Source organism: Helianthus annuus, chromosome 7 (genome assembly GCF_002127325.2).
Source record: "Helianthus annuus cultivar XRQ/B chromosome 7, HanXRQr2.0-SUNRISE, whole genome shotgun sequence".
NCBI lineage: Eukaryota > Viridiplantae > Streptophyta > Magnoliopsida > Asterales > Asteraceae > Helianthus > Helianthus annuus.
The window spans coordinates 66808493-66880581 of NC_035439.2; the positions used below are offsets into that span (position 1 = coordinate 66808493).

At 40.0% G+C, this 72089-nt stretch overlaps 1 protein-coding gene, 1 long non-coding RNA gene and 1 other non-coding gene across 3 annotated transcripts; 1 reads left to right on the forward strand and 2 right to left on the reverse strand.

Annotated features, from left to right (window-relative positions):
* Positions 1–14078: 14078 nt before the first annotated feature.
* On the forward strand, positions 14079–14184 carry LOC118480837. Its single transcript, XR_004863818.1, has one exon. It is a non-coding gene; the product is annotated as a small nucleolar RNA R71 (small nucleolar RNA).
* An 8428-nt stretch (positions 14185–22612) lies between these two features.
* LOC110866345 lies at positions 22613–37846 on the reverse strand. Its single transcript, XM_022115524.2, has 3 exons — positions 36691–37846; positions 23377–23430; positions 22613–22917 (listed from the first exon to the last, which is right to left on the reverse strand). Exons 1-3 carry the CDS (start codon positions 37844–37846, stop codon positions 22901–22903), a joined length of 1227 nt encoding a protein of 408 aa, XP_021971216.2. The 3' UTR covers positions 22613–22900.
* A 753-nt stretch (positions 37847–38599) lies between these two features.
* Positions 38600–39437, reverse strand: LOC118479279. Its single transcript, XR_002551347.2, has 2 exons — positions 39364–39437; positions 38600–38904 (listed from the first exon to the last, which is right to left on the reverse strand). It is a non-coding gene; the product is annotated as an uncharacterized LOC118479279 (long non-coding RNA).
* Positions 39438–72089: the final 32652 nt, after the last annotated feature.

Below are 72089 nucleotides of genomic sequence, written 5' to 3' on the forward strand. Positions count from 1 at the left end.
ACCCGTGTAATACACGGGGTTATAACCTAGTTATCCTTATATTATATAACTAGACTAACCAAGTTTTTGTTAATTAACGTTATATAACCTTTTAATAATTAATAAATAAATAAACCAATTTCATCATTATTTGTAACACGGAAAAAAATCCGGTTTTGCAAGGGTTCAGACCCGATTTTCAAAACATGTTGGATTTTTCTAGTATCCATTTTGGCGGTTGTTACAAATTTTACATCATGATTTGTGACAATTCGTATTTTAGAGCCTTTCGTTGTACCCAGATGTAACCTATACGAACTTTATGTGACTAGTTAATGTATTAATTTATATTGAACGTTTATGAGTTGTTTATACGTGATCTGTGAAACTGTTGTTTGTATTGAAGGTTTGTGCCATTATTTCTCTTTCACGTTCCCTGCTGTAGTAAATCTGTTAACGCTCGAAACTTTTATAAACTTGTTGAACATGGATATAATTGGGTACCGCACACATAGTTGTACCGCAAAAATATAAGCCCAAACAAGATTGGTGGGGGGCCGGTTACTTTGGTAGTGGGCCGGGTAAGGTTAGTTGTGGGCCGGCTAGTTTGGGGCTAGTAAATACACACGCCCACATAAATAAATGGTACGTGGATTTATATGTTAACAATTCACATAATCTCAAACCCTAATCACCCCTTGAAGTCAACGGCAACAAGAGGGAGAGCTGGTTTAGTTGCAACCTTTTCTTGCGTGTTAACTGATTGTCTTGCTTAACTTGACGGGTTAGTATTTTGTCCTCGTTACCTTATGTGTATCCATACTATGCGTGATGTTGTGATAATTACACTATAGACGTATAATTCATTGGTTCGAGGGGTGTTGTTATTATTGATTAGTTGTGATTAATTGTCTGACGTGCTTGTCGTGGTACACGCAAATTTAATCCCAGTAATAACTATAGATAGTGGTAAAAGGGTATCGAACTCAGGGAGTATGTGGAAAGTGTGTTGATTTTATAGCTTTGCGAATTAACTACAATTAACCTAATTTGCAGAAAATAAAGTTCAATGATTTGGATTGTTGTTTTAGAAAACTAAATTAATAACTAATTGCAGATAAAAGTTGGTGGTTTAACAGATTAGGAGAACAATGACCATCTTAGGATTCAGTTTCCTTTAACAATTGTGTGAAATTTCAACTAGAAAGAGTTACATAGACATAAATCGTACATACATAATCGAAGTGATAAAAAGGAACAAAGTACTCGGATTTCTAATGCGAGGTTGTTTCCCGATGATCAATTAATCAATAACCAACCCAAACCCTTCCCGTGATATCTCGATTGCCAACGGCACCAAGAACGTACGATCGAGACTAGAAATTGCATTATCAATTAACAAGCTACAAACAATTATGCATACACCATGATATTCACGCAACGCAAGTTATCATTCTAGAAATTCAGAAATAAACACACAAAAGTTCAAGATAAACCTTCTCCTAAGATGATCACCGAGAGTTTTAGCCACACATAGCTTGGTGAATCATCATAACAAAGAGTTCAATGTTCATACAAATCGAAATCACAAACCGAATGTTAGAAATTGTTCCAAGCCAAGCAAAATCACCCAAAATCGCCCCTAGTCTGTTCTCCAACTGATCAATGATGAGAATAACCCAAAAGACACAATAAAACTGATTTTAATGATGGTAGTTACAATTTTTCGCAGCTTCCACCGTAACTTACGGTACCACCGTAAGTTACGGTGGACATAATGTTGTTACGGTGAAAACAGTCTGCTTTATGGTGGAATCCATGTGGAATTCAGGTCTACCGTAAATTACGGTGGAAACCTGAATTTTGCACTTTGTTTCATCTTTCGTTCCACGCGCGACCCATTTAACTCCAAACCGTCCAAAGCTGCGTTTTATCCACTTTAAGCTCCTGAACCGCACCTGAAACATAAGCAACCGTAGTCATCTAATTCAAGATAATTATGCGATTAAGTGAAGGATTAATTCGTCTTTTAACATGATTAAGCGTTGTCCAATGGACCACCCGTCACATCCCCACACTTAACCGTTGCTTGTCCCAAGCAACTCATCAAATCAATTTCAATACAAGTGATCAATTTAAACCAAGCAAAAACATGCAATCCTTTTACTAACCCCTTTTTAACACCCAAAACAATACACCCCTCTCTAAATCTCTCCTCTCAGCTACAAGTGAATACTAGCAAAGATAAGCTAGACACACAATAGGCAAACGGGTGGTTGCACAAGTATAAGCTTGTACCTAAATCGATCCCTCTCCTACAAGTGCTAAACATGAATGCAAATCAAAGGGACTTTCGAGGTTGTAACGTGGATATGTGTAAAGGTGGGAAATGGAATATATATGAAGTAGCGAAAACTTAACCCGGTCTTTTTATTACACAATAAAGCAAACTAACACTAACAATCTAAACTACTATGTACAAGACAACTAAACATCTCTCTTTTTTTTATTTTTTTTTCATTTCATTGCTTTTTCTCTTTTTCTTTTTTCTGTTTTTTTTTTCAAAGCAAGCAACCATAAAATAAAACTTCAAACATATCTACATCATACTACTAAAACTACTACTACTATTACTAACACTATAAGACCGGGTCAAATTTGGGTAAGTTTTTAGGTAAGTAACTAGGAGTAACAAATGATAGGCTTTTAGGAACAAAATTAGGCAACTAAATGTCCAAACCCCCGCCCCTGTAGGATCGAATTTCGCGACCTAAACGAGTCGTTCGGAAGAGCTCAACTCCGTTTCAGAGGCGGAAACAAGGAAACGGACGTGTACACAGCTTGTATCACACTTTAATCCTCTTGTATATTGATTTTACAACGTTTCGATTACAAGGAAAAACCGGCAATACCTCGGTATCAGATCTGAACTATGTTTTTTTTTACAAATGAAATGACAAAGAAGCCTATTATAGTAGACTAGGATCGCTCGTAATGACAGTGTACACAAAAGCGATCCATGAATGTTGCCGTATAAGCGATCCATAAGCTTGCTGTAAAAGCGATCCAAGATACAAACCGAAAAAGCGATTCCACATGATATCAAATAAGCGATCCTCATCATGACTGCCTTTCATCCTTTTGTCTCTTGTGATTGCATCTCATTGGATATTTGAAAGGTGACATATCATTGGTTCTTGTAATGGTGAGTTCTCATTGGACCTTTATGTTAGTCCAATCACAAACAAATGTCTACTTCACATTTTCTTTTCTAAAATGACTTTGTCAAATTTGATCTTTTGTCGTTTGTTGCTTTGATGATATCCACATTATGATGATGTCACATGATGTCATCATTAAACATGATGACATCATGCTTGATCAGATCCGCATCGCAACCCGAACTCGACATTAGACGTAGTCGACAGATGACTGCACCAACAGACTCCCCCTCAGATGTTGACGAGTCTAAAGTGTCGAGTCTTCAACGACTTCAGTCTTTATCAGTGAAAGCATCCTCAAATCTTTCTCTTCTCTTTACATCATCACCAATAAACTCTCCACAAACAATCTTTAATCGGATGTCTTCAGACTCCCCCTTTCGATATGCTGGGATCGCAGTCTGGCATGTTGAGATCACACGATCTTCAGGTATCGGAACCTGGTTCTCTATCTCTTTGAAACCTACATATCCTCTACCCAAAAATAAAACTTCCGATGATAACATGTAAAGACCTAATGAATCATTCGCAGACAGTACACCAACAAAAATTGATTTTACAATTTGAAGAACCAGTTGAAGATATATATCATTTTTGTTCTCAAAAACCAACACACTCTCCCAAACAATCTGTTCATCATGTTTAGCACCCGGAATTTTGAAAATTAGCTCTCCAACACCAGTTGTCGAAAATCTTTTTGAATTTTTCAAAAATTTATGTTAAAACACACTGAAAATCTTTTTGGATTTTTTTACAAAAGAGAAATAAAATGCAGTAAAGAAATATTTACAAACATTATTTTTGTGAGTTTGTGTAAGAGGATCATATCAGCTTATGAGACAAATCACCAACACCGTTAAGCTTTGATTTCATTTTAAGTTTTAAACAATTTACCTAGATTGTCAGTATACTGGTCCACTTAAATTTTCACACAAAGTTCAACTGATCCGAGATACGATATTAGTGTTTTAGAGACTTGAACTTATCCGTGTGTCCCACGACTTGAATATACTCCCGTATCCAGATCCCAATATTCAGTCTTACAGGTGAGTATACCACAGCTGATATCTGTAAGGGGTTAGGTGCGAAACCGTGAGAGCTCAGGTCAGAACTTCCGTTCAGCAGAGAGATGACGGCTCGACTTTTGGTGGGTCCCCTTTAGAGGATCTTTTTTACAACAGCAATGACTATCAATTTTATTGTTTCATCGATTTGCTGAGGGCGGCGCTTTTTCAAGCATTTGCAGAAAGTATTATCCGGGGACTAGGTCAGTACTTCCATACAGCAGAAGTCCCGGGATAATACCCCAGATATCACTGAGTATAAAGACCTAGTATCTCAGAATAAGGGACCTTTCAAACAAGATTTCAGGGGTTACCTATATATCCAAGTTTGTGTTAACCCACAGAACAAGCAAGTTTGAAATTTAGGTTTATATCTCGTCACAGTTTATTAAATGTGCAAAAATCTACTGACACATCCACAGTAAGACTGTTTAACACTTTTAAACTTTCCAAATCTTTAGCATGTTGTGATAGTCCGCTGATGTACTATCATTTCCTCTTTTTCACAACAAACTCATTTTTGGTTTTTATCATGTTTTTGGCTTTTTCAAATTTTCCAATGTTTTTGGATTTTCTGAAAATTTTCTACTCCCCCTAAAATGCAAACACATTAACGAAAATTGAAAACAAACTGTACAGAAACATGATAACCGATATCAAATCGCATCAAATCGCCATTCACTTTGGCATAAACAATCAGAACTCCCCCTATCAACAAACTATTTTCTCATTTAGATTTCAAAACACTTAAGTTTGTTTTAATCAAAATGATTTTTCCGGAAAATAAGTTTGGTTGATGTTACCACTTGTAAGTATATCAATACTAAAATCGGGGACGTGGTTCATCATCTTGTCTCTCAATTGCATGTAGGAAAATGCAAGTACAAATTAATGTCCTTGATTTACCATATTCACACGATATGCACAATCAAATTCTCTAACCACTTGTAAACAAACACAAACAAACCTTTTTACCGTTTGCATGACTGACATTACCGTAGTAAATTCCTCAAGAAAAATGCCGATACCTGCTCCTTGCTTACCAACCTGGAAGCTCTGGCATAGTCCTTTATTCTGTAAAATTTTGACAATTTTAAACATTTTCAAATCATCGTAATTAAACATGAAAGATGCCGATTCCTGATCCACGATATAAACTTGGGATCTCCGGCAAGTCCGGTGTTTTACTCAAACATAATGTCCACCCAAGCTTCACCAGCCTTGGGTGACTTTGGAACACATCTGTCCCACCAACATTTTGATTTATAAAACTCTTTAGCACCTTTTACCTTCTTATCAACCATCTTTCCAAAAATATGTTTGACTTTCCCGTTGAAAGCCTTCTCAACATCAAATTCTCCTTTATCAGCGAAGAATTGATTTGAAATCTCAACCTTTCCAACTTTCTTCATCAAATTTTCCTTTGACAGTGACGGAAAATTCTCATCGTTCATCACAGGAACGGAATTCACAATCTTTTTATCAACCAATGACTCCTCTGATTTTATGGAATCAGATTCATTGTCATAATTACCATCAGATTTAACAACCCATTTTTGTTTACTTAAATCACCTCTTCTTTTGTAAAAACGTTTTGAACTTTCTCCTTCCTCAGAAGTAGAATTTTCAAACTTTTTAACATTTTTCACAGGTTGTTCTTTCTTATCAACACAAGTTTTTCTCAAAACAGAGTTAGAAGAAACTCCCTGTTTTTGGTAGTTGGTCTTGGGGCAATTCCAAGCTATGTGTCCAACTTCTTGGCATTTGAAACAGGTTCTTCTATCAACTCTCGAAGCAAACTTCCTCACATTCTTCTTTACTTCAGCAAGAAACTCTTGATTCGATTGTTTCCAGAACGGTTTCTTCTGCTAATCTTCAGATCTTCCACTTGAAACAAATTTTGTTTTTGGTTTATAAGTTTTCTGATTTTTATAATTTTCTGAAGAATTGAAACCAAGACCTTTCTTTTTGAGATTACCATTATGGTTTGGTTTCTTTCGATAACCTGAACCATAATCATAACCCTTTTTCTTGTTCAATCTCTGTTGAACTCTTGAAGTGTACCTTTTAGGTTTTTCAGCAAGATTTAAATCTTTTATTTCAGAAATATTAATTTCTGTTAATTTGAAAACCTGTTTAATCATTTCAGTTTTGACACTTCTTATTGGGAATTCCTCATCAGAATATAATTTGTCTGAATCATTCAATGTATATGCTACTTTGATTGATTCGTCATTCAAATTAGATTTTGATAACAGGAATTCTTTATTGTAAACCCTCTTAACCGGCGAACTCGGACTTTTCTCAGACGAACTTGAACTATCAGACTTAGACTCCGACTTTGACTCTTCATCCATATCCAACACCTGATCAACAACTCTTTTAACTAACTCGGACTCATGATCAGTGTCAGACGCTGTGAATGTAACATCAATATTGTCTGGTAATTCATCAGTGATTTCAGACTTTAATTTGATGTTGAGAGCCTTGTCTACCCGTTCCTCATTTGGTCTCCTGGGGGAATAACTTTCAAAGATAGGAGGTGGACATCTGTTATACTTGACACTTGGTTTCTTACCAGTATCTTCTTCTTTTCCTTTCTTCTTGAAAGCTTCAAGACCTGCGACAGTAGGATAAACACGATCAATCAGATAATCACAAGTAGTATAACTCAAAAGTAATCGGTTAATCCTTTCACTCTCGATCTTCTCAAGTTCCAACTCCTTCTTCAAGTTAGCACAATCTTCAATGTAATCATTTATGACGCTTTGCTTTGTCATTAAAGTTGCACTCATCTTGTCATTTGCTTTTTCAAATTCTGCATTTGCTCTTTTCAAACTGTCAACTGTCCTGTTCAATACGTCGTATGACTCTTTCACATATTTCACATCAAACAGTAAATCTTCCTTCATTTTCTCTAACTCAGCAATCTTTTTATCTTTTTCTTCACAAACTTTGCAAGCTTCTGAACATTTCTCACAAGGCTTTGTGACTTCAACCACCTTTTCAACTATCTTTTCGACTTCGACAGTCTTTTCAACTTCAACAAGTTTCTCGACATCCACTAATTTTTCAACTTCTTTCTCAGTCACTGGTTCATCAGATTCTTTTTCAGCTTTCTGTCCTTCAACTTCCTTTGTTGAACTTTCTTCAACTTTTGCTTTTTTCTGGATATCCAACTCATGCTCTTCAATTTTCTGAATAAACTGTGCCAGATTGATAACTTGAGACTTCCTCATGTGTTTTACAATCAACAGATAAGTTCCCCACTTCTGTTGGAGTAAAACCTCAGCTAGCTTATCGATCCACTCATCATCCTCTTTCTTAATGTCCAATCTACCCATTTCCAATACCAGATGACAATATCTATCAACTGTCTGCTTTGTTGTTTCATCTTCAAAAGCCACAAACGTATCAAATGATTTCTTCAATAACGCAGCTGAAATTGTATCAACCGGTGTAGCAAGAGCATTGTAAAAGTTCTCTTCCATGTTTCAAAAATCAGATGATACTTCGGGAAATACCTGACAACGCACAAACAAAACACAATTAGTTTAAAGATTTATCAATTAATGGAAACACACTGTTACTCGAATTGGTGAAAATTCTGTGCAGATTTGAATGTTGACAAACTGAGCGAACTGAACGTTGACCAACTGTGCGGACTGAATGACCCAAATCGTTTACACACAACTTGACCCTTTGAAACTTTTGAACTTCAGACTGTGCGAACTGACAGAAACCACAACTCAAATCACGAGACCTGAGTACACAACCTGTAGATTCTGTTGACACTTTGAACTAAAATCACACATGACTTGATCAACTTAACACATGGCTCCTATTTTTAAAAAAAAAATCTGATTGGGCTAATGGACGGTGCTACAAGTTTTAACAAATCCAATTGATCTTTGAAAGTTAATGGGGCGGTGGATTGCCTGCCATTGGGCCGTTTGACATGTGATTTTAGTGGGGTAGGCGGTGATGTAAGAATTTGACTTTAACAATTGATAGTGGGCGGCAATCAGTGAATTATGGGCGGTGACTTATTGTAATGATTGTTTCACATAGACGGTTTTAGATGTCAGCTTTGGGCTTCAAAACTCACAACAACAGCATATGGGGCGGTGTAATAGAGCAGATAATCAACAAGCCTGATGACATCATATTGATAGGCGGTTAACATAAATGCTTATCAAAAGCAATGACACAAAAGCGAGCCAGATGGTGTATCAAAAGCGGTTCACGACTGTCTCAAAGAGCGATCCTCAAAGGCGGTCCAAAGTTATACCAAATAAGCGACCCACAAGTTAATTTTTGGAGCGGTCCTGACGTGATGTCAGCAACGGACGAACATCTTTCGAGCAAAAGTTCAATTTTAATCAATTTTAAGCCGAATTAGGTTCTGAAAACTTCCAGGTTTTGTTAAATCATGATTCCGCACACAATGTGTAAATTTGAAGCGATTTTGACCGTAAAATGTTTAGTTTTTTCGAAAAAGAAAGGTGTAGAAGCAGAAAAATGATGAAAAACGAGCTGTATATGCGAGATCTCCTCCTCCTTGGCTCTGATACCAATTGTAGGATCGAATTTCGCGACCTAAACGATTCGTTCGGAAGAGCTCAACTCCGTTTCAGAGGCGGAAACAAGGAAACGGACGTGTATACAGCTTGTATCACACTTTAATCCTCTTGTATATTGATTTTACAACGTTTCGATTACAAGGAAAAACCGGCAATACCTCGGTATCAGATCTGAACTATGTTTTTTTTACAAATGAAATGACAAAGAAGCCTATTATAGTAGACTAGGATCGCTCGTAATGACAGTGTACACAAAAGCGATCCATGAATGTTGCCGTATAAGCGATCCATAAGCTTGCTGTAAAAGCGATCCAAGATACAAACCGAAAAAGCGATTCCACATGATATCAAATAAGCGATCCTCATCATGACTGCCTTTCATCCTTTTGTCTCTTGTGATTGCATCTCATTGGATATTTGAAAGGTGACATATCATTGGTTCTTGTAATGGTGAGTTCTCATTGGACCTTTATGTTAGTCCAATCACAAACAAATGTCTACTTCACATTTTCTTTTCTAAAATGACTTTGTCAAATTTGATCTTTTGTCGTTTGTTGCTTTGATGATATCCACATTATGATGATGTCACATGATGTCATCATTAAACATGATAACATCATGCTTGATCAGATCCGCATCGCAACCCGAACTCGACATTAGACGTAGTCGACAGATGACTGCACCAACAGCCCCTCTCGCAACCATGCTCATATATATAACTTATGAGGTCCAACCCCCCAAATCCCACACTCACACACACTAAAGACGAGGCTACCTAGATGCCCTTATCCTTTTCGCATTCATGTCTAACTAAGGACTTAAACCGCATTCAAGCACAAGTTCTAATGTACCCCCACCTGTAGCCACTCTCATCAAAGATAAACATTATTTATATACAAATTAGCTTCAACTCTCACCAAGAATGAAAGGGTATCAAGGGTTGCCGGTGCACCATTTGGGGTTAATCTAGGGTGTTCAAATTCTCACAATATTTCGCTTGATTAAATTTTTTTTTTCAAAATCTCCAAAAATTTCCCCCCATCCCCACACTTGGGATACATTGACCCCAATGTATGGTTTTAGGAGGCTTTGATCACTAACATTCATTCAACCTCAACAAAAGCTCTTCAACTCAAACCCCAAATTTCTTTTTGGATTTTTCATTTTATAATTTTTTTTTATATTTTTCTTCTTTTTAACACCAATACATCACCGACTAGCACCAACCCAAACACATCATAACAACTAACACCACCCAACCACCCAACCATAAACAAAACAAACTAACAAATATGCACAAACTATACAAAGGAGGAACACAACCTGACTAATAGTAGCGCGGTCCTGGAGGTCCAAAAATGGAAGACATCATGTCGTTCCATTCTCCAAACGCAAATGAGCCGCTACTACTCCCTCCTTGTTGTTGTTGGGCTCCCTCTTGTTGCCTCAGATCAATCCATTGTGAGTGGTGAAGCTGTGGAGTCGGATACGACACACTCCCATCATAAGGTGGTAGCGAGGCATAGTCCACATGTTGTGGATCCACAACCACTGGCCTCCCAGCATGCCAATCCGCATGCATCCTTCTCTCTTGATCATCGTGATATCGATTATTCATTTCCACCTCTTGGGAATACGCAAAGGTACGATTCCACGCCTCACTACGATCAAAGCTTTGTTTCAAGGACCGCTCTATGCTTGCACTCATCATGGTATTTTGATCATATAACGTCCGATCCGGACCCGACCAAGTTTCAAAAACGGAAGCCGGAGGACGTTGATTTGCTATCACCTCTTGCATGGTACCTTCATAAGCCCACCTGGGCACATAAGATCGCTCCGTATAGTCGTAGAAAGCGCCACCATAACCTCCACCCGGGCCCCCTTGCCTAAAATTCACATTCACACCACCTTGCTCCCCTAAATATACGAGCGAAACTTATCCAAAGCATACACCACCGCTAGTAATTCCTTCTCGGTTGTGGTGTAATTGAGTTGCGCTTCGGACAAAGTCTTGCTTGCATAGTAAATCACCAACGGCTTTCTATCAACCCATTGACCCAAAACTGCACCAATAGTGGTGTCGCTTGCATCACACATTATCTCAAACAGCTTTGACCAATCCGGTGGTTGCAAGATAGGAGCCTTGACCAAGTGTTCCTTCAAAACAGTGAAAGCTTGCATACACTCGTTAGTAAAATCAAATGGGAAATCTTTTAATAACAAGTTGCATAAAGGCTTAGTGATAACACTAAATCCTTTAATGAAACGTCTATAAAAACCCACGTGTCCCAAGAATGACCTTACACCCTTAACATTTTTCGAAGGTGGCAAAGATGATATTACCCGTATTTTTGCCTTATCCACCTCCATCCCCCTTTCAAAAATTACATGACCCAACACAATACCCTCTTGCACCATGAAGTGACTTTTCTCCCAACTTAACACTAAATTTTTCTCAACGCACCTTTTTAAAACTTTTTGTAATTCGTTGAGACAAGCATCAAAACTAGTGCCAAAAATGAAGAAGTCATCCATAAATACTTCGAGCGACTCTCCAACCATGTCCGAGAAAATACTCATCATACATCGTTGGGAAGTTGCCAGAGCATTGCACAAGCCAAAGGGCATCCGCCGAAAGGCAAAGGTGCCATATGGACAAGTGAAGGTGGTCTTGTGTTGGTCATCCGGGTGTATTGTGATTTGATTGTAACCCGAATACCCATCCAAAAAACAGTAATATTTTTGACCCGATAATTTTTCAATAATTTGGTCAATGAAAGGTAGCGGGAAATGATCCTTAGAAGTGGCGGCATTCAATTTCCGGTAGTCAATACATACACGCCACCCGGTAACCGGTCGGGTGGCAATTTGTTCACCACTTTCATCTTTGACTACTTGAATGCCGGCCTTCTTAGGCACAACTTGGGTGGGACTCACCCAAGCACTATCCGAAATCGGATAGATAATTCCCGCATCCAACCATTTAATTACCTCTTTTTTAACTACCTCCCGTAGGTTCGGATTCAATCGCCTTTGAGCTTCTCGTGTCGGCTTTGCATCTTGGGTGGTAATGATCTTATGCCTGACAATGGATGGACTAATTCCTTTGAGATCGGCAATCGTCCATCCAATAGCTCCCTTGTTTTCTTTCAAGACTTCCAACAACGCTTGCTCTTGTGCCAACTCCAAATTAGAGGCAGTAATGACCGGTAAAGTGTCATTATCCCCTAAAAACGCATACTTCAAGTGGCTCGGCAAGTCCTTAAGTTCCAACTTTGGCGGTTCCTCTAACGATGGTTTAGTACCCGGATCTATCTCCCCCGGTAAACCTTCAAATTGATGAGTCCATGGTGGTCTACCTTCTTTCAAAGCCATCGCATCTTGTTTTTCCTCTTCAACCCGAAGTGCATAAGCATGTACCTGTTCAGAAAAATCACACAGGCAAACATCCAAGCCATCCTCCTCATACTCATGCGGGTTGCATCGTCAACTATATCTGCCATGAAACACTCATTAACACCATTAGCATTAGAATTGTTAGTAAAAACATTCAAACGCATTTTTCGATTCCCAAAAGTCATGTCGACCGTACCAAATCTACAATCGATCACGGCATGTGCGGTGCTCAAAAATGGCCGACCCAAAATTACGTTTTGTTGTTGTTTTGGGTCCGCGGACGAGTAGTCCAAGACTAGAAAGTCAACCGGGTAATAAAACTCATCAATTTTTACGATTACTTTTTGAACCATACCCCGAGGTAGCTTATGAGACAAATCGGCCAAAACAACCGTTGTCTCCACCCTTGCTAACGGACCAAAATCATATTGGTCATATAAGCCCCCGGGTAAAATGCTCACCCCGGCTCCAAGATCTAGTAACGCCTTAGCCATTTGAAAATTACCAACTTGTATGTTAATCAATGGCGTGCCCGGATCTTGGAGCTTAGGAGGAAGCTCCCCATTTAAAACTGCACTTACTTGCCCGGTTAAATCGACCCGCTTAGGCACTTTCTTCTTGTTTTGCCTTTTTTGTGTACATAACTCTTTTAAAAATTTGGCATAGGCGGGTACTTGTTTTATTGCATCAAGAAGTGGAAGGTTAATTTTAACTTGTTTAAACATGTCCCACATTTCTTCTTTTTGGGGACCTCTTGATGCAATAAAGTTTTTCTTTCCCGGGTCAAGTAAAGCCGATGGAAAAGGGACTTGACTCGGTTCACCCTCAACTTTTTCACTCTTTTCATTTTCACCCAAACCCGGTTTGTTAACATTTAATTCTTTTGAATTAACCGGTGAAACTTCATCATCACTATCATTACCCGTGATGTCCTCAACTACCCCCTCAACCAATTCGGGTGACAAATTGGCTTTAAACTCTTTTCCACTTCTTAAAACACTAACATGATGAACATTAACATTACCTCATGACGTACCATGCGAAGGGTTTACCTTAGTGTCGCTAGGAAGTTGACCCTTGTTTTTCTTCAATTCAGCCACGTCGGTTGCTAATTGACCCATTTGGGTTGTTAGTGATTGGATGCTTTTGTCACGAACCTCATCCTTTTGCATTCGAACTTCATCGAGTTGGTTCCGTTTTTGCATCTCCATTTGCATGCTTTTTAGCATCTCCATCATCTCGTTTCCACCCGAAGACCCCCTTTGTTCTTGACCCGTTTGATATTGCTTTTGATAGCTTTGGTTGTTCCCGCCTCGATATCCACCTTGGTTATTGTAAGGCTGGCGTGAACCAAAGTTACCTTGGCTACCTTGAAAGTTCGGTTAGCTTGATTTGAAGGGTTCCCATACCGAAAATTTGGGTGGTTCCTCAACCCGGGGTGGTAGGTATTAGAGTTCATGTTATTGTAGTTTCTACCACCCCCTCCTTGACCTTGAACTGCATGGACTTCTTCATATTGCCCTTCCACCATCCCTTGGCAATTTTCAGCCGCATGACCTATTTCATTACACAAAGCACAAACATCATAAATTTGGTTAGTAGTTTGAACATTACCATCATCGATTGCGTGCACTTGAGGTCGGGCAATGGCCGGTCGTGCTCTCCTTGATGCTTGAGCTTTCCTCTTTGATGTAGTTGCCATGCTCTCCAAGAACTCCCAATCATCATTCTCGTAATTTGTACCAAAAGTCCCACCGGTGATAGACATTAAATCACGGGCATCTTCGGCACTCAACCCCTCATGGAAGGCATTCATCAACTCCCACAATTCAATTCCATGGTGAGGGCAATTCTTTATCATCATATTGAATCGTTCAAATGCCTCATGGAACATTTCACCATGTTGTTGTTGAAAGCTCCTCAACCCCTTTCTAGCATCGTTGGTCTTTTGGGCGGTGTAAAACTCATCCAAGAAAGTTTGTTGCATTTCCCCCCATGTATATATGGATGCTGAAGGTAATGTGTAGAACCATTTTTTCGCCTTATCTTCCAAAGAAAAAATTGGAATAATACCAATTTAATATCGTCAGCCGAGAACCCTTGACTCCCAAGAGTGTTACAAATCGAGTCATAAGCCTCCAAATGAAAGTAAGGCTCCTCCGTTGCTAACCCCTTATATTTTGGTAAACTTTGCAAAGAGTTGGTCCTCACTTCAAATGTCCTCCCTTGATCATTGTGAGGAATGACTACCGGTGAAGGGTTATGAGTGATTACCTGCCTAAAATGTGCTTCGATGCCCCTCACGTTTTCTCTAAGGTGCCTCCTTGGTACACCGAACCTACCCCTTGGGGGAATAGGACCCATTGGCCTTGGCACATGCCCTTGTGGTGCAATTGGTTGTTGAAACTGTTGTTGCGGCATTAGTGGGCGTTGAGGTGGTCTTTGAAATTGTGGTTGCACATGTTGCGGCCGGACTTGTTGCAATGGTATAGGGCGTTGCATTTGTGGCCCTTGTGGTCTTGGCCGAGTGTTTTGTGGTATGAGTTGTTGTTGTTGTGGCATTCCACCGACACTTGCCATCCCTTGAGATTGACTTTGCATATAACAGAATTCTCCTTGATCACCAAACCCCCATAAGTATACCCGTCTTTATCATAGCCCTCAAAATCTCCGTATCCTTCCTCATATCCATCTCCCCCTATACCCGAAGTTTGCCCGAATGGAAGGGTTGAATATTGAAAACCCGCTTGGTTCGATGGTCTGAATGTTGAAGTAGCATGGACAATGGTCGAAATTGGTGCTATGGTATGGCTTGAATATGACGGACCCGCACCCGGGAAGAAATGGGATAATGGTGGTATAGTAGTGGAAGGATTAAAGGTAATGGTTGGTTCTTCTTGGGTAGTAATGGGTTGTGTGGTGTTGGTTGGTGTAGTGTCATGAGGTGGAGTAGGAATTGTAGTGGAATTTGGTATGGTTGTGTTTGGGATGGTTGTGTGGAAGTAGGTATAAACGATGAGGTCGTTTGACCCGTTGTGGGTGGTACTCGTGTTTCGTCCATGATATTTCTTGGTGTAATGGGTGAAGTGGGTGAACCGATGATTCAGTTTTCTCGTAATAAAACTCTGTTTTGCCTTAGCGTTCTTTCGATTTCCGGATCAAATGACAATGGTGACGCTTTGTGAGAGCCTCTAGTATGCATGCACCTGTAGAACCTGCACACTAAACACACCAGTGTAAACCCGAAAATAACAAAGCAAAACTAACAAACTGACACACGTTGCACACTACTCCCCGGCAACGGCGCCAAAATTTGACGTGCTTGTCGTGGTACACACAAATTTAATCCCAATAACAACTATAGATAGTGGTAAAAGGGTATCGAACTCAGGGAGTATATGGAAAGTGTGTTGATTTTATAGCTTTGCGAATTAACTATAATTAACCTAATTTGCAGAAAATAAAGTTCAATGATTTGGATTGTTGTTTTAGAAAACTAAATTAATAACTAATTGCAGATAAAAGTTGGTTGTTTAACAGATTAGGAGAACAATGACCATCTTAGGATTCAGTTTCCTTTAACAATTGTGTGAAATTTCAACTAGAAAGAGTTACATAGACATAACTTGTACATACATAATCGAAGTGATAAAAAGGAACAAAGTACTCGGATTTCTAATGCGAGGTTGTTTCCCGATGATCAATTAATCAATAACCAACCCTAACGCTTCCCGTGATATCTCGATTGCCAACGGCACCAAGAACGTACGATCGAGACTAGAAATTGCACTATCAATTAACAAGCTACAAACAATTATGCATACACCATGATATTCAAGCAATGCAAGTTATCATTCTAGAAATTCAGAAATAAACACACAAAAGTTCAAGATAAACCTTCTCCTAAGATGATCACCGAGAGTTTTAGCCACACATAGCTTGGTGAATCATCATAACAAATAGTTCAAAGTTCATACAAATCGAAATCACAAACCGAATGTTAGAAATTGTTCCAAGCCAAGCAAAATCACCCAAAATCGCCCCTAGTCTGTTCTCCAACTGATCAATGATGAGAAATAACCCAAAAGACACAATAAAACTGATTTTAATGATGGCAGTTACAATTTTCCGCAGCTTCCACCGCAACTTACGATACCGCCATAAGTTACAGTGGACATAATGTTGTTACGGTGAAAACAGTCTGCTTTACGGTGGAATCCAGGTGGAATTCAGGTCCACCGTAAATTACGGTGGAAACCTGAATTTTGCACTTTGTTTCATCTTTCGTTCCACGCGCGACCCGTTCAACTCCAAACCGTCCAAAGCTGCGTTTTATCCACTTTAAGCTCCCGAACCGCACCTGAAACATAAGCAACCGTAGTCATCTAATTCAAGATAATTACGCGATTAAGTGAAGGATTAATTCGTCTTTTAACATGATTAAGGGTTGTCCAATGGACCACCCGTCATTGTCATGTCTCTTGTTTAGTATAGATGGAATTAAAAATCTGATTAAAAGAAGAACTAGACTATTATGATGGCCATAACTGGAAAACCTTGTAGGCATGGTAACCATATGTGATTGTGTTGTTTAATATGTTGACAGACCACCACGTGATAGTTTATCGGCCCAATGAGTGTTGTCAGCCCACCAAACAAATCGGTCCAATAATAATCCTTCGAATACTTTAAATAGTTGTCGGCCATTTGTTTTGATAATGGTAATACTTGATGCTTGTTAGTTTTTATAATGGCCCGATAATACTTGTTTGTCGATGAAAAGCATGTGTGATGACCTTGTGTATGTGTGATTCGGTTAACAAAAAAAGTATGTATGTATGTGCTATAAAACATGATTGGATGCATGAACTAGATAGGATAAGTACAAACACATGAGGAATATCATGATGATTGATTGTGGATCTGATTGTACACGTTAATAGAAAGATTTGGGGTCCACCCATGTTCTCGCAAGCCATGAATTCACATGGTTGAAACAGTTACTAACTAGAATCTATGTGCACTAGGGTTTAGTGGGTGGATATTAAATAATGCTATGATAGTTGTGTAATTGTTTGAGTCTATATGAATTTCATGCTGTGGTATTTTGTTGATTGAGTTCGTATGGAACATCTCTAGAAACAATAACGTGTATGTAACTGGTGATATAATGTTTTGTATGTGAACCAAGTGGTGATGAAATACTGATTTATGTAATGAATGATGATTATGTTAGGTAATTGATTAGTAGATCATAGTATAATAATCTGTTTGTATGGTGCTTTTGATTTCTATAAAATTGATTAGCTGATTTCTATAAAATTGTTAAAAGAATTCAGGGTTCCCGCACACTTTAATTAATGTGATGATTGTGGAAAACAGATTGGGGTATGTAAAATAATTGTTGGTATATTGGTATTGGGCCGAGGGAATAAAATAGGGCCATAAGTCCAGCCGGTTACATTCTTGAAATAGGGCTGTGCACTTAAATGGAAGTTAGAATTGGGCTTGTTTGGCAGATGTGCCGCACACACACAATCAGCCATTTGGGGTGGTGGCCGGGTACTCTTGGGCTCGCACGGTTGGGCCTTAAGGAGCTGGGAATTAATAATTAGACTAACCTAATTGATATAATGGGCTGATGGGTCTCCTGTCACGCATATGCATCTGATGTGGGCCGAAGGGAGTATTGGGCCGGACCGGGTAATACAAACTGAATAGATGTTGGGCTGTATATTTCATTAGGTTTGAATCATATGGGCTGCACATGTTTAATGATGGGGCTCGAGATGTTCGCGAGTAAACTATGCATGTTTGTATGAAGTGAAATTGAGCTATTACGTGTTATGTAGTTATTCAGGGACACTAGGTGATTCGATTAATGGTCACGACTTGAACTATATGTGTGCATTACTTGTACAATGAGTATGCCTTATGTGAACGACGAATATGTGAATTAATCATGCGTGAAACATCTAGTGTTTGTGCACTCGAAACTGATTGTTACTGGTACCCATGTTAGGGCGTGTTTGATCCACTGTTAAACAAGAAAGTAATCATACCAAGCAAACCAAGGTGAGTTCACACTTTCCACAAGGCATGGGATTCCCAAGGGTTGGGAACGGGTAAAGGATTTAAACTGAAACTGCGTGATCTCCTGGTTTGGGACACGTACACACCCTCTTTATTGAAGGGTGACAGCACGTGATAAGAATATAATCGAAACCTGCGTAGTCTCCTGGTTTGGGAATTACGTACACACCCTCTTTACTGAAGGGTGACAACACGGATACTAGACCAAAACTCTCTATCATGAAGTCCCTCCTTTTATATCGACTTAATCGCCGGGCCAATGGCGAGCGGGTCATTAGTTAGATAGCGCTATTTAGGTTTAACAAGCCTCACACCGTGCCGCAGAGGACGGGCGTGAACTAATGGATCTGGGCACTAGTCAAAGATGATAGACATTGACGTCAGGGCACCAATTTACTTTAGTCAGTGGTCAATATGGTAAACGGGTCTAGTGGTTCACATGGGGAAGCCCCCACTGGTTATGGTTTGGGAAAGAAGGAATTGGATAATCATATTTTCAACTATGGGGTAACCCCCACGGCAAGTAAGCCAGCTAAAGAAAAACTAAGTTTTGAAACAACTTAAAACGAACACCCAACTGTGAACTCGCTCAACTTTGTTGTTGATTCGTTGTTACATGCCTTACAGACTCTTAGGTGCATATCATTGGAACTTGCTATCTGGGAGGCTGGAGTGGTCATGGGTCGAAATACATGGAATCGCAACACAAGAGGAATGGTTTTTACATATGGTTTATAAACACTCAACGAATGAATTATGCTTCCGCTGTAAACTGTGAATTAATTGTACATTGTAACACTTATTGTTAATAAATGAAAGTTTTATTAAAATTTACCTATGAGTTCAATGTGATTGGTGGCTAAGATCTTGGTCAGTCACGCCTCATGCGGTGATACTCCGCTTGTGGATTTTGGGGGTGTGACAGATTGGTATCAGAGCCATTGGTTATAGTGAACTTGGTTTTATTTAAAAAGGTGAAAACGTTTTTTTTTTGTAAAACCAGACTATAACCGAACAGTTCTGAAAACGTGAATACGACCGTGACACTCAGCTCCAGATTGCAAGGTTCGCCTCTCGTATACTCATTGTAGTGCATAACTAGTGAACGCCTACATATAATATTGCATGTGATTGCACGTTTAGCACAACAATATGAACTCATGTATAGTTACACATGTTATGTGACTGATAAGGTGGTATTTCCCTAAACCTTCACGACTTAGCTTCGTGATACTCTTTTTTTGCTACTCGAGTTTGAGGAACCATTTGACATGAGTTAAGAGGAGCTGAGATAAGCATGCAAATCACAATATTATTGTGGGTGCACACATAATAATAATGTGGGGTGCATGCGAGTCCCAGTGAGGCTTAACATGTGAAAAAGGGGTTCTGTTTCGTTATCTGATCGATGTGAAACATAACAAACCTATAGGGGTCATAGCAGTGATTGTCCCCTACTCGAACATGAACTTTTCTTTTCTCTCTGGGTCCCTTCAAATCACGATGCTATCGAGTATTACCTGAACACCCATCTGAACACTTAGCGAAACGTGTAGAATGTTAGGTGCTTATACTAACGTCCCTGAGTTGGATGTCGCAACGTCGAATGATTGATCGATACCTTTCTTACTCCTCTCCGTTTGCTGGAACTCATGTATTGACGTGTTAGATCCCAAAGTGTGATTACTTCTGCAACACTCCCGTAACATACTGTGTATTACTCAAACAACTTGCAACATCGATGGACATGAGGATGAGCGTAGTACTTTACCGACCTTAGTACTTTGACAACCCTAATTACCGGCAACAAGCACCAGCGAATTGGCTTCAATCGAATCCTTAACCCTTTTCAGCTACTCATGGGAGTCAACTCTTACGAATCAATCGGGACATAAGCAATGACAATCGACTGTAACGTGGAATGTGTAACTGCCAGCATAGTGAGTAGCGCTTTAGGACGCGGCTCAGAATGTGAGAAGATGGAACACCAAGAGGAGAATGCTCTTAGAACAACATGTCGAACACAATGCAGCCATTTCAACTTTGTACATCATGATCATTGAGTTGATCAACACACCAGCAGCTGCAGGGATCGCATGAATCGACCGTATTTGTTGACAAGGTTCTGAATCCTGACCAGGAGAATGGAACGCCATGGGTGGCATTTGTATCTTATTTTAAAACTTCTGAGGGAGGAGCCACTCTGCGCAAAGTCTTGATAAATGTAATTTCTGGGTTCGAGAGGTACCTTTTGGGCATATAATCAGCGAAGTGGGAATGTACGTGGACCTCGCTAAGATCCGTCTTGGTTGGAAACTGATCGACACCAAAGAATCCTTCAAGAATACAGCAATTTCTTGGTCTCGCTTGATACTATCGCAGATAAATTGCAGGATTTTCGAAGGTCGCGCAGCTTAAATCTTTCTAGCACAGCAGGGTGTTGTGTTAATGAAAGACAGAACAGGAGGACGTCTTTTCAGCTTTCGAGTTCCAACTCTGCAATGCACCGAGCATCATCTTTACCCGAGGGTGCGGGTGATTTAGTGGTATACCACGATGGCCCGAATCAGAGTCCTGGTTACACACGCACGCACCGCGAAAAAGTGATGAATTACGTGATGGAGTTACAAGGAGGAACTGCACGACACACGACTGACGGTGAAAACCGTGGCCTTGGGATTTTAGATGGAGGCCTTACTTGGACAGTACCAGATGCGTTATTTAGACCGATCACAAGGGCCTCCGGTGTGACAACTGTGTTCTATTAATCATTGTACAATATAAAACAATGTTGATTATTAATAAAACAATGTGCTTTGGTGTTATTATATGTGTTTTGGTGTTGTTATGTGTGTATTTGTGTTTGGTGAGTTTTCAATTTAATTAGATTCCAATTTCAAGCTTTAAATCGCTTTCTGGAAGGTTATACGCGCACTGATGCGTAAATATAACCAGTTTAATGCAACAAACACTCCGGAATAGTGAAATAGGCTTAACATACCTTAAATAACCTCCACATAACTCAGAAATAAGTTTTGGATGGTTTGGTGTGTTGAAATCAAGTTTGTTCGATCGCGGGGACTATTTGTGTCAAACTGCGAAACTATACCTATTTGTATAGTAACGAACATTCCGGAACTTGATCATAAGTTAAACATACCCTATATAACCTTTACATAGCTTAGAAATAGGCTTTGAGGGGTTCGGTATGCTAAAATAAACTTTATTGATCAATAGGGACTAAAAGCGTCAAAAAGTGCACAAGTTTGCATTTTCGCGCATATTTTACGTTCCGAATATATCCGGACATCCAAAAATTCATGTAATCATTAAAATATTATGTTTTAGTGTTTGGCATGATAAAAATCCATTCGTCGCTTGATTTGGATCGTTTTTGCGTTCGTTACGACTTCCATCGTAATTAAGCGAATAACCCAACCGTACGACCAAACGAACCGACATCTGAGATATTTTTGAGCATGTTTTGAGTTCCCTATACTTTAGCTTTACTTTAGAGCCTTGAAATGGGGTTAATGGGGCTTAAAAGTGCAAAAAAAATCAAGTTTTACAAGTGCAGGGACCATTTTTGAAATTTCTGACCAGTTCAATGAACCTAGTCCATTTTGAAGTGTTGATGGTTTTAACCCATGGTTTTTCAAAACCATGGGCTGGTATTCAATGAACCTAGTCCATTATGACTCATATTAGGGGCTCCCATGGTTTTAGAAAACCATGGCCACACATGTAAGGTCCAGATCAAAGCTCAGTTTTCGATGAACGATCTTAACGGTTCTTGAATTCCTATAAATACCCACCATCACTTCCTCCCAAAGCACACTTGAATCTGATTTTGGCTCTCTAAGTTGCAGTTTATGCTTCATACATGAGAGTAAATCGGATCAAGAGCTTGCGGGGACCTTCTGTAAGTATTCTTTCGTTCTTTTAATTCGTTTTTGTCGTTAAAGTCAAACTGCGTTTGACTTTCTGCTTTGACCAGTTTATGGTCAACGCAAAGTTCGTTTGAACTTCATAATGTGAGCGTAATCACGATGGTTATAGTCCCTAGTGACTATACCTACTGATTACCACGTTATCTAGGCTCAGTGACGAGTCGTAGTTTCGGCCAAAATGCGTTTTCTCGCGTATTTTGTAACCAAACTACTCTAGGATATCAAAACCATTTGTTTTGATATCAAAACCTGTTTTCTAACTTAACTAAATGTAATGACCGCTATTCAAAAATAATAGAATAACTACATAAGCAAGATTTTTAGGAGAATTAAAATACCACTTTGACGCTTAAAGAAATTTTTACAAAAATTGGGCATGACCCGTTTGTAAAACGGACATACCCCCTGTTTTTACATAACATACAACATTTACCTACGACCCAATTTACATAAAAACCATTCCAACAAAAGTAACAAGTTTTTAAATCTAAAACACTTCAACAAAGTCTAACAAAGTGGCAAAACAAAGACCCAAAAGTATGCATATGAGTTGCGGAAGCGTTTGGTATTTTAAGGCTTGAACATGTGCTCGTCCCATAACTCCAAATCGCCTATAGAGGTGCTTTACCTACATTAACATTCACAAATTTAATAAGTTAGCTATCTCATAAAAAAAAAATCATAACCTTTCGATTTAGCTTTAACCACATGAAACATTCTTACTCTTAAGCATACAACAACCCAATAATTGGGTTAAGCATAACCACTCTCGTAGAGAGTTTGACATACGCATTCGACCCACGAAATAGGGTTTAGCATAAACACTCTCGTAGAGAGCTAAGCATACACATTCAACCCATGAGATTGGGTTTAGCATAACCACTCTCGTAGAGAGCTAAGCATACACATTCGACCCATGAGATTGGGTTTGCATAACTCAACACTACTTTCACTAGCATACCCAAATCCACGAGGGATTTGTCGCTTGCTTACTACATCGTCAATCTCGTTATATAAAAATAGCTTTAACAACGAAAGTTTATATAAATAGGAAATATAATAAAGACTCGTATGACACGAAGCATACCTCGATCTTGTGCTCCTTCCGCTTGCTTAGTGCTTGTACCTTCTTCTTTCACGCCTACATTAGAACATTCATTCACTTATTTAGTTTGTGGCATCATTATACTATTTCCACATAAATTCTTCTTTTAGGCATTTCATCGAACACTTGGTAAGCATCATACATAAGGCACAAGGTACAAGTTTACTAAGCATGTCCCTACTAGTTCATCACAACACATGAATCATCTTCCTCTAAATTCATATAATTTCCATTCCAAAATCAGTTTATCTAGCATTTGAGCATCACAACAATTTCACATATCAAATAACACATGATCCTAATTCTCATGAATCTCCTATTAGTAACATAATCTTTACAAGGTGGGTTTTTCACTATACTTTTTCTAGAACATAATTTCAAGCATGATTCCTATTCTAGAAAGCAATCTTAACTCAGATTCATTACATTGGTTACAAGGAATCGAGATTTGGTCTAACCCCTCATTCTAAAAATCACAAATTCAGAAAATCAAGCTTACCACTTACAAAATTGAGGTTAGTTATCCAGATTTATGGACTCATGCATTAGATTATCTTGAGAATTTGGATCCAATTGCCTGTTTTTGCTTGAACTAGGGTTTCCCCCTTTCTCCCTGCTTGTTCGATCGTTCCCCCACCAACACCAGAGTGTTGGTTTTTGTTATATTATTATTGTTATTAAAATTTTGTCATAATCACACTTTTAGTCCCTAAGGTTTTAAGTGTGGATAGTTATCACACTAATTTTCTTTCTTAGTTAACAATTACCAAAATCTTTTGACTTGGTTAATTATTACAATTTATACACCTTTAATAAAACAAGTAAATGAATAGCATATTTTGGGGTGTTACAAGTCTACCCCCCTTAAAAGAGGTTTCGTCCCCGAAACCTGATCACATAACAATTTAAGTATTGACATACCGAAAAGATAAGGGTAGTGCTTCCTCATTTCGTCTTCAGTTTCCCATGTAAGATCTGAACCTTTTCGGTGTCGCCATTGGACCAACACTTGTTTAACAGCTTTATTGCGGAGATTCTTCACCTTGAAGTCCTTAATGGTTACGGGTTTTTCGACATAATTTAACCCTTCATCCAACTCGATATCATCGAGTGGTACTAGTGCTGTCTCATCCGCAAGACACTTTCTTAATTGCGACACGTGGAAGGTATTGTGAATCCCGTTTAGAGCAGGCGGTAATTCCAATCGATACGCAACCCTTCCAACCCGAGCCAAAATTTTAAACGGCCCAATGTAACGAGGACCTAGCTTTCCCCGTTTGCGAAAACGGATTATACCCTTCCATGGGGACACCTTTAGCAAGACAAAATCACCAATTTGGAACTCGATAGGACGCCTTTTCTTGTCCGCATAAGCTTTTTGCCGATCTTGAGCTGCTTTCAACCTTGTTCTAACCATTTCGATCTTTTCATTTGTTACTGCTATTAAATCACTTGGTGCAAGCTCCCTTTGTCCCACTTCGCCCCAACATACGGGAGTCCTACATTTTCTCCCGTATAATAGTTCGTAAGGTGCCATTTGAATACCACTATGGTAACTGTTGTTATAAGAAAACTCGACCAGGGGCAATTGGTCATCCCAACTTCCTCCAAAATCTAAGGCACACGCCCTCAACATATCAACGAGCGTTTGAATGGTTCTTTCTGACTGGCCGTCAGTTTGAGGGTGGTAGGCGGTACTTATGTGCAGCTTCGTACCCACACTCTCGTGAAACTTCCGCCAGTAACGAGAAGTAAATCTAGTGTCCCGATCCGAGACAATCGACACGGGCACTCCATGACGGGATATGATCTCGTTCATATAAATTTCTGCCATTTTCTCGGAAGAGTAAGCTTCTTTGATGGGTAAAAAGTGAGCGCTTTTTGTAAGTCGGTCTACGATTACCCATATTGTATGTGACAACTCGAACTTTAGACTTGCTTGATGTATCGTTACGTGTTTATGTGACATTTTGAGCTAATGAATATTACGTGATTTATGAGATGTCATTATGTGTATTGTGTAATATACGTTGTATGTTAATTGAACCGAACCCAAACTGCACACGATAACCGGTCACACAAGCCTTTGGCCTTACACCTTACATTCGGTCCATTAGGTAACCGAGTGGGCTCGGCCCACTCCCCACTCGCAACCACTATACCAAAACTAAGGGTCTTGTTTTCCTCTCATTTGTTACAACACAAGAAAACACACACATAACCCTAGCTCCTCTATCTCGTCTCTCTCTCTCGGCTTGTTTAGGAACCGACGGCACAAGGCCATCCGATCACCCTTCTGGTTCGGATCACATCTCGTTACTTGTAACCGGTTAGTATGTTTGTTTGAATTCATGTTCGATTGTATGTGATGCCATGATTGCTATCATTCGGTTATGCGATGTAACTAGGGTGTATGTTAGTAAAATTGATTGGTTGTTGATGTTGGATGCGAGTACTTATAATAGTGATGTTTGTTAATCTGATTTATTGTTGATGATGTTAATGATAATGTCTTGTTGATTGGCTATGCAATTCGAGTTAACGTTCATGAAATCGGATTATAATGTGATTGAGTGTTATGAATATTGTTATTGTTCATAAGTGGGATTATTAGGGTTCATAAGAATTGATGATTTATTCCCCTGTTTGATCGATGAATTCTTGAATGGCAAACTGTTAGTTGATAATTGATTTTTGGAAACTGTCAACGATGATTGAATTGCCTAAATGAATTGCATGAAATCAGGAAAGTCGTTACACACACGGTTGCGACTCGGCATCGCTTGTTGCGAGTCGGAACCCCACTCGAGACCACAACAGCACAAACCGAGACCACGGTTGCGAGTCCCGTTGCGACTCGTAACCAGACCATGATGAGTCGAGATCACCAGTTGCGACTCGCAACCTCCTGTTGCGACTCGTAATCTCCGGCCGTGACTCGTAACCAGGCCATGATGAACCGAGACCACCGGTTGCGACTCGAGATCGCTGGTTGCGACTCGAGACCTTCTTTGCATGTACACTGTTTTGGGCCTACACTGTCACGGGCCCAATTCTATGACTGTTATGTTGTTGGACTGATTGTTATTGGACTGCTTATATTATTTGGGCCGAAACCTTTATGATTGGACTTGTATAGTTGGGCCGGGTTATGATTGGGCCGAACACTTAGATTGTTTATCCATTTGTTGATACGTGTACGTGGTTGCCATGACTATATGTGATACTATATACGTGCTATGTACGAACCTGACTTGCATAATAACCATGATAGGACGTGGTTGACCATTTACTTGCTACCTGTACTCTTTCTGTGTATCTGCCGAGCAAACCAAGGTGAGTTCACACAGCCAAGGCATGGGATTCCCGGGTTGGGAATTGGGTTGGATATGTTATTGTAAAAGGAGTTACTCGTACTTACGCATATACCAGACTATAGACCATCGTCCTCAGGTTAGTCAGGACACGTTACGTAAAGCCTACGTAACCCAGTATATTTGCCATATGTCTCCCGGGTCGGGAGGACACGTTACGTAAAGCCTACGTAACCCAATACCATCTACTGGCTTCCGGGTCGGAAGGCCACGCTACGTAAAGCCTGCGTAGCCCCCACGCGTACCACTGTCCTCGGGGAAGGGCACGTCACGTAAAGCCTACGTGACCCTGTACGTTTTCCTGTTCTCGGTAAAGAAGAACACATGGTCGGAAGTTAGTCTAGTAAGTACCATAATGAGAAGCCTGTTATAAAGGATAAACGTGAGAATTCCTCGCCAAAAGAATACACTTGCTTGGGAAGCCCTATTTGATGAACTTACGCATGACTATTACAAACTTATTTTCCTGTGAACTCGCTCAACTAGTTTGTTGATTATTTGCTGCATGCCTTGCAGGGCCTTAGGTATACTTGGAGCTTGCACCAGAGGAGAAGCGGGTCGTTGTGGACAAGAACTCGTGAATGCTTATTAAACACTTTTACATTCACACATTGATACTTATGTTTTGGGCTTTACAATTAATGCTTCCGCTACTTAAACAGTGTTTGGTTTTGAACACCAATTATGTCTTTGATTATTATTAAATGCTATGTTTGATATAATTGGTGGCTTGATCCTGGTCAGTCACGCTCCCAAGCGGTGGTGCTCCGCAGGTGGATTTTGGGGGTGTGACAGATTGGTATCAGAGCCATTGGTTATAGAGAACTTGGTTTTAATATGGGAAAACGTTTTTATTAAAACCGGACTATAACCAGAACAGTGCTCTCAACGATCCACAACGACGCTTCGCTCCACGTGCAAGACTCGACATCCTAGGTAATAAGGTTATGTTTATTGCCTGTTTGCTAGACCTGCTTAGAACTTTGCTCGCATTACGCTTAGATACACATGCTTTGATTTCATGAGAACACCTATATGCCTACGCTTTTCTGTCATCGCCCTACTCGCGAACCATTCTTATGTATGCTATTTGTTACAATGAAGATCATGTCTGGACGAATCAACATGACACAAGCCCAGCTAGAGGCTCTCGTTCAAGCTCGAGTTGCTGCGGCACTTGCAGCCGCACAAGCAGGAGGTATATCCTGTGGTTATAGCACACACTAGGATCTTTAGATCCTACACTCCTAAACTAGCCCCTGTAATTAAACCTTGTCCTATTCGTACACAATAGGTCAACCAACACAGCAACCGGTCTGCACTTTCAAGAATTATATGGGCTGTCGTCCAGGTACCTTCAGCGGCACGGAGGGAGCGGTTGGACTCCTCCATTGGTTCGTAAGGCTCGAAACTGACTTCGAGGTGCATGATTGCCCTGAGTCCCGTAGAGTAAAGTTTGCTTCTAGGACACTCGAAGGTGCTGCATTAACCTGGTGGGAAGCACAGGTTCAGATGTTAGGGCTGGCAGCTGCTAACGCCACTCCCTGGAACGAGTTTAAGGATTTAATTAAGGAAGAGTTTTGTAGTCGAGAAAACATCCACCAGCTAGAGGAAGAGTTCCTCAACCTACAGATGGTGGGGTCTGAAATTGAAGTTTATACGAGGAGATCAAACGAGTTAGCCACATTTTGTCCTACTATGGTAGACTCTCCCACCAAGCGCATCGAACTGTACCTCAAAGGTCTGGTGCCCGAAATTCAGAGTCTTATGACCACAGCTAACCTTGGCACTATCCAGCAAGTCACTCGACTGGCTCATCGTCTCACAGACCAGGCTGTGGAGCAGAACAAACTACCAAAGCGTGCTGGTACAGATACTGCATGTGTTTCTAGAGATAATAAACGCAAGTGGGATGAAAACCAGAGCACGGGATTGATTTTGGACGACTACTATTGGCCCGGGCAGCAGTTTACTAGTAATCGTGGGCAGAGAAGATATCTAGGAATTCACCCATGGTGCAACCATTGTAACAGACACCACAGTGGACGGTGTCGCAAGGAACGATGTCAGAGATGTCTTAAGATTGGTCATGAAGCTAAGGATTGTCGAAACTCACGTCCTGTAGGCCAGGAACAACAGCCTCAAGCCCCACAGGCTCAGTGGCAGCAGCAAGGTTTCAGAGAATGTTTTCAGTATAGTACAGAGGATCACTATGAGAGACGTTATCCACAATTGAACTGGAACCAGAACCACGACCATGGCAGCAGGAACGGCAATGGGGCTAGCAGCGGGAGAAACCATGGAAACAATGACGCCCACGACCGTGTGTCTGGGATGGGTCAGAGTGATGCAAGGGACGATCTTAACGTAATAATGGGTAAGCTACTTCTTGTCGACTCTTATGTTACTATATTGTTTGATTCGGGTGTGAATACCAATTATATGTCCTTGAAGTTAGTCGAATGGTAAATCATACCCCAACTCCCTTGAGCAACCAACGTGTCGTAGTGTTAGTTAATAGTAAAAGTCTGGAAGCTATACTTAGTTCAGGGTTGTAATCTTAACCACACTGGTCAGACGTTCCCTACAGACTTCATTCCTATAGTTCTAGATAGCACCTATAGCTCGCGCACCGTATCGCGTAACTTTAACTGAACTGGAAGAACTGTCAAAGCAGCTAAGAGAGCTCTTGGAAAAGGACTACATTCGTCCAAGCTCTTCGCCTTGGGGAGCTCTAGTATTGTTCGTGAGAAAGAAAGACGGTACGTTCAGGATGTGCAACGACTACCGTGAACTCAACAAGGTGATAGTGAAGAACCGTTATCCTCTTCCGCGCATTGACGACTTATTCGACCAGTTGCAAGGGTCGTGCTACTATTCGAAGACAGATTGGAGGTCGGGGTACCATCAGCTGAGAGTCCGGGATGAGGATGTCTCCAAGACCGCCTTCAGAACTCGTTACGGTCACTACGAGTTTCTCGTCATGCCATTCGGGTTAACGAACGCGCCTGCTGTATTTATGGATCTTATGAACAGGGTGTGCAAACCCTATCTTGACAAGTTCGTCATAGTTTTCATCGACGACATTTTGATCTACTCCAAGAGTCAGGAGGAACACGAGCAACATCTTCGCCTTATCTTAGAACTCCTTCGGAAGGAGCAGTTGTACGCTAAGTTTTCTAAATGCGACTTCTGGCTTATTAGAGACTTTTCGAAGATTGCTCAGCCGCTTACGCTACTGACACAGAAGGGTGTTACCTATCGCTGGGGAGAGCCCCAGGGGACTGCTTTTCAGCACCTAAAAGATAGACTTTGCAGCGCACCTATCCTCTCATTGCCAGAGGGCACAGATGACTTCGTGGTTTATTGTGATGCATCCATTCGGGGACTTGGATGTGTGTTGATGCAGCGTGACAAGGTTATCGCTTACGCCTCTCGTCAACTCAAGATTCATGAACGGAACTACACGACGCACGATTTAGAGCTGGGAGCTGTTGTTTTCGCGCTTAAGATATGGCGACACTACCTGTACGGTACCAGGTGCACGATTTACACCGATCACAGGAGTCTCGAGCATATCCTTAAGCAGAAGGATTTGAACATGCGTCAACGGCGATGGGTCGAATTACTAAACGATTATGAATGCGCTATCAAGTATCATCCAGGCAAAGCCAATGTGGTGGCTGATGCCCTTAGTCGAAAGGACACTTTACCGAAGCGCGTGCGAGCACTACAGCTTACGATTCAGTCTAGTCTTCCTGCACGGATACGAAATGCTCAGGTAGAAGCATTGAAGCCCGAAAACGTCAAGGCTGAAGCCTTACGCGGCTCACGACAACAGATGGAACAGAAGGCAGACGGCGCCTATTATGTAACGGGCCGGATTTGGGTCCCTCTTTATGGCGGTTTACGCGAACTTGTGATGGATGAAGCACACAAGTCTCGCTATTCGGTACATCCAGGGTCGGATAAAATGTACCACGATATCAGCACTACCTATTGGTGGCCTAGTATGAAGGCCCACATTGCTACGTATGTTGGAAAATGCTTGACATGTGCAAGAGTCAAGGTCGAATATCAGAAACCAGCTGGTCTACTTCAGCAGCCTAAGATACCGCAATGGAAATGGGAAGAAATTTCCATGGATTTTGTTACAGGCCTACCAAGATCTCAGCGTGGAAACGATACCATATGGGTGATCGTGGATCGACTCACCAAGTCTGCACACTTCCTGCCGATTAAGGAAACGGACAAGTTCTCCACACTTGCAGACGTCTATCTTAAAGAAGTTGTCTCGAGGCACGGGGTGCCCACATCTATCATTTCGGATCGCGACGCACGATTCACGTCAGAACTTTGGCAAGCAATGCATAAATCCTTTGGCTCACGACTAGACATGAGCACAGCATACCACCCTCAGACGGATGGACAGTCTGAGCGTACGATTCAAACTCTTGAAGACATGCTTCGGGCATGCGTCATCGATTTCGGCAACGGCTGGGAAAAGCACCTCCCTTTGGTGGAGTTTTCTTACAATAACAGTTATCACACCAGCATTCAAGCCGCTCCATTCGAGGCATTGTACGGGCGTAAATGCCGGTCACCTCTCTGTTGGGCAGAGGTGGGAGATAGTCAGATTACGGGTCCAGAGATTGTAGTGGACGCCACAGAAAAGATTGCACAGATACGACAACGCATGGCGGCAGCACGAGACCGTCAGAAAGCCTACGCGGACAAGCGTAGAAAGCCATTGGAATTTGAGGTCGGGGACCGGGTTTTATTGAAAGTTTCACCCTGGAAGGGTGTGGTTCGTTTTGGCAAACGGGGCAAACTGAATCCGCGATACGTCGGACCATTCGAAATTATAGAAAAGATTGGCAAGGTAGCCTACAAGTTGAATTTACCAGCTGAACTCGGGGCAGTTCACAATGTCTTTCACGTATCGAACCTAAAGAAGTGCCTATCAGATGAAAATCTTATCATTCCTTTCAAGGAACTCACTATCGACGAGTGGTTGCAGTTCGTTGAGGAACCAGTCGAAATCACGGACCGGGATGTGAAGGTCCTCAAACACAAGAGAATCCCTCTTGTCCGAGTTCGTTGGAACTCCAAACGTGGCCCAGAGTACACCTGGGAACGCGAAGACAGGATGACAGAAAAGTACCCCCAGTTATTCGGGAACAAGGCAACCACTACTGAGGCTGAAGCTACTACTTCGGAATTTCGGGACGAAATTCCAGATCAACGGGGGGAGGATGTGACACCCCAGGAAAATCAGTGAACGGTACAGTTTACCTAGCTTCCTCAGTGAGTGCATACCAAATTTCGGGACGAAATTTCCAATTAGTTGGGGATAATGTGACAACTCGAACTTTAGACTTGCTTGATGTATCGTTACGTGTTTATGTGACATTTTGAGCTAATGAATATTACGTGATTTATGAGATGTCATTATGTGTATTGTGTAATATACGTTGTATGTTAATTGAACCGAACCCAAACTGCACACGATAACCGGTCACACAAGCCTTTGGCCTTACACCTTACATTCGGTCCATTAGGTAACCGAGTGGGCTCGGCCCACTCCCCACTCGCAACCACTATACCAAAACTAAGGGTCTTGTTTTCCTCTCATTTGTTACAACACAAGAAAACACACACATAACCCTAGCTCCTCTATCTCGTCTCTCTCTCTCGGCTTGTTTAGGAACCGACGGCACAAGGCCATCCGATCACCCTTCTGGTTCGGATCACATCTCGTTACTTGTAACCGGTTAGTATGTTTGTTTGAATTCATGTTCGATTGTATGTGATGCCATGATTGCTATCATTCGGTTATGCGATGTAACTAGGGTGTATGTTAGTAAAATTGATTGGTTGTTGATGTTGGATGCGAGTACTTATAATAGTGATGTTTGTTAATCTGATTTATTGTTGATGATGTTAATGATAATGTCTTGTTGATTGGCTATGCAATTCGAGTTAACGTTCATGAAATCGGATTATAATGTGATTGAGTGTTATGAATATTGTTATTGTTCATAAGTGGGATTATTAGGGTTCATAAGAATTGATGATTTATTCCCCTGTTTGATCGATGAATTCTTGAATGGCAAACTGTTAGTTGATAATTGATTTTTGGAAACTGTCAACGATGATTGAATTGCCTAAATGAATTGCATGAAATCAGGAAAGTCGTTACACACACGGTTGCGACTCGGCATCGCTTGTTGCGAGTCGGAACCCCACTCGAGACCACAACAGCACAAACCGAGACCACGGTTGCGAGTCCCGTTGCGACTCGTAACCAGACCATGATGAGTCGAGATCACCAGTTGCGACTCGCAACCTCCTGTTGCGACTCGTAATCTCCGGCCGTGACTCGTAACCAGGCCATGATGAACCGAGACCACCGGTTGCGACTCGAGATCGCTGGTTGCGACTCGAGACCTTCTTTGCATGTACACTGTTTTGGGCCTACACTGTCACGGGCCCAATTCTATGACTGTTATGTTGTTGGACTGATTGTTATTGGACTGCTTATATTATTTGGGCCGAAACCTTTATGATTGGACTTGTATAGTTGGGCCGGGTTATGATTGGGCCGAACACTTAGATTGTTTATCCATTTGTTGATACGTGTACGTGGTTGCCATGACTATATGTGATACTATATACGTGCTATGTACGAACCTGACTTGCATAATAACCATGATAGGACGTGGTTGACCATTTACTTGCTACCTGTACTCTTTCTGTGTATCTGCCGAGCAAACCAAGGTGAGTTCACACAGCCAAGGCATGGGATTCCCGGGTTGGGAATTGGGTTGGATATGTTATTGTAAAAGGAGTTACTCGTACTTACGCATATACCAGACTATAGACCATCGTCCTCAGGTTAGTCAGGACACGTTACGTAAAGCCTACGTAACCCAGTATATTTGCCATATGTCTCCCGGGTCGGGAGGACACGTTACGTAAAGCCTACGTAACCCAATACCATCTACTGGCTTCCGGGTCGGAAGGCCACGCTACGTAAAGCCTGCGTAGCCCCCACGCGTACCACTGTCCTCGGGGAAGGGCACGTCACGTAAAGCCTACGTGACCCTGTACGTTTTCCTGTTCTCGGTAAAGAAGAACACATGGTCGGAAGTTAGTCTAGTAAGTACCATAATGAGAAGCCTGTTATAAAGGATAAACGTGAGAATTCCTCGCCAAAAGAATACACTTGCTTGGGAAGCCCTATTTGATGAACTTACGCATGACTATTACAAACTTATTTTCCTGTGAACTCGCTCAACTAGTTTGTTGATTATTTGCTGCATGCCTTGCAGGGCCTTAGGTATACTTGGAGCTTGCACCAGAGGAGAAGCGGGTCGTTGTGGACAAGAACTCGTGAATGCTTATTAAACACTTTTACATTCACACATTGATACTTATGTTTTGGGCTTTACAATTAATGCTTCCGCTACTTAAACAGTGTTTGGTTTTGAACACCAATTATGTCTTTGATTATTATTAAATGCTATGTTTGATATAATTGGTGGCTTGATCCTGGTCAGTCACGCTCCCAAGCGGTGGTGCTCCGCAGGTGGATTTTGGGGGTGTGACATTGTATCATGCCCTTTCTTTGTTTTAGGAAGTTTGGTTATCAAATCCATCGTTAGTTCCTCCCACTTCCATACCGGTATCTCCAAAGGTTGTAATTTCCCATACGGCTTTTGATGTTCTACTTTCACTTGGGAGCATGTTAAGCATTTCGCGACGTATTTAACTATGTCACGCTTCATTCCCGGCCACCATTAATTGGCTTTCAAATCCCGATACATCTTTGTAGCCCCGGGATGGACCGAATATCGAGACTTATGTGCCTCGTCGAGCAAGGCAGTTTTGACTTCGCAGAATCGCGGAATCCAAATACGGCCGAACCGCGTCTTAAACCCGGTCGAATTTTCTTCTAGATTATTGATCACACCTTTTAGTCGTTCCCTCTTCAGGTCTTCCGCTCCGAGCGACTTTATCTGGGATTCGCGTATTGCCTCGAGTAATCGTGGCGTAACTACCATCTTCATGGATTTCACTTTTATGGGAGGTGGATACTCTTTACGGCTTAAAGCATCGGCTACTACATTTGCCCTCCCCGGGTGGTAGAGGATATCACAATCATAATCTTTGATAAGTTCCAACCACCTCCGCTGCCTCATATTTAGGTCTCTTTGTTCAAAGAAATATTTAAGGCTTTTGTGGTCCGAGTAAATGGTGCATTTTGCCCCATATAGATAATGCCTCCAAATTTTTAATGCAAACACTACCGCCGCTAATTCTAAGTCGTGTGTGGGGTAGTTCATCTCATGAGGCTTCAATTGTCGCGAAGCATAAGCGATAACTCTCCCTCTTTGCATTAGAACACAACCCAATCCCTGGTGTGAAGCGTCTGAATAGACCACCAGGTCTTCGGTTCCGTCTGGTAACATTAGGATTGGGGGACTTGATAGTTTTTCTTTCAACATTCGAAAAGCCTCCTCCTGTTCTTTTTCCCATACAAACTTCTCTTTCTTTCTGGTCAGCTTTGTTAAGGGCAGGGCTATCTTGGAAAAATCTTGTATGAACCTCCGGTAATATCCAGCAAGTCCCAGAAAACTTCTTATCTCTGTTGGGTTTCTCGGAGGAACCCATTTCATTACAGCATCGATCTTTGAAGGATCAACCATAACACCCTCTGCATTTATCACGTGCCCCAGAAACTGTACCTCCCTAAGCCAAAAGGCACACTTTGAAAATTTTGCGTAGAGCTTCTCCTTACGGAGAGTTTCAAGTACTTCACGCAAATGTACCGCATGTTCGTCCTTGCTTCGTGAATAAACCAAAATGTCATCTATGAATACAATTACCGATCTATCCAACATGGGTCGGCATACACGGTTCATAAGGTCCATAAATACCGCCGGCGCATTTGTTAACCCGAAGGACATAACTAAAAATTCATAATGTCCGTAACGGGTTCTAAATGCGGTCTTTTGAACGTCTTCTCCTCGTACTCTAACCTGATGGTACCCAGATCGCAGATCTATCTTGGAGAACCAACTCGCCCCTTGTAGCTGATCGAAAAGGTCGTCAATTCTAGGTAAAGGGTAGCGGTTCTTTATGGTTAGCTTATTCAACTCCCTGTAGTCGATGCACATGCGCATCGACCCGTCTTTCTTCTTAACAAATAAGACGGGCGCTCCCCAAGGAGACACACTCGGGCGTATAAAGCCTTTGTCTAAGAGGTCTTGTATTTGTGTCATTAATTCCCGCATTTCCGTGGGAGCTAATCTATAGGGAGCCTTCGCGACTGGTTTCGCATCTGGATTCAGTTCGATTTTGAACTCCACTTCTCGCTCGGGAGGGAGTCCCGGCAATTCCTCCGGGAATACGTCCGGAAATTCGTTCACAACTTCAACATCTTCAAGCTTTGGGAAGCTTTGTTGAGTATTTACTACGTAAGCTAAGTATGCTCTACTCCCATTGAGCACGTACTTAGCGGCTTGAACGAGAGTACATAGTTTCGCTTCTATCTTTCTTTCGCCTTGTACATTTAATCGTCTTCCACTTGGGGCTCGGAGATGTATGGTTTTGGTTTCACAATTTATCTCCGCGTGGTTTTGAGACATCCAATCCATACCCACTATTACTTTGAATTCCCCCAAGATCATGGGGATAAGATCAATAGCAAACTCCTCATCCTCAATGGTCAATTTACAATTTTTACATATTTCGTGCAACAAGAAACTTTTGCTATCTGCTATCTCTACTTCTAAGGGCATCGACATTCGTTCAATCTTAAAGGATGGACGTTGAACAAGTTCACTAGAGATAAACGACATGGTAGCTCCGGTGTCAAACAAAACGTAAACCGGTATAGAATTTATTAGAAAAATACCTGAAACCACATTTGGTTGGGACTTGGCTTCTTCAGACGTGATCTGATACATTCTCCCCTTTGCCCTAGAACCCTCTTGCTTCTTATCTTCTTTCTTTGACCCTTGTTGAAGCTTTGGACATTCCGACTTGATATGCCCTTTTTCGAAACAGTTGAAACAAGTCTTTGGGTTGTCCGGGCATTGATAGGACGAATGCCCCTCCTTACCGCATTTAAAGCACCCCTTCTTACCTAGCAAACACTCCCCGGTATGGAGCTTTCCACACGTCTTGCATGGCGTAATCCCACCTTTCGACTTACCCTTTCTTCCTTGATCCTGAAACTTCCCCTTTTTGGATGGACTAAAACTTGCACCCTTTTCACTCGGCCTCTTTTCACCTCGCTCCTCTTGCCTTTTAATTTCGATCTCTCTATCCCGTGCTAAATCAATGAGTTCTTCAAGAGTTTCACATTTTGAGGGAGTGATGAACTCTCTAACTTCTGCCTTTAACACACCATAAAAACGACTTATCTTCATCCTCTCGGTTGTTACCAATTCCCCACAGAACTTCATCTTATCCATAAAATTGTTTGCTATTTCATTCACTGATTCGTTTTTCTGCCGGAGGCGTAAGAAATCCTCCTGAATCTTGTCGATCGCCGACTGTGGACAATGATATCTCATGAAAGGCCCCTTAAACTCCTGCCAAGTCATAACTTGCAGTCTGTCTTCGCCTACCTCCTTGCTGTGAGCATCCCACCAATCCTTCGCCTGATGGGTTAGTAAACCGGTAGCGAACATCACTTGATCCTCCTTATCACACCGACTTCGCATAAAGACCGCCTCTATGTTCGAGATCCATCTTTGACATTCAATAGGATCTATTTTACCGTCATACGTCGTCGGATGGCATGCCATAAAATCCTTATAAGTGCACCTTCGTTCCTTTCCTCTACCCTTGGATCCTTCGATTAATTCCTTCAACTCTTCGAGCTTACTAGTCATCATAGCATCCACAACCCCCAGAACTCGGCTTTCTACTTCTTGTGCCAACCGTGGAAGGTTGGCTTGCATAACCCCTTCCGCTACTTCTGTAACTCTGTTCTCGAATGCTTCTTGTCTAGCCACATCATTGTTATCATCATTATCATCGTTAATATTTCTTGCATCAGCCATCTACACAATGTTAATATTTCGTTTAATACAATTTAATCATTCAGCATATCTTTAATCATTAATCATCATTCATTTAATCCATTTCATCTCATTTGCTTCGTTCCTTTTGATTCTTACGAATCCTTTCTCATTGTGTTCGCTAATAGTGATTACACACACTTGTTAAACCTTTATGGACACAACGTAGCCAAGAAATAAGCCTTTTAAACAAACCGGTAACACAAAATATGAAAAACAAAACAATTCAGCGCTTCAGCATTAGGTAAGCCGTCGGCGACGGCTATGTTGCCCGTCGGCGACGGGCTCGTATAGTGGCCGTCGGACAATGTTCACCCGTCGGCAGGGTGTTAAGGCGTCGGACCAGGGCTGGCCGTCGGCGACGGGGGCTAACCCGTCGGCGACGGGCCTTCGTTTAGCAGAAACGCTGCAGCTTCATTTTTTTGTGTTTTGACCCACTTCCAGGTCCGTACCAGCTGCCCGGGTTCCGGAATTACTTGTTTGATGCCCATAATTGTTACTTCACATTTTTAACTTAACCTCACTTCTTAAATTCATAACATATACTAGCATTTATCGAAATCATACTTTATTACCTCATTGGCGATCCGGGAGCGAGCACACTTTCGAACGAGCCACTGGTTTGAGTTCAAGCATCGTTTTACAAGCTCGAATCCCTCAAACCATGGCTCTGATACCAACTTGTAATGACCGCTATTCAAAAATAATAGAATAACTACATAAGCAAGATTTTTAGGAGAATTAAAATACCACTTTGACGCTTAAAGAAATTTTTACAAAAATTGGGCATGACCCGTTTGTAAAACGGACATACCCCCTGTTTTTACATAACATACAACATTTACCTACGACCCAATTTACATAAAAACCATTCCAACAAAAGTAACAAGTTTTTAAATCTAAAACACTTCAACAAAGTCTAACAAAGTGGCAAAACAAAGACCCAAAAGTATGCATATGAGTTGCGGAAGCGTTTGGTATTTTAAGGCTTGAACATGTGCTCGTCCCATAACTCCAAATCGCCTATAGAGGTGCTTTACCTACATTAACATTCACAAATTTAATAAGTTAGCTATCTCATAAAAAAAAAATCATAACCTTTCGATTTAGCTTTAACCACATGAAACATTCTTACTCTTAAGCATACAACAACCCAATAATTGGGTTAAGCATAACCACTCTCGTAGAGAGTTTGACATACGCATTCGACCCACGAAATAGGGTTTAGCATAAACACTCTCGTAGAGAGCTAAGCATACACATTCAACCCATGAGATTGGGTTTAGCATAACCACTCTCGTAGAGAGCTAAGCATACACATTCGACCCATGAGATTGGGTTTGCATAACTCAACACTACTTTCACTAGCATACCCAAATCCACGAGGGATTTGTCGCTTGCTTACTACATCGTCAATCTCGTTATATAAAAATAGCTTTAACAACGAAAGTTTATATAAATAGGAAATATAATAAAGACTCGTATGACACGAAGCATACCTCGATCTTGTGCTCCTTCCGCTTGCTTAGTGCTTGTACCTTCTTCTTTCACGCCTACATTAGAACATTCATTCACTTATTTAGTTTGTGGCATCATTATACTATTTCCACATAAATTCTTCTTTTAGGCATTTCATCGAACACTTGGTAAGCATCATACATAAGGCACAAGGTACAAGTTTACTAAGCATGTCCCTACTAGTTCATCACAACACATGAATCATCTTCCTCTAAATTCATATAATTTCCATTCCAAAATCAGTTTATCTAGCATTTGAGCATCACAACAATTTCACATATCAAATAACACATGATCCTAATTCTCATGAATCTCCTATTAGTAACATAATCTTTACAAGGTGGGTTTTTCACTATACTTTTTCTAGAACATAATTTCAAGCATGATTCCTATTCTAGAAAGCAATCTTAACTCAGATTCATTACATTGGTTACAAGGAATCGAGATTTGGTCTAACCCCTCATTCTAAAAATCATAAATTCAGAAAATCAAGCTTACCACTTACAAAATTGAGGTTAGTTATCCAGATTTATGGACTCATGCATTAGATTATCTTGAGAATTTGGATCCAATTGCCTGTTTTTGCTTGAACTAGGGTTTCCCCCTTTCTCCCTGCTTGTTCGATCGTTCCCCCACCAACACCAGAGTGTTGGTTTTTGTTATATTATTATTGTTATTAAAATTTTGTCATAATCACACTTTTAGTCCCTAAGGTTTTAAGTGTGGATAGTTATCACACTAATTTTCTTTCTTAGTTAACAATTACCAAAATCTTTTGACTTGGTTAATTATTACAATTTATACACCTTTAATAAAACAAGTAAATGAATAGCATATTTTGGGGTGTTACACTAAACATGTTCTAGCATGTTTAGCTCATCACTTTTTTTTTTAGATTAGTGCTTGTGTGGAGCCGAAAGTCAAGCGGACTAAACACCCGCTTAGACTTTCGAACACGACCCGTTTGGTCGATCATTAGGATCCGACCAAACATGTTAAGTGACCATAGTAGCGTAAGGAATAACCTTCTGAGGTTATACCTTATGGTCACTTAGGTTTGATTAGTCGCATGATAGGTAGTTTATATGCCTTTGGTAAATTACCAAAATACCCTTTTCATACATAATTGGTAATTAAGCATATGTAACCTAAACTTTTGACACGTAACTGATTATGTAACATAATTAAACATGTATGGGCATATAATACTTGTCATAGGACTAGTTAGACGTCTTGAACGCGCTTTTGCGCACACGACGCGTTAAAGTAGCATAAGCAACCTTAATGGGTCGCGATGGGTCGAAAGAACTTAGGTTAGGTTTCAATTTAGGATGTAAGCTTTGTTAAACCATATCACATGAGTTCCAACACTCATTTGGTTTACGAGACTTCATTCTATCCGATCGTCCGATTTAGGCGTCTATTGTTTGACTAGTGGTTCGATTACTAGGTGCTACTTGATTCCTTTGGTTTGCTTGAGGTTGTTTAAAGTTCTATAGATTGAGGATACTTTGCACTACATGTGAGTACATAGTTCCCCTATTTTACTGTTTTCAAATGTTTTGGGGTGATTCATATGTACAAAATGATTTTCAAGGTTTAAACGATGGTTTTTCAAAAACAATTAAGATGGTTTATACAAAATTAATAACGATTTCAATAAAGTGAACAAACTTGTTGGTTGTAGTTACATAACAAATGACATTCATTAGCATTGATCAAGCCGACCAGTATTAGGTTATGGTACCATAGGATCTGACAAATCCCATTATTTTACTGCACCCATGGTTATGTGTGGGGGTTGTGGGTAACGACTGAATCTGATGTTTGTTAATTTACCCTTTTGTGGTTTGTTAATGCGAGAAGCGAGACGCGAGGTGGTCGAGTCACAAAGGTTTGAATGTTATTAGCGAGACAACCATAAATAAGTTTTCACAATTAAAACGAGGATGATTTTAAACGATTTAAACGAGTTAACGATCTGGAAATGATTTGAAAACGATTTGAACAAGTTAAACGAGTTGGGTAAACGATTGGTTTTTGGTTAGTGTTTAGATAACGGGACGGGTGTAATGTGATGAAGGCATGGTAGATATGCCACTGGTACTTCTTATATATAAGTGTTTTCATCTTATTACATATCGTGGCATTATATAGTTCACTTGGGTAAACGATTTTGAAACGATGTCACACAAACGATGTTTTTCTAAAAGATATAAACCATACGAGTTTTTAACAAGTTTTTACAAGATGTTTTACAAGTTCTTTTCTAAAACAAATTTTTTTGGGTTAAGAAGCATGGCTACGAGATTTTATAAACTATAACCATCTTCATTTGAGTTGGTTAATTATGTTGCAATACACTTTTCAAACCGAGGTTTGTATTTTGACTCTTGTAGTCTAATAAAGTACTGCAACATATAAACGAGCCATGATTCCAATACCCTTATAAAACCTATGTACTCGCCAACATTTCTTTCCTGACTTTGTTTTTACATATGTTTCAGGTGTTGTTTCTTGATGTGAATTCTAGGATGCATGCGTCACATAGGATCTGGACGAGGCCTTAGTGACATAATAACAATGATAGTCGAGATGTAGTTTGTTTGTTCTATGTGAAGACAATGTTGATGTTTAATTTTATCAATAAAACGAAACTCTTTTTGTATCCATGGTTGTGAAACAATAATTCTGTTACAACACTCCCCGACGTTTCCGCCACGTTTTGTTGTTTTACGTGGTCGGGGTGTAACAGAAGAAGTTGGTATCAGAGCCAATGGTTATAGGGAATTAGGTTATTAGTAATGTTTTGACCTAGACTATAACTTTAGGACCCTAACACAAGTTTACTTGTGTTTTGATTTAAAAACAATACCGTCACCTACCCTTAGGTGATAACCACAATAAGTTCGAATCCGCTTTGAAAACTAACCATCTGTTCTAGGATGATTGATTACTAGGTTTTGAACCCTCTGTTATATGGTTTTGAACCCTTTAAGTTTTCAAAATCTCGTCAAAGTTTGGGTCTAGATAGTGTGAACACGTGCAAACTGGAAGGGTGAATGCCTGTACCCTGGGTTTTCTGTCTAAGGCTAGAGTGTTCGTACAAATCCACATAATCGGACCAGTCACTCTTACCTGGGAACTCTTGGGGTGAGTGTTCACTTATAGGCGAGCATGTCTTCGGCGATACATTATATTGACCCATTTACTTTGATTAGTCACCGCGTGTCATTTGTTCACTCGAGGTAACGAACTAATGATCGCCTTTCTTGTGTTTTGTTGGTATTTTCAATACCTCTTTTGCTTTTCAACCTCACTCGTTTCCTCTATTTCCTTGTTAGACAATGCCTCCTCGACGTGAAGCACAATCTTTTACTATTAAAGAAATCACAGCCCTGGTCTCTCAGCAAGTGGCTGCTGTGCTTCCAGGCGTTGTGACCCAAGTCCACGAGATATACAACAACAATAATAACAACAACAATGCACCGTGTAACTTCAAGAGTTTCAATCCTGCAAAGCCTCTAAAGTTTTCTGGGTCGCAAGGAGCAACTGCGCTCCTGTAGTGATTTGAGAGTATCGAGAGCACATTCAGACATGTTCAGTGTCCGAATGCGCGGAAGGTTGAATTTGCTTCTAGTGTGTTCGAGAAGCGAGTGCTTACCTGGTGGAATGGTGTTATGCGCAATAGGGGTGCCGAAGTGGCATTAGTGCAAGCATAGGAAGAGCTTCGGGCTCTCATGATGAAGGAGTTTTATCCCCGTCACGAAATCCGGGCTTTGGAGTGAGAGTTTGATGATCTAAAGCAAGATGGGGCTGAACACCGTGCATACACGGATCGTTTTGAGGAACTCAGTCTGTTGTGTCCCACTATGGTTACCCCTCTAGAGAAAGCAATCGAAAGATACATCGATGGTTTGCCCGATTCCATACAGGATATTGTGACCGGCGTTAACCCTACTGTCGTTCGTCACGCGATTGAGTTATCTGCTACCCTGACTGAGTCTCAAGTCAGGAAGGGTAAACTCACCCGCAAGGGTGATAAAAAGAAGGCGGCTGATTCTGGGAAAGATAAGAAAAAGGGTAAGGGTAAGGAAGGTGAGACGTCGAAGAAATCAAGGAAGCAAAAGGGTGCCCATAATTTTGCTGTTATGGCACAGACTGATCAGAACCCACCGGCTCAGCCACCTGCAAAGAAAGCGTATGCTGGTACCGCACCTCATTGTGCTCGCTGCAACGGTCATCATGTTGCACAGCAAGCTTGTAATCAATGTACGACGTGTGGTAAGCTTGGGCATTTGGCAAATATTTGTCGTTTGGGACAGAATCAGGTTGCTCAGGTTCCAGCTCCGGGTCAGGGGAATGCTGCGAGATTCTCACCGGGTTCATGTTTTAATTGTGGAGAGTATGGTCACTTCCGCAACAACTGTCCGAGGCTGGTGAATGCAAACGCGAACCCGAACGCGAACGTCAACGTCAATGTGAATCCTGCTCGAGGGCGAGCGTACAATCTGAATGCAAACGAAGTGAGGGCTCACAACGAGGTTGTCAATGGTACATTTCTTGTTAACAATCGACCTACATCTGTTCTGTCACACTCCTAAAATACCACATGCAGAAACCCCCGCGAGGTGTGTGACGTACCAGGATCCAAGCCACCAATCACATTGAACGCATAAATGTATTTAAATAATCATTCATTAACATAAAGTGGTACAACGTTACATGTCATTTTTTGTATACAGCGGAAGCATAATTCATTTGTTAAGTGTTTCGTAAAGCATGTGTATATAAACCATTAAGCTTGTATTGCAATTCCATGAATCTCGACCCATGACCACTCCAGCCTCCCAGACAGCAAGTTCCAAATAATATAAGCCTATAGTCCTGCAAGCATGCAGACAAGTGTGTCAGACGACGCTGGTGAGTTCAAAGTTTTGTTAACGTGTTTAGTTACCAGATGTGTGTTTAAAACAATTCATCGTTTTGTTTTGATGTTGTTATTAACTCGATTACCGTATGTGGCTACTAGATGTGTTTGCCCAAACCCCAATGCCTCTATCAAAGCATTGGTCAAGTGGTCAAGGTAATTAGTTCACGCCCGTCCATTTCGGCCCCGTGTGAGGGTGCCAATCCTAATAGCGCTATCAACTAAATACCTCATTGCCTTCTCAGCAACACGGTAGATGTAAGGGGTCTTATAGGATAGATACTGAGTTTAATAACCAACATCCCAGTTTACTAGTTTACCCAGCATTCCTTCCAGGAACATTTACCAAATGTCCCAAACCACCGGGACGCATGCTTAGAAAAGAGCAGTGAACTCACCTGTGATTGCTCGGTAGGTAAAGTTACTTGTTCCATATTAATCAACCAAATCCTAATGTGGTTACCAATGGCAAATTAGTTTCGTATACACATGAATCACATATTCCACATTTACATTGCATAAGTAGTGTACACATAATCATACATCACTATGCCAGTTGTAACAAGAGATCACGTTACTCAACAATTCATAACAGCACATGTTCATAATTCACCGTAGCTCGTATTGATAGTTCAGTTCCCAATCAAATGGATATGCAAGTTCACAACCATGTAATGACGTAGTAGTTCAGAACATAAGATATTCAAGTGCGCAAATATTATAACCGATTACTTAAACTGTTCAGCCCAAGTTGTGCAATTGAGGGATTGGGCCGGTGGGTGTGTGTGAAAGTAAGTCGCATAATTCGTTTATAGTGTGCAGCCCAGTCAATTTCAGGCCTAACAAACTTGTGCGGTCCGTCAGGCTTGTGCGACCAGCCTAGACTTGTGCGACTGGACCTACTTGTGCGATTCTGTTATGTTACCTATCCCAATAGTCTACGGCCCAACAGACTAACCCAATGATGTGTTGTGCGATTTAGTGCCCCTTATGCGATTGCAACCATATTGTACGACTGATCCATATTGTGCGATCGCACAAGTGTATGTGTGTGATGCTAATTAATGCCGTGAATTATTGGCAATTTGTTACAAGTTTCTATTATTCAGTTACAAGTTTCTATCATTACTTCCTTAATTGTCGCAAACATTAATCAATAACAGTTTCTCTTTTCATGAAGATCAAATAACATAATTATCTCATAACTTCCATAAGCACATGTCTAGCAAATACGAATTTCTTGGAACACAATGATTATCAGCCATCATCGGCTTCAACTAGGATTATCTAATCAATCTACCATCATGAACAATTCCTCATTAACAACAGTTAGCATATGATCAATCTTCCAAATTAGACCAACTAGGACATTCATATTGTCATGCATTCATCATCATCAAATCACACCTTCGTTGATAACATTTAGATTCAATTACTAGCAGCACCATATCATCGATCAACATCCACACGACCATGTGATAATGATCATATAAAACCATGGTTCTAACAGAACTCTAATCATCATATAATCATGCAATACACGAAATCAAGCATAACCATGTATAACCCAATCGAATACACATATCATGCATAAATTACTAATAGTTAACCTATGGTGAAGAACTAACCGAACTGAATGGTGAAGGGAGGGTCGCCAGGTGTTGCCGTCGAGACTTCGAAGAGAGGGAGAGGAGGGCTGCCGCCGGTTCAAGTGAGAGAGAGAGAGAGAGAGAGAGAGAGAGAGAGAGAGAGAGAGAGAGAGAGAGAGAGAGAGAGAGAGAGAAGAGGATTAGGGTTTAATGGCATTTTGTGTTTTTGCTAAATTATGAGAATTACACATCTACCTTGATGTGTTATGCGGAAACAAGAGAGAGAGGTTGGGCTCGAATCAGTTGGGCTTCGCTTGGGTTATAAACTTGGACCGAGAACTAGTCCATTTGGTTAAAAGGTTTGTGTGATTGTGTCACGAACTAGTGACTAGTTATCATAATATGCACACACATTCAAGCATACAATTTATTGGAACGAGACCGGTGAAGCTCAGCTTACTGGACCTGAGCTCGTTCTGGAAACAACAGACAAAATTAAGAAAATCCGCAATAATCTTGAGACAGCTCGAAGCTGTCAAAAGAGTTATGCGGATATGCGACGCAAGCCCTTAGAATTTCAAGTCGGAGATTGTGTCCTACTCAAGGTTTCACCTTGGAAGGGAGTGGTGAGATTTGGAAAGAAAGGAAAACTTGCACCTCGATATGTGGGACCATTCAAGATTGTGGAAAGAATTGAGAAGGTTGCCTATCGACTAGAGCTACCTCCAGAGCTACCTCCAGAGCTTGGTAATATTCACCCGACTTTTCACGTGTCCAATTTGCGAAAGTGTTTAGCTGACACTGATCTTCACATTCCTCTCAACGAGATCCAAATCGATGAAACGATGCACTTTGTCGAGAAACCCGTGGAGATAGTGGACCGTACTTTCAAACAGTTGAAGAACAAACGGATTAAATTAGTCAAAGTTCGCTGGGAATCCAAACATGGCCCAGAGTTTACTTGGGAACGTGAGGACCAAATGAAGGCGAAATATCCGCATTTGTTTTTACAAGCTTCCTCTAAATAAAATTTCGGGACGAAATTTCCTGAAGTAGGGGAGACTATGACAACTGTGTTCTATTAATCATTGTACAATATACAACAATGTTGATTATTAATAAAACAATGTGATTTGGTGTTATTATATGTGTTTTGGTGTTGTTATGTGTGTATTTGTGTTTGGTGATTTTTCAATTTAATTAGATTCCAATTTCAAGCTTTAAATCGCTTTCTGGAAGGTTATACGCGCACTGATGCATAAATATAACCAGTTTAATGCAACAAACACTCCGGAATAGTGAAATAGTCTTAACATACCTTAAATAACCTCCACATAACTTAGAAATAAGTTTTGGATGGTTTGGTGTGTTGAAATCAAGTTTGTTCGATCGCGGGGACTATTTGTGTCAAACTGCGAAACTATACCGATTTGTATAGTAACGAACATTCCGGAACTTGATCATAAGTTAAACATACCCTATATAACCTTTACATAGCTTAGAAATAGGCTTTGAGGGGTTCGGTATGCTAAAATAAACTTTATTGATCAATAGGGACTAAAAGCATCAAAAAGTGCACAAGTTTGCATTTTCGCGCATATTTTACGTTCTGAATATATTCGGACATCCAAAATTCATGTAATCATTAAAATATTATTTTTTAGTGTTTGGCATGATAAAAATCCATTCGTCGCTTGATTTGGATCGTTTTTGCGTTCGTTACGACTTCCGTCGTAATTAAGCGAATAACGCAACCGTACGACCAAACGAACCGACATCCGAGATATTTTTGAGCATGTTTTGAGTTCCCTATACTTTATATTTATTTTAGAGCCTTGAAATGGGGTTAACGGGGCTTAAAAGTGCAAAAAAATCAAGTTTTACAAGTGCAGGGACCATTTTTGAAATTTCTGACCAGATTCAATGAACCTAGTCCATTTTGAAGTGTTGATGGTTTTAACTCATGGTTTTGCAAAACCATGGGCTGGTATTCAATGAACCTAGTCCATTATTGTAGGATCGTTGTCGAACCCGAAACGAGTCGTTCAGAGGTGTTCTACTAAGAATGAAAGGCGGAAACAAACATAATGAGTTGAATTCAGTTAGATTTACAATAATAACTGTCTTTGTATTAATTCTGAAATGATTACAGATCTGAAGACACTTCGACAGAGCTTCGCCGTCGGAAAACACAAAACTAATTTTGTACCAAATGATACGGAATCACACCTATTTATAGCAAACCTAACTCCGTGTGAAACATGCTTCAAATGAAAATAGTTACATGCGAAATTAAGCCTCAAGCGATATTAAGTAATTCCGTGCGGAATTACTTAATGACTTTTCATGCGGAATTAGCCTGTCCATGCGGAATTAGCTTTCTTGATCTTATCTCGAACTTCGTGCCCAGTGTAATGCAAGACTTGAACAAAGATGAAGTCGACAGACAACTGCACCAACAGACTCCCCCTTGAATGTTGACGGAATCTTTAGTGAGAGTCTTCATCATGTCAACTCTTCGGTCTTGATTAGACTTCTTTCTATTTCAGCATGTTCCAGGATCTAACACTGGCTCTATCTTCTAGCATCCCAAGATCTTGATCTGGCTCTTTCCTATCTCCAATTCTCTTGATTCCTTAAGTTCATCATCATCACCAGCAATACCAAGATCGTAATCTGGCTTTTTGCATCCACAGGCTCCCCTTTTGCAAGCAGACTCCCCCTCGAAGTATGCTCGGAATCAGGATCGTCACCTGGCATCCATTCTGATCTTCAGGTATCAGAACCTGGCTTTCTCCAAATTTCAAACCTGCATTGTCTCAACCACAAACATAAGTTTTATGATATTAAGATTTGACATACACAGACACCACTTGTAGATCTCTTTCTGATGAACCACTTGAAAAAAATGATTTAATCATTTTAAAACTTTTAAACACAAACCCCCCCTCACGAAATGTCATCATGTTTAGCACTTGGAATTTTGAAAATCAACTCTTCAACATCAGTTGTCGAAAATCTTTTTGGATTTTTCAAAAATTTATTCTAAAACACACTGAAAATCTTTTTGGATTTTTGAATAAAATGAAATGCAGTAAAGAAATATTTACAAACATTATTTTTGTGAGTTTGTGTAAGAGGATCATATCAGTTTTTGAGACAAATCACTAACACTGTTAAGCTTTAAACATTTTAAGTTCTAAACAATTCACCTAGATTGTCAGTATACCGGTCCACTTAAATTTTCACACAAAGTTCAACTGTCCCGAGATACGAGATTAATGTTTTAAGAACCTAAACTTATACGCGTGTCCCACCACTTGAATATACTCTCGTATCCAAATCCCAATATTCAGTCTTACAGGTGAGTATACCTAGATGATATCTGTAAAAAGGTAAATGCGAAACCGTGAGAGCTCAGGTCAGAACTTCCGTTCAGCAGAGAGATGACGGCTCGACTTTCGGTGTGTTCCCTTTAGAGAATCTTTTCTTCAACAGCACATGATTAACATTTTTCAATGTCTCATCATTCTTTTGTACTGAGGGCAGCGCTATATTTCAAGCAAATGCAAAGTATTATACGGGGACTAGGCTATTGCTTTCGCAAAATCAGAAGTCCCGGGATAATACCCCAGATATCACTGAGTATAAAGACCTAGTATCTTAGAAAGAGGGACCTTTCAAACAAGATTTCGGGGGTTACCCATATACCCAAGAAATGTTCCCCACGAGATAAGAAAGTTTGAATTTAGGTTTATATCTCGAAAACAATCTACTAAATGTATAAAAACCTACTGGCACATCCGCAGTTAGATTGTTTATCACATTTTGACTTTCCATTTCTTTAGCGTGTTGTGATAGTCCACTGATGTACTATCATTTCCTCTTTTATACAACAAAAACCCAGTTTTGAATTTTATCATATTTTTAACTTTTTCAAATTTTCTAACGTTTTTGAATTTTCTGAAATTTTTACTCCCCCTAAAATGCAAACACATTTAAAGAAATTTAAAAACAAAGTATACAAGTAAATTGACAACTTGATGTGAATCGTTTCAATTCTCCATCCACTCGGCATAAAAAATCAGAACTCCCCCTTACAACAAACTATTTTCCCATTTAGATTTCAAAACACTTAAGTTTGTTTTAATCAAAATGGTTTTTTCCGGAAAATAAGTTCTGTTGATATTAAACCACTTGTAGTTTAGGGGTTCATCATCTTGTTTTCAACCACTTGAATAAGGATTATATCAAGTTCAAGTTAATGACCTTGAATAATCAATTTGAAAGAAACAAGCCTCTGTACCACTTGTAAGGCGAAATCACTTTCCATGAATTTCTCAAGAAAAATACCACTTGTAAGAAAAACATGTACAACTTAATGTTCCTGATTTACCACTTGTAGGTATGCACATTCAAACCTGTTATAAAGAATGATGCCGATTCCTGCTCCACTCTTACCAACCTGGAAGCTCCGGCAAGTCACACTTAAACATAAAAAATATTTCAATAAAGATGCCGATTCATGCTCCGCGATTACAAACTTGGGAGCTCCGGAAAATCAGGTTTTTAATCAAAGAAAATGTCCACCCAAGCCTGACCAACCTTGGGTGAAACCAACTCATCTGCAGTTGGGGTGTAAGTTGCTTTCTTTGTAGCATAAAAATCTTTTACCCCTTTTGCCTTACTTTCAACCATCTTTCCAAAAATTTTCTTCATATTTCCATTAAAAGCTTTATCAACATCAAATTCATTCTTTTCAGAATAAAATTGATTTGATATTTCAACTTTTCCAATCTTTGATTTTATATTCTCAGCCCGCAATGGTGGAAAATGAACATCATCCAAAGGCGGAACTGAGTTTTCACCAGTTTTAACAACTTGTGGCTCCTCTGATTTTGTGGAATCAGATTCATCACCAGGTTTTACATCTGATTTCTTAACAACCCAAACTTGATTGTCAAGATTTCCCCTTTTCTTGTAAAACCTTTTCGAACCCTCACCAACTTCATAAGTTGAATTTTTAAACACTTAAAACCTTTCAGTTGGTGGTTCGGTTTTATCAACAACTATTTCTTTTAGTTTTTCTGAGACTCCTTGTTTTGTATTGGTTGCTTTAGGACAGTTCCAAGCGATGTGACCAACTTCTTGACACCTGTAACAGGTTCTTGTCTCTTTTCTCTGATGAGCTTCATTTTTCTTCTTTTCAGCAAAAAATTCTTGATTTGATTGTCTCCAGAATGAGCTCTTCTTTTCATCTTCAGCAGAAGTTCCTGACACAAATTTTATATTTTTAGAAATTTTCTCATTTTTATAATTTTCTGGTGGAATAAAGCCAAGACCTTTCTTTTTGAAATTACCGTTGTGGTTTGGTTTCTTTCGAAAATCCGAACCATAACTGTAACCCATTTTCTTGTTTATCCTTTGTTTAATTCTTGAGGTGTAAGGCTTAGATTTTCCAGAAAGATTTACATCTTTTATTTAAGAAATATTAATTTATGTCAATTTGAAAACCTTTTTGATTATTTTAGTTTTAACACCTCTTATTGGAAATTCTTTATCAAAATATAATTTGTCAGAATCATTCAAAGTATATGCAACTTCAAGTGTTTCGTCATCAAATTGGATTTTGACAACAAAAATTCTTTGCTATAAACCCGTTTTCCCGACGATTTTGAACTCCTGACCAACGAACTCGAACTCCCTACTGACAAACACGAACTTTCGGACTCGGACTTTGACTCTGACTCCTCATCCTTATCCAACACCTGATCGACCACTCTTTTTATTAATTCAGACTCATGATCTGCGTGGGACGCTGTGAACGTGATGTCAATATTGTCTGTAAGACATCGGTTATCTCGGACTCTAACTTTATATTGACTGCCTTTTTTACTTGTTCCTCATTCGGTTTTCTAGGCGAATACCCTTCCCAAATCGGAGGCGGACACTTATTATAACAGACACTCTGTTTCTTACCAGTATCTTTCTTCTTTGACTTCTTATCTTCAAACACTTCAAAACCTGCAACAGTTGGATAAATTCTGTCAATTAAGTAACCAGAACTCGAATAACTTCTCAGTAATCGTCCGATTCTTTCATTTTCAGCTTTCTCAGTTTCCAACTCTTGCTTCCATTTCGCACATTCTTCAATGTAAAAATTTATCTCTTTCTGCTTCGACATCATTGTTGCATTCATCATTTTCAAAGCATCTTCTCTTTCCGAGTTTGTATTCTGCAAACTATTCACAGTTTTGTTTAAAACATCGTACGACTCCTTCACGTTCTTGACATCAAACAACAATTTTTCTTTCAACTTTTCTAGATTACTAAACCTCTTATCTTTTTCATCACATTGTTTGCAAGGTTCCAAACTTGTAAGACAAGGTTTTGTGATTTCAACAATCTTTTCAATCTCCACAATCTTCTCGACTTCAACTATCTTCTCAACTTCAACTATCTTCTCAACAACCTTAACTTCTTTCATTTCTTTTGCAGCTTTTCTCTCTTTAAGTTTCTTCAATTTATCTGCAAAATAAAATTCAAAACTGTCAGAAGATAAATGAGTTTTTCCAATGTTTATCCGCTCAACTTCTTCATCATCATCACTAGTATCTGTTGAACTGTTTTCAGAAGAAACAGATTCTTCATCTTGACTTTCCTCTTCATCAGTTAACACTGCTATCCATTCTTTCATCAATTCTGGCTTTTGAACAATTTGAGCAATGAAAGCTTTAAACTCCCTATTCTCATCCACATACTTATCCCAGCTAAAACCTGGAGCCATTTTCTCATCGTCTTGATCAATGATACCAAAATAAGCTTTCTTATTTGCATCTTCGATCATTTTCCCATGTGCAGTTTGTGATTCCTTGTTGATTCGGTTGATGAGCAACCTGTTGATATATAGCTTTTCGATAATAATCATCTTTTCCAAAAGGATTCTTTGCTCCACTATTTTCCTGATTTTTGCATTCTCTTTTGAAATAACCTTTCTCCCTGCATCGAAAACAAATAACTTTAGATTTATCAAAACCTAAATTAGAGAGATTTGCATCTAAGAAATCATTTCTTCCTGTAATCATTTTAAACTTTTCTGCTCTCCTCAAGACACTAGCTAGACACCATTTGATGTCCATGAGCTCCAATTCTTCAGCATCGATCTGATCATAATCTTCTTTGGTTAGCATAGGATTGCCAATTTTTCCAGCAATCAATCCTTCATAAGATTCCAAAGCAGTAACCAGTAATGCCATATGACTTTTAACCACTTCTTCAGAAAAATTCTGACCATTTTGAAGATGCAGTGCAACATTGCACTAGATCATATGTCCATTACCAACATTTGAACTTTGAACACTTGGAGGATTCACATTTGAAAATCCACTAGTGTTGATTGAACTTTGACTGACTGATCCAGATGAATTTCCTGCACTAAAAGCGGTTTGGATCTTTGGACTTGCTTCAACAGTTTGAACATTTCCTTTGTAGTATAATTTGATATCTTGTTGATTGCTTGAGCTATTCATTCTGGCAATCTTTTGTTGTTCAAGATCCTGTGCCTCAAGCTTTTCAATAAACTGTCCAATCGACAATCTACTAAACTCTCCAGAATTCTTTAAGATCATGAGATAAGTACCCCATTCTTTCTGTGGTAATGCGTCAGCTAACTTTTCAACCCATTCTGCTGGAGTTTTAGTAATTTTCAACTGAGACATGGTACGTACAAGATGACAATATCTCTCAATGAGAGTCTTTGTAGTCTCCCCTGGCATACTTGTAAACAACTCAAATTCCTTTTTTAGTAGAGATGCTTTACTCTTGAGCATTTCTGTACTTCCTTCAAACTTCTTCTCAAGTGCCTCCCAAATTGAAAATGCACTACCATCATGCTGAAGCAAAATAAAGATGTCTTCTTTGACAGCTTGTTGTAGAAGACTAATCATCATTTTCTCTCCTTTATAACTATCTCTCTCTTTGTCTGTAAATTCCGAGATGATTTTATTAACTTTCAAAGCAGTCTGTGGTCTAACATACTTTGTTTCAATGCTTTCCCAAGCTCTTAGATGGTTTGCCTGAACCCAATTTTCAAAACGATTTTTCCAGCCATGGTACTCTTCAATTCCCATGAGTTTCGGGGGTTTTTGTAAAGTTCCAGTTTCATTTTCCAAGTTCATGTTTTGAGCAATGGCAGCCGGAGTAGTCGGAGATGTGGCAAACCCATTGTAAAATTCTTCGTCAGACATTTTCAAACGAAATTAACTTCAAGCGATATTAGGTTCAAACCAAATTACCTTCAACAAACAACTTTCAAAAGAAATTAGTGTTTTTCAAATGGAATTAGGTAATTCCGTGTGGAATTACCCAGTTTTCACACGAAATTAAGATTGAAACGGAATTACTGTGACAACCATGACGAAACCAGGTACACCTTACACGGTCCAAAACCCTAAAGCCTATTTAACACTTTAATTGTGCGAAAACTCTAAAAACATGTGTGACTTATATGCTTGATTAAATGATATCTGTTATGTCTCGGAGGAATCTGAGAACACGTTATGACTGACATGACACTAATAAGGGCCAACAGTGCGAAGTTGGTGTCCTTAGATTTTAAACACGTGTTAAACCGGAGTTTTCCGTTTAACAGCGCACTAAACCTTTGACATTGATTATTAGGCTATCGGTAGTATTATTTAAGATTTCGAGTTCCAGGAACATCTTAATTTTGTACCATAGACTGTGACATAAGGTTTGAAGCCAATCTGAGATTGGGCATGCAAAACGAAGTAGCTTCCCGGTTAGGGAAACGCTCTTGTTTTAGGAATAACATAAGGTAATCAAACGTGCAAGGAACGATCGATCAAGCTTAAAAACACTTAAACCATCATAATACGACTCTTTTATGATTAAAACGTAATCGGGTTCGGATTTCAAGACGGTTATTCATGATTTTTAAAACTGAGTCTTTTGACACTAATTACGCGCAAAACGGAGTCCGTCACGCAAATCGAGAACGCGCCCGGGACCCTTAAACGAACCTAAACACTCACCGAAGGATAACCATTATCTTTTAACTCAAATTTTGAGGCATGAGGTGGCCTAGGGTGGCCCACCCCAAACCGCCAAACACCCCCTTTGTTATATATATTTTTTCTCTTTTGTTTTTTTTTAATTTCCACTCCATTATCTCCAAATTTTTGCATCTTCTCTCAAATTCCCTGCTTCTTTTTATTAAAACTCAGCTGAGTTATCAAGAACAATTCACAATTCAAAGGTAGCAACTTTATTTTTATGGTTTTAAGTCTAATTTCTTGATTAAACATAGTATAGAACATGAACAACCATTTTAATCCATGAAATTTTGAGTTGTAAACAAATTTATGGGCTGAATAAGAACACCATGAGAATTCCCTGGTGTTATATGGCAGCCATGATTACACATCTTTGGGTTATGATACCCTAATCATCAATTATTCGACCAAAATCGCCTAACTAGTCGATTAACCGAAAAACAACGAAATAACGCTTGATTGATCTAAGTTCTAGCATATTTGGATTGTACTTGATGTGTAGGTGCTGAATATAGTCCATACACACTTCTGGGCTCAAGAAAAACACTCGGACTCAAAGAAATCGTTAGGTATATTGTCCTAAACTCGAAACTAGACTAGGCAGAATATTGTTTTGACTATAACTTGGTCCGTGATACTTGTATTGAGCTGAAATTTGGTGTGGTGATGACGGGTAGTGTCAGGAAGGAGCACGTAAAATTTTATAATTTTTGGAATTTTCTATGATTTTTGGTGAATTTGTGACTATTTTACAGAAAGAATTCTGAAAAAAATACCAAACAGATTCAATAAATCACCAAATTTTACAGAGACATTAAGGAACATATGTGGAATGATCTGGGAAAATTCGGAGTTCATTGATTGAGTTTTGGTTTGGGTTAAAAATCCGCGTTTTCGCGAAGTTTCCGTAGCCGGGAACGCACTGAAACCAAATCAAAAAAATCTTAAAATTTTTGGAGAGGTTTCCAGGAATTTGTTTTTGGGATTTTTGAGCACCGAGTATAATTAATATTAATTATGTGGTTAAATATGATTTTATAAATAATTTATTTAGACAAGCAAAAGGCCAAAATAAATCCCCAGGAATTTTTCCCATAATCTACTGATTTTTACTAAGTTATATAAAAAGTTACAGATTTTATTCAAATTATAAGTTAAATGGGAATTTTTGGACTAAAAATGGATTATTTTAAATCAACTTCGGCAGTTTACCGTATAACGAACTGGCCGGAACTGGGAACTAACCCAACCCGACAAATACTATAATTAAAACACGGGGAGTATTCTGGGAGATTCCAGGGCGGATTGGACACTCAGGGTGTGTCCAATACCATTTCGAGAAATCCCCGACGGTAGAAACGGAAACTCAAATTTGGGCAACCTGGACTCCCCAAACACCCAAACTCCCTTAATGAAAAGTTAATCATTCTTAAATAACAACGTGTTGGCATTATTGGTATTCCAGTACCATTATCCGCACACGTTAAACTACTGACATTGGTTGGCACGCGAACCGGTGCCCGGAAGCCAAATTGAAAACTAATACTACCCTGACCTCCATCACCATACCAGTATCGTATAGGCTCAATCTGGAGTGAAAACTCCTGACAGAATCCAAGTTATACGTGTTACCGACTTAGATACTGACGTAAGTCCATATTTGCATATATGCTTCTAGAAGTTGACCCAGTTGCTTGTTTACATCCTGTGTGAAACTACTGCATACACTGTGAGTTTTACTTCCCCATTTTCAAACTGTTTTCTGTTTTACATGGGGTGAAATGCATGTTACATACATTTATATGTGCACATATATACATGATATAATGTGATTTATCTGAGTAAACACTAGTATATGAAAAGTCCCCATAGACCCAAGTGATTAACCGTAGGCCGGTGAATGTGTAAATAGTACTATTGGTCTGACAAACCCAATTGCGATGGCCAGGAACGCCATATGATACATACGCAATTGTACATGTTTGAGCATAGGCTATGGGGTACTAGCCATAGCTACACAGGGGCAGTGTCGTGGTGGTTGACCACGTGGTTGAGGTGACAGTCAAGGCTTCACTTGTGGGCTTAGAATATATATATATATATATATATATATATATATATATATATATATATACACACACACATACTATCAGATGTGCCAACTTGAACTATAATTACATCTATTTAATACAAACTAAAACAGTGAAACTCACCAGCAGCGTTTAGCTGACCCCCTTTAAAAACTAACATGCATTTCAGGTAACTTGAGACTGATGTGATCCGTGTATGTGGTTCAAGACGTGTTTATTGGAAAATATTGAGATAGACGCATGCGACTTAGAAGACTTATGTGGTTCATAGGAACACGCAGTTGTAACATACATGTAGTATGTAATCAACATTTTGTAATAAATAAAATGTAGTGTCTTTATAAACAATGTGCTTGTACCAGAGGTGTCTGTTGCATCCCACTTTTTTCCTTCCGCTGCAAATCAGGGTGTGACAGAAGATGGTATCAGAGCCATTGGTTATAGAGAATTAGGTGCCTTTAAGGAAACCTAGACTATAACTCCAGGCTCGAATCTTAGTGGACATCACTGGAAAATTAACCACTACTAAAAGTAGTTAATGAACATTGTAAAGTATCCTATTGGCGAGTACCAGGATGGCCTGGTGGGGCAAGTGGGTTATTATGGTCCGGAACGTAATAACAGACTTGCTCATACGAGGGGGTGTTGGGAAAGTCGTGGTAATAAACACGCTTAAATATGTGGAGTGATACATACGTGTACCAAGGTGATAGTGTGTGGATTAATACATGAATTGGGATTGGTGGATTTTACGTTACTGCATGTGCCTTAGTAATAGGCAGAAAACTGGTATTACAGTCCATTCCACATTCCTACTGATCACCTATTTGATATACACTAGAGTTTGATTCCTATCACTCACACATTTGTTACTTATACTTTACGATGTGAGAACTCAAGACTTTATTATGATACGACCTCACCAACACTACTCTTATAGCTATTATAACGATGGTTGTATATTAGAGTGATACTTTAAAAAGGATATAGATACACAAAGAACACTTAGGTCGTTCTGATAGACTGGGAGGAAGTGTACGGATCCTTAATCCACTTCTCATTGCTTCACATTCGATTATTATAAAGTCATAGAGTTTAGACACCTTACGAATTTTTTTCGTCCGTGAATCCACGATCCATTTGATTGTCCGTTGGATCCCTCTTCTGTTTACAATATTTGCTTTAGCCTTCACGTCGTGTGATACTAGAATACTTCGTAGTATTCCGTAGCACATGTCTCGATATATGTTATATCTGAATATGACGATCGCCGGGCTATGGAGATGGTATGGAGCGCCTGAATAAGTTACCCTTCCCGTTGTCATTCGGTTCCCTTGGGTATAAATTTTTGTGATACAGATTCCTTGGAACGCTTTGCGTTGTGAAATCTCGTTTTGTGTGACCGTCGGTTACATTGTGTTTTTTTCGAGTAATGAGTGTTTCAGATTTCAGTTGGTTATTCACGGAAAGTAATATTAGGCCTGAATATTTTGGTGAACAGAACATTGATCATGTATATGGGTGTGGTGGATATGCTGCGGTAATTCCTATATATAAACACCCGACTACATTATCAAGGTACTGTTACTCAGGGTAGACGGGCTTCATGTTGCGATCCGTTCGGTTATGTTTTGGGCAATGCAGTGTTGAGACTTCGACCATGGTTGATGCGAAAGATGAGGTCACAGTGGTTGTAACCACGATATCTATACACATTTGCGGTAATTCTAAATGAACGGTAGTTGGGTCAACATATAACGACCTTTGGGTTAATACTGGGGGTTATGTCCATGTCGAGGTAGTGTTGCAGTCGTAGTACTTCCGTATTTCCGTAGTTGTGCTATCACGGGATGATGCACGTACGTCACTGTGGTGACCAGTTTTGATAACGCATTTAGGCACTAGCCCTTATGGGTTAAGTCTGTGTGCAAAATTTGATAGATGTTATTATATAGGTGATGTGTAATGGAATGGTCCCGAAACGTGTACCTCGAATGACAGAGGCAGAAATTGCCCAACTGATAGCACAACAACTCCAAACGGTTATTCAAAAATCGTGGCGCAGGTTAGTGCCCGTATAACGTTAACCCCCAACCGAACTCACAGCTGGGACCGTTAGGTCAAAACAATAACCAAAACAATGTTAGGCCAGTTTGCACGTATAAACACTTTATGGAGTGCAAAACAATGGAGTTAATGGAAATGAAGGACCGCACGGGTTGGTGAAATGGATCGAGAAGTCGGAATCGGTCCTTAACATAAGTAATTGTCCGGGTGACTTTACGGTAAAGTATACAACTTGTACTTTTACCGACTACGCTTTGAACTGGTGGAATGCTATTGTGCAATCTTGCGGACAGGACGCGATTAATGCTATGACATGGGATGATCTTAAGATACTAAGGAGAGAAAGGTTTTGCCCAATCCACGAAATTCAGAAACTCGAGCATGAGTTTTGGAACCTGCAGATACAAGGTGCGAATTGTGTAGGTTACACAAATTGCTTCATTGAACTAGCACGCATCTTAACAGATATGGTTCGACCGGAATCCAAGAGGATCGAGGGGTATATCTGGGGACTGGCCCCGGAAGTAAGGAGTATTATTAATTCGGGGGAGCACCTGACCATGCAAGAAGTGGTAGCTAGGTCCGGCACGGTTACGTATGACATGGTTAGACGCAAGATTTTTGACAATGTCGGGAGAGCCGGCAGGAAATAAGTGAGAGGCCCCGGAAAGTAGCCGAGCGGGGGCAGCCATACCGAAGAAGGGGAGAGCCACTCGTCGAAGCTACACCATGACTACACCAACGGGAAACTCTGATGACTATAAAGGAACAACCCCAAAATACAACAAGTGCACTTTGCACCACTATGGTGCATGTCGAGCAGGGATCTGCTCGAGGGGCCATACAAGTGGACATTATACCCGAAACTGTAAGACACCATTGGAACCCAACCGTTTCCAAACCCCAAGGCCTCAGCCTCTTCAGCAACGACCCCAACCACCAACGCAACAGATTACCTAACCCCGTATTTGCTACAGATGTGGCAGTACGGAGCACTTCCGAAGAAGCTGCTTAAAATTTGCTCCACAGCCAGCAGGAAGGGATACGCAGGGCCAAGCTTTTACCTCAAATGCAGTTCGAGGTCGTGCCTTTATACTTGGGTCTGATGACGCACGACAGGATCCAAATGTGGTCTCAAGTACGTTCCTCGTTTCCGATCAGTATGCTTCAGTATTGTTTGATACGGGCGCAGATAGGAGCTACGTTTCCATTAATTTCTTACCCCTATTAAATATGCCGGCTATTGACTTAACAAGTCCCTACTCCATAGAACTTGCTAATGGTAAACCTATGACTATCACCAAATCATTCGTGATTGCCCTTTAATTCTTAACGACTACCAATTTCTTATTGACCTACTACCGGTAGAGCTCGAAAGTTACGATATAGTAGTGGGAATGGACTGGTTGTCCAAGTACAAGACGGAGATTATAAGTGAGCAAAACATTGTTAGGATCCCTCTTCCTAATGATGAAGTTATTATGGTACAAGGAGAGAAGTCTGGTACCATATTAAACCTGATATCCCACCTTAAAGTGCTGAAATGTATACATCAAAGATGTGATGTGTTCTTAGCAAGTGTAATGATGATCGAACCAGAAGAACAACGTATTAAAGATTTCCCAATAGTATGTGTTACCCAGACGTGTTTCCTGATGAATTGCCTGGATTGCCACCCAATCGGCAAGTCGAGTTCCGTATCGACTTAATACCGGGAGCAGCTCCAAGTGAAAAAGCACCTTACCGTGTAGCATCTTCAGAAATGCAAGACATATCATCTCAGTTACAAGAACCGCTAGACCGAGGTTTTATCCGTCCCAGTTATTCACCTTGGGGAGCACCAGTGTTATTTGTGAAGAAAAAGGATGGAAGCTTTCGAATGTGTATTGACTACTGGGAGCTGAACAAGATTACCATAAAGAATCGATCTTCGATCCGATTATCATCAAGTGAAAGTTCAAGAGGAAGATACCCCTAAAACAGTCTTTCGAACTCGGTACGGTCACTATGAGTTCCTGGTTATGCCCTTTGGGTTAACCAATGCAACCGCGGTATTTATGGACCTCATGAACCGAGTTTGTAAACCATATCTAGATAAATTCGTCATAGTCTTTATTGACGATATTTTGATCTATTCCAAGAGTAAAGAAGAACACGAGCACCATCTACGAGCCATACTAGAGATATTGAGGAAAAAGAAGTTGTACGCCAAGCTTTCCAAGTGTGATTTCTGGTTAGAAGCGGTGCAATTTTTAGGACATGTGGTAGATCAACAAGGGATTCATGTTGACCCAAATGAGATCGAAGTTATTAAGAATTGGCAAGCGCCTAAGTCTCTAAAAGAGATACGCCAATTCTTGGGATTGGATGGATATTACCGTCGCCTTATTGAAAACTTTTCTTGCATTGCTTAATCCTTAACTGCCTTGACACAGAAAGATCGAAAGTTCGAATGGGGCGAAGAACAAGAAACAGCTTTTCAACTGTTAAAACAAAAGTTATGTGAAGCTCCAATCCTGTCGTTACCCGAAGGCAATGATGATTTCGTTGTATATTGTGACGCATCTCGGCAAGGGCTGGGATATGCCCTAATGCAAAGAAACAAGGTCATTGCTTACGAGTCTAGACAACCAAAAAGTACAAGAAAAGAATCATACGACGCATGATTTAGAGCTGGGCGCAGTAATTTTTGCACTTAAGATCTAGAGGCATTACTTGTACAGCATGAAATATACAATTTATACAGATCACAAGAGCCTCCAACATATATTTGATCAAAAAGAGCAGATTCGTAATGCTCAAATGGAAGCTTTAGAGGAAGGCCAACTAAATAGCGAAAACTTACACGGAAATGAAAGGAATTTTGTGAGGAAACCGAATGAAGTGTTGTATTTCGAAAATAGGGTATGGATTCCTACTCTCTATGACCTACGTCAACTGGTTATGGATGAGGCTCATAAATCTAAGTACTCTATTCACCCCGGTACAGACAAGATGTACCACGACTTTAAGGAATTTTATTGGTGGCCATGTATGAAAAAGGACGTAGCAGAGTACGTGAGCAAATGCTTGACTTGTGCCCGGGTTAAGGCAGAATACCAAAAACCCTCAGGAATGTTACAGCAACCCGAGATACCTCAATGGATATGGGAACAAATCACGATGGATTTCGTGACCCACCTTCCAAAACACCCCTAGGTCATGATGAGATTTGGGTAGTAGTAGCTAGACTAACCAAATCGGAGCACTTTATTCCGATTCGTACTACCTACAACACCGAGAAATTGGTCGAGATCTACACGAAGGGAAGTGTAGCTAGACACAGGTTACCAGTTGCAATCATTTCAGGCCATGATAGTCATTTCACTTCACACTATTAGAAACAGTTACAAGAAGCTTTGGGGTCTAGAATAGACCTGAGTACGGCTTACCATCCCCAAACCGACGGCCAATCAGAACGAATTATCCAGACATTAGAGAATCTGCTTCGTGCTTGCACCCCCCGACTTTGGAGGAAGTTGGGATAAGCACCTTTCCCTCATCGAATTCTCCTACAATAACAGCTATCATAGTAGGATACAAGCTGCACCATACGAAGCACCATATGGCCGGAAGTGCAGATCGCCACTTTGCTGGGCTGAAGTGGGCGATACTCAACTCACGAGGTCTGAACTAATTCAAGAGACGACAGACAAGGGCATAAGATCCAAAGTAGAATGAAAGCGGCCCGAGGTCGGCAGAAAAGTTACGCCGATGTTCGCAGGAAACCATTGTCGTCTGAAGTAGGTGGCCAAGTACTATTAAAAGTGTCACCGTGGAAAGGAGTGATCAGGATTGGCAAGACAGAAAGTTAGCTCCGAGATACATTGGACCGTATGGAATTATTTCTAAGGTTGGATCTGTAGCGTACCGAATGAAATTACCAGATGAACTGAGCACAATTCACGATGTCTTCCACGTATCCAACTTAAAGAAATGTCTCACGGATGAAGCAATTATTATACCGTTAGAAGATGTGCACATTGATGACAAACTCCACTTTGCGGAGGAACCGGTAGAAATAGTAGACGGGAAGATCAAACAACTACGTCATAACAAAATTTTGCTGGTGAAAGTCCGGGGGAACTCGAAGCAAGGACCTGAGTATACCTGGGAACGGAAGGATGAGTTCCGTAGAAAATACCCACATCTCTTCCCTAACAAGACGAATTGAATTTCGGGGACGAAATTTCTAAACCAGGGGAGACTGTGACAACCATGACGAAACCAGGTACACCTTACACGGTCCAAAACCCTAAAGCTTATTTAACACTTTAATTGTGCGAAAACTCTAAAAACATGTGTGACTTATATGCTTGATTAAATGATATCTGTTATGTCTCGGAGGAATCTGAGAACACGTTATGACTGACATGACACTAATAAGGGCCAACAGTGCGAAGTTGGTGTCCTTAGATTTTAAACACGTGTTAAACCGGAGTTTTCCGTTTAACAGCGCACTAAACCTTTGACAGTGATTATTAGGCTATCGGTAGTATTATTTAAGATTTCGAGTTCTAGGAACATCTTAATTTTGTACCATAGACTGTCACATAAGGTTTGAAGCCAATATGAGATTGGGCATGCAAAACGAAGTAGCTTCCCGGTTAGGGAAATGCTATTGTTTTAGGAATAACATAAGGCAATCAAACGTGCAAGGAACGATCGATCAAGCTTAAAAACACTTAAACCCTCCTAATACGACTCTTTTATGATTAAAACGTAACCGGGTTCGGATTTCAAGACGGTTATTCATGATTTTTAAAACTGAGTCTTTTGACACTAATTACGCGCAAAACGGAGTCCGTCACGCAAATCGAGAACGCGTCCGGGACCCGTAAACGAACCTAAACACTCACCGAAGGATAACCATTATCTTTTAACTCAATTTTTAAGGCATGAGGTGGCCTAGGGTGGCCAACCCCAAACCGCCAAAACACCCCCTTTGTTATATATATTTTTTCTCTTTTGTTTCTTTTAAATTCCCACTCCATTATCTCCAAATTTTTGCATCTTCTCTCAAATTCCCTGCTTCTTTTTATTAAAACTCAGCTGAGTTATCATTCACAATTCACAATTCAAAGGTAGCACCTTTATTTTTATGGTTTTAAGTCTAATTTCTTGATTAAACATAGTATAGAACATGAACAACCATTTTAATCCATGAAATTTTGAGTTGTAAACAAATTTATGGGCTGAATAAGAACACCATGAGAATTCCCTGGTGTTATATGGCTGCCATGATTACAAATCTTTGGGTAATGATACCCTAATCAACAATTATTCGACCAAAATCGCCTAACTAGTCGATTAACCGAAAAACAACGAAATAAGGCTTGATTGATCTAAGTTCTAGCATATTTGGATTGTACTTGATGTGTAGGTGCTGAATATAGTCCATACACACTTCTGGGCTCAAGAAAAACACTCGGACTCAAAGAAATCGCTAGGTATATTGTCCTAAACTCGAAACTAGACTAGGCAGAATATTGTTTTGACTATAACTTGGTCCGTGATACTTGTATTGAGCTGAAATTTGGTGTGGTGGTGACGGTTAGTGTCAGAAGGAGCACGTAAAATTTTATAATTTTTGGAATTTTCTATGATTTTTGGTGAATTTGTGACTGTTTTGCAAAAAAAAAATTCTGAAAAAAATACCAAACAGATTCAATAAATCACCAAATTTTACAGAGACACTAAGGAACATATGTGGAATGATCTGGGAAAATTCGGAGTCCATTGATTGAGTTTTGGTTTGGGTTAAATATCCGCGTTTTCACGAAGTTTCGGTAGCCGGGAACGCACTGAAACCAAATCAGAAAAATCTTAAATTTTTTGGAGAGGTTTCTGGAACCATAAGGGATGTCCAGGATTTTTTTTTGGGATTTTTGAGCACCGAGTATAATTAATATTAATTATGTGGTTAAATATGATTTTATAAATAATTTATTTAGACAAGCAAAAGGCCAAAATAAATCCCCAGGAATTTTTCCCATAATCTACTGATTTTTACTAAGTTATATAAAAAGTTACAGATTTTATTCAAATTATAAGTTAAATGGGAATTTTTGGACTAAAAATGGATTATTTTAAATCAATTTCGGCAGTTTACCGTATAACGAACTGGCCGGAACTGGGTACTAACCCAACCCGACAAATACTATAATTAAAACACGGGGAGTATTCTGGGAGATTCCAGGGCGGATTGGACACTCGGGGTGTGTCCAATACCATTTCGAGAAATCCCCGACGGTAGAAACGGAAACTCAAATTTGGGCAACCTGGACTCCCCAAACACCCAAACTCCCTTAATGAAAAGTTAATCATTCTTAAATAACAACGTGTTGGCATTATTGGTATTCCAGTACCATTATCCGCACACGTTAAGCTACTGACATTGGTTGGCACGCGAACCGGTGCCCGGAAGCCAAATTGAAAACTAATACTACCCTGACCTCCATCACCATACCAGTATCGTATAGGCTCAATCTGGAGTGAAAACTCCTGACAGAATCCAAGTTATACGTGTTACCGACTTAGATACTGACGTAAGTCCATATTTGCATATATGCTTCTAGAAGTTGACCCAGTTGCTTGTTTACAACCTGTGTGAAACTACTGCATACACTGTGAGTTTTACTTCCCCATTTTCAAACTGTTTTCTGTTTTACATAGGGTGAAATACATGTTACATACATTTATATGTGCACATATATACATGATATAATGTGATTTATCTGAGTAAACACTAGTACATGAAAAGTCCCCACAGACCCAAGTGATTAACCGTAGGCCGGTGAATGTGTAAATAGTACTATTGGTCTGACAAACCCAATTGCGATGGCCAGGAACGCCATATGATACATACGCAATTATACATGTTTGAGCATAGGCTATGGTGTACTAGCCATAGCTACACAGGGGCAGTGTCGTGGTGGTTGACCACGGGGTTGAGGTGACAGTCAAGGCTTCACTTGTGGGCTCAGAATATATATATATATACACATACTATCAGATGTGCCAAAATATAATTACATCTATTTAATACAAACTAAAACAGTGAAACTCACCAGCAGCGTTTAGCTGACCCCCTTTAAAAACTAACATGCATTTCAGGTAACTTGAGACTGATGTGATCCGTGTATGTGGTTCAAGACGTGTTTATTGGCAAATATTGAGATAGACGCATGCGACTTAGAAGACTTATGTGGTTCATGGGAACACGCAGTTGTAACATACATGTAGTATGTAATCAACATTTTGTAATAAATAAAATGTAGTGTCTTTATAAACAATGTGCTTGTACCAGAGGTGTCTGTTGCATCTCACGTTTTTCCTTCCGCTGCAAATCGGGGTGTGACAATTACTCACACGAAATTATAATTTCGTGCGGAAACAGAAGTATTTTCAAGCGAAATTATAAGCAACTGATAATTCCGTGCGAAATTAATGAACAATTACATGCAGAATTAAGATGACGTCATCATTTCGTTTTAAATTTTCAAACGAAATTACAAATTTTGTAAATTTTAGATTGAATTATGGTCCAATTCTTTCAAAGCTTTGTTAAAATACTGTTTTGCATGTAATATGTGAAATTCAGATCATTTTAACTGTTCACACTTGTTCAATTGATAAAAGAAGGTGTAGAAGTAAGCAAAAGAAATGAAATCAGGCTGAAATCTGCAGAACTCCTCCTCCTGTGATCTGATACCACTTGTAGGATCGTTGTCGAACCCGAAACGAGTCGTTCAGAAGTGTTCTACTCAGAATGAAAGGCGGAAACAGACATAATGAGTTGAATTCAGCTAGATTTACACTAATAACTGTCTTTGTATTGATTCTGAAACGATTACAGATCTGAAGACACTTCGACAGAGCTTAGCCGTCGGAAAACACAAAACTAATTTTGTACCAAATGATACGGAATCACACCTATTTATAGTAAACCTAATTCCGTGTGAAACGTGCTTTAAACGAAAATAGTTACATGCGAAACTAAGACTCAACCGATATTAAGTAATTCCGTGCGGAATTACTTAATGACTTTTCATGCGGAATTAGCTTTCTTGATCTTATCTCGAACTTCGTGCCCAGTGTAATGCAAGACTTAAACAAAGATGAAGTCGACAGACAACTACACCAACAATTATGATTCATATTAGGAGCTCCCATGGTTTTAGAAAACCATGGGCACACATGTAAGGTCCAGATCAAAGCTCAGTTTTCGATGAACGATCTTAACGGTTATTGAATTCCTATAAATACCCACCCTCACTTCCTCCCAAAGCACACTTGAATCTGATTTTGGCTCTCTAAGTTGAAGTTTATGCTTCATACCTGAGAGTAAATCGGATCAAGAGCTTGCGGGGACCTTCTGTAAGTATTCTTTCGTTCTTTTCATTCGTTTTTGTCGTTAAAGTCAAACTGCGTTTGACTTTCTGCTTTGACCAGTTTATGGTCAACGCGAAGTTCGTTTGAACTTCATAATGTGAGCGTAATCATGATGGTTATAGTCCCTAGTGACTATACCTACTGATTACCACGTTATCTAGGCTCAGTTACGAGTCGTAGTTTCGACCAAAATGCGTTTTCTCGCGTATTTTGTAACCAAACTACTCTAGGATATCAAAACCGTTTGTTTTGATATCAAAACCTGTTTTCTAACTTAACTAAACATGTTCTAGCATGTTTAGCTCGTCACTTTTTTTTAGATTAGTGCTTGTGTGGAGCCGAAAGTCAAGCGGACTAAACACCCGCTTAGACTTTCGAACACGACCCGTTTGGTCGATCATTAGGATCCGACCAAACATGTTAAGTGACCATAGTAGCGTAGGGAATAACCTTCCGCGGTTATACCTTATGGTCACTTAGGTTTGATTAGTCGCATGATAGGTAGTTTATATGCCTTTGGTAAATTACCAAAATACCCTTTTCATACATAATTGGTAATTAAGCATATGTAACCTAAACTTTTGACACGTAACTGATTATGTAACATAATTAAACATGTATGGGCATATAATACTTGTAATAGGACTAGTTAGATGTCTTGAACGCGCTTTTGCGCACACGACACGTTAAAGTAGCGTAAGCTACCTTAATGGGTCGCGATGGGTCGAAAGCACTTAGGTTAGGTTTCAATTTAGGATGTAAGCTTTGTTAAACCATATCACATGAGTTCCAACACTCATTTGGTTTACGAGACTTCATTCTATCCGATCGTCCGATTTAGGCGTCTATTGTTTGACTAGTGGTTCGATTACTAGGTGCTACTTGATTCCTTTGGTTTGCTTGAGGTTGTTTAAAGTTCTATAGATTGAGGATACTTTGCACTACATGTGAGTACATAGTTCCCCTATTTTACTGTTTTCAAATGTTTTGGGGTGATTCATATGTACAAAATGATTTTCAAGGTTTAAACGATGGTTTTTCAAAAACAATTAAGATGGTTTATACAAAATTAATAACGATTTCAATAAAGTGAACAAACTTGTTGGTTGTAGTTACATAACAAATGACATTCATTAGCATTGATCAAGCCGACCAGTATTAGGTTATGGTACCATAGGATCTGACAAATCCCATTATTTTACTGCACCCATGGTTATGTGTGGGGGTTGTGGGTAACGACTGAATCTGATGTTTGTTAATTTACCCTTTTGTGGTTTGTTAACGCGAGAAGCGAGATGCGAGGTGGTCGAGTCACAAAGGTTTGAATGTTATTAGCGAAAATAAGTTTTCACAGTTAAAACGAGGATGATTTTAAACGATTTAAACGAGTTAACGATTTGGAAACGATTTGAATAAGTTAAATGAGTTGGGTAAACGATTGGTTTTTGGTTAGTGTTTAGATAACGGGACGAGTGTAATGTGATGAAGGCATGGTAGATACGCCGCTGGTACTTCTTATATATAAGTGTTTTCGTCTTATTACATATCGTAGCATTATTTAGTTCACTTGGGTAAACGATTTTGAAACGATGTCACACAAACGATGTTTTTCTAAAAGATATAAACCATACGAGTTTTTAACAAGTTTTTACAAGATGTTTTACAAGTTGGTTTTCTAAAACAAATGTTTTTGGGTTAAGAAACATGGCTACGATATTTTATTAACTATAACCATCTTGATTTGAGTTGGTTAATTATGTTGCAATACACTTTTCAAAACGAGGTTTGTATTTTGACTCTTGTAGTCTAATAAAGTACTGCAACATATAAACGAGCCATGATTCCAATACCCTTATAAAACCTATGTACTCGCCAGCATTTCTTTGCTGACTTTGTTTTTACATATGTTTCAGGTGTTGTTGCTTGATGTGAACTCTAGGATGCATGCGTCACATAGGATCTGGACGAGGCCTTAGTGACATAATAACAATGATAGTCGAGATGTAGTTTGTTTGTTCTATGTTAAGACAATGTTGATGTTTAATTTTATCAATAAAACGAAACTCTTTTTGTATCCATGGTTGTGAAACAATAATTCTGTTACAACACTCCCCGACATTTCCGCCACATTTTGTTGTTTTACATGGTCGGGGTGTGACATCCCGTGTACTTGGCTTCGACAGAACTAAATCAGTTAATGGCATCGTTGGAGGGAACTTTAGGATGATTGCAACTATGAACTTGAACGTGCACGAGCTTTGCGGCTCACTATCGACTCTAACTTACCTGATTAGACTCGCTCTGTTTGAAGGAAGAGGATTTTCAAGTTGAACCCATGCGGGGCATGGAGAAGCAACCTATGATAGGCCGGATGATACTCGTTACCTCATGGAATGAATATGGACCTCACTATGCGACTACTGTAGGGAGCTCGTGTTGAGCAAAGCACATCGACCTTGATATTCTAGTCATCTGGGTTTTGATGAGAGATACTAGGATCTATAATCCTTGTACTGGTAATCGGGCATGAAGGCCCACCTAGTTAAGTATGTGAATGATGAATTGACTTGTGGGAAAGTCAAGGTGAAGTATCAGCAACCAGCAACACCGACATGGAAATGAGAACAGACTGCCATGGATTTGGTCGCCAGTCTACTTATAACTCGAAACGGAAACAATATCACATGGATGATCGTTGATTGTCTTGCGTACCAGCACACTTCCTAGCCATCAAGGAAAAGTATAAGTTTTCTACACTTGTAGTTATCTACCTGAAGGAAGTGGTTGCTAGGCACGGGGTGCCAACCTCCATTATCTCTGATCGCGACCCACGACCTGCATCTGATTTATGGCAAGCGATGCACAAATCCTTTGGCTCACGTCTAGACATGAGCACAACATATCACCCACAGACGGATGGGCAGACTGAACGCACCATCCAAACTCTAGAAGACATGCTTCGAGCATGTTTAATTGACTTTGTTAATGGCTGGGAGCGGCATCTACCTTTAGTGGAGTTTTCGTATAACAACAGTTACCACACCAGCATTCAGGCTGCTCCGTTCGAGGCATTGTACAGACAAAAGAGCCGATCACCTCTTGTTTGGATAGAGGTTGACGACAGCCAAATCACTGGCCCAGAACTCGTCGTAGACACAACAGAGAAGACTGCTTAGATACGACAATGGATGGCGACAGCTCATGACCGACAGAAAGGCTACGCTGATAAACACAGGAAACCACTCAAGTTCCAGGTTGGGGATCGAGCACCACTTAAAAGTCTCACCTTGGAAAAAGGTGTAGCTCATTTTGGTAAACGAGGCAAACTCAACCCGCGATATGTTGGTTCTTTCGAAATCACGGAGGGAATTGACAAGATGGCCTACAGATTGAATCTACCCAAAGAACTCAGTGGAGTTCACAACACGTTCCATGTGTCGAATCCGAAGAAGTGTCTGTCAGATGAAACCCTCATAGTTCCTTTCAAGGAGCTCACAATCGACGATCAGTTGTGATTTATCGAAGAACCAGTGGAAATCTTGGACCGGGAGGTCAAGATTCTCAAACGCACCAGTATACCCATAGTTCGAGTTCGTTGGAACTCCCGTCGTGGCCCAGAGTTCACCTGAGAATGAGAAGACCAGATGAAACACAAGTATCCCCAGTTGTTTGAGAAAATGAAACCGCTTCTGAGGCTGAAGCTACTACGGAATTTCGGGACGAAATTCCAAACCAACGGGGGAAGAATGTGACACCCCAGGAAAACCGGGAAACTACGCAACCTAACTAGCTTCCTCAGTAGCTACGTGCTAAATTTCGGGACGAAATTTCTTTCAAGTTGGGGATGATGTGACAATTCGTATTTTAGAGCCTTTCGTTGTACCCGGATGTAATCTATACGAACTTTATGTGACTAGTTAATGTATTAATTTATATTGAACGTTTATGAGTTGTTTATATGTGATCTGTGAAACTGTTGTTTTTATTGAAGGTTTGTGCCATTATTTCTCTTTCACGTTCCCTGCTGTAGTAAATCTGTTAACGCTCGAATCTTTTATAAACTTGTTGAACATGGATATAATTGGGTACCGCACACATAGTTGTACTGCAAAAATATAAGCCCAAACAAGATTGGTGGGGGGTCGGTTACTTTGGTAGTGGGCCGGGTAAGGTTAGTTATGGGCCGGCTAGTTTGGGGCTAGTAAATACACACGCCCACATAAATACATGGTACGTGGATTTAAATGTTAACAATTCACATAATCTCAAACCCTAACCACCCCTTGAAGTCAACGACAACAAGAGGGAGAGCTGGTTTAGTTGCAACCTTTTCTTACGTGTTAACTGATTGTCTTGCTTCACTTGACGGGTTAGTATTTTGTCCTCATTACCTTATGTGTATCCATACTATGCGTGATGTTGTGATAATTACACTATAGACGTATAATTCATTGGTTCGAGGGGTGTTGTTATTATTGATTAGTTGTGATTAATTGTCATGTCTCTTGTTTGGCATAGATGGAA

Coding starts and splice junctions, on each gene's coding strand:
- LOC110866345 (XM_022115524.2), bottom strand. CDS start 37,846: ATGGCTGATGCAAGAAATATTAACGATGATAATGATGATAACAATGAT. Junction 23,431..36,690: donor CCAACCAAATGTGGTTTCAG/GTATTTTTCTAA, acceptor GTTCTAATGTAG/GCGTGAAAGAAGAAGGTACA.